The sequence below is a fragment of the Natrix helvetica genome, assembly GCF_964273705.1.
Source record: "Natrix helvetica genome assembly, chromosome: 2".
In the NCBI taxonomy this organism is placed as follows: Eukaryota; Metazoa; Chordata; class Lepidosauria; order Squamata; family Natricidae; genus Natrix; species Natrix helvetica.
The window spans coordinates 72,562,572-72,634,660 of NC_138552.1; the positions used below are offsets into that span (position 1 = coordinate 72,562,572).

Consider the following 72,089-nt stretch of genomic DNA (forward strand, 5'->3'; position numbering starts at 1 on the left):
GAGGAGGAAGAAGAAAACGTTTCACTTTTCATCCAGGAAGCTTCATCGGTTGTGATGGAGGGGGCATTACATGCTCGGCATTACAAGAAGATAGAAAGATCCACATGTGGATTGGAGAACAAACAAAAGTATACGTCATCAAGAGAAAGATAGGACATTAATGTATAAATAAAAGAAGTAAATATATGCAGTAGCCACATCTATTTCCAAACCTGTACAATTTGTCACATCTGCTGGTCACCTTGTTTTTAATCAATCTCCTGGGACACTTGTTAGGATAACTTTATTGTCTCTTTAAATGTACACTAATCAGCATACATTAAAATGAATTTTCATTATATACCGCTCTCAAAGGATCACCACCTCCAATATACACTACATATATATGATAAACAAACAAACAAACAAACAAACAATAAATAAATATGCATATATACAACCCAGTCAAGTCCGGATGTATAATTGTATATGGCAAGAAAAATGAATCTTGTGAGTTTATCAGGCGGATGGCATAGGGAACAAAGCTGTTACAGAATAGAGTAGTCCTGCTAGAAATATTTTGAAGCCTTCTCCCAAAGGGGAACAACAGAAACAGACCGTAAAGTTGGTGTGTAGGGTCTCTAACAATGCTTTGAGCTCTAAGCACATAGTGCTTATAAGCTAGCTTCCTATAATTTTCTCGGCTGTCCTTACCACTCTCTGTATGGACTTTCTATCTGAGGCACTACACTAATATGACTTTAACTCACATTGAAAATAATATTCTCAGATAAATTCTTTGCCTATGTCTCACACTACCAATGGGATTATAGGTAGTTCTTGACTAACAACTATTATTTAGAAACCATTCGAAGTTCCAACAGTTCTGAAAAAAGTGACTTTTGATCGTTATTCACACTTACAACTTGGAAACTGGCATGTATTTATGACGGTTGCAGTGTCCCAGGGTAATGTGATCCCCCTTTATGGTCTTCTGACAAGCAAAGAAAATGGGGCAGACAGATTCACTTAACAACCCATAGTACTAAGTTAACAACTACAGTGATTAATTTAACAATCATGGCAAGAAAGATCGTAAAATGGGGTAAAACGCACTTCACAACTGTTTTGCTTAGCAATAGAAATTTTGGTCATAAGTCAATGACTATCTGTAAAATATTGCAGAGACACAAAAAGTATCTCATATTCTTTGAGGATTAAAAAAAACCAATTGCCAATCATTGCAATTACTATGTAGTTCTAGCACCCAACAATCTGAAATAACCATATTAACAGTGATTTGATTATTTCAGTAGAATTGCATCAGTCTGGTTTTACAGAGACTTCCCTGTTCTTTTCTGCAAGCAAAAGAATGTATGTGAACACCATGTATGCAATTAGGCATAAATCCTTTCCCATGACATGTTTTAACAACATTTTGTATGCTTTGGATTGTATCCATTGGGCTCAAATCAAGGAAAGAGGCGTCTAAGTGACTTTAAAATCAATAGGATTTGAGTCCACAATAATTTTTCCACATTCCATTCATTTCAAGCACATGTAGACGTATCCACCTTTCTAAAATTGTCTTTCCATTTGTTTGGGAAACAGTTACGACATTTCTTGCACAATAGAATTGCTGGCACAATAAAATCTAGTGGTCTTTATATTTTTTTAATAAATTCACAAAGCAGACACCACTATTCTATACATTAACTTTGATGCAAACATTAATTGGAAAACATCAAGTACACAGCAAGGCCTATTACTAATTAGGCAGCCTTCACATAGATACTAATTCCTCATAAAGCTACCAGTTGAAATTAACTGTTCTGCATTAATATCTGCTCTGTATAATTCATCTATTCAGGTAAAATTCATTTATTCGGGTAAAATTAAGATTTCTTGTCCACACTAAGTGGATTGGATTCCAAAACACCTATGCATGTTTGCAGAAGGAAGGGAGGTTTCCCATTATTTCGGTCTTTGCTTAACCTCTTAAAAGTAACAACAACAACAACAACAACAACAACCTTAATAGAAGTTGGAATGATTCCTAATCATTTAATATTGGGGCTGTTTATTTTAACACAACACATAACGTAAAGACCTCTTGGAAGAAATGTCCATCTGGGTTCAGTTGCAAGTGGGGAGAAAGACACTGGAAACATGGAAGCTGCTTGAAAAGATGGTTTAATGATGGACAGGACCACATGCTTTGAGATCTTGGGCAAAAGAAAAAGCACATGGGTGGGAGAGGGAGAGAGAGATTTATACCCTCTCTTGGGTCCTGCCTTGGAGCTTCCTGTTCCTATGTAAATGTATTCTGATTGGTTGTCAGACTCCCATGGAGCCATGCAGGACTAACCTTGTAGTGTCTTGAGTCCCAAGCTTAGTTGAATCTTGCTGGGTGATGTAATCTCCCCAGGGTGCCACGCGATGAATTCGGTTGCTAGATGAGTAGAGGGCTAATCCTACCTTTGTTGGATCCTCATGAGGGCACTTGCTTATGAATAGACCTAGCTATCACTTTATCTCTTAAGTGCTGACATCTGCTGTGGGCTATTGAGGAGAGTGGGGGCTATTAAAAGTGTGTCTGCTTCCTGCCTAAAAAAAACATGTTTCTCCATTTCTCATCCAGGGAAATACAATATTCTGCCTTTTTAATATTTCCTAGAATATTTCATTTTTCTAGGAGAGGGGTGGGTGATAACTTCCTACGGACCAAATGTTTAAGAAAAAGGCTGCAGGCCAGATGTGTCATAAAGCAAAACAACTTTGGGCCAGGAATCGTTGTGTTGAAATGAGAAGGGCTAAGGACAAGGCTAAACATATAAAGCCTTAATATTTTGAGCTGCCACACCTTGCATGGAGTGAGCTCCATAGAACTATGTTTTGGGAGGAGAAGAAAGGAGAGAGAGGAGAGGAGAAAAAAGGAAAAGAAAGGGAAGGGAAGGGAAGGAAAATTTCCCACATACAACTTACTAAAGGGGTTGTTACTTTTTTCCCAAGGCAGAAGTTTGTTCTCAGAACATCCCTTTCTATATTAATCTTCTTCGTTGGGAGGGGGAATACTTCATTTGTTGTATTTTTTATTTAACATATAAATATGGACATTCTTATGGGGAGGTTGGATTTGCTGTTAAGTTTTCTCTGAGCTTTAAGATCTGTAGATTTCAACTCCCAGAATTCTCAGGCCAGCTGGCTAACTCCAAATTGATTATGGCTGATTTAGAAAGCCAAACAGAAGTTGGCCCTACTTAGGATTTAAATGAAGACATCTGGAAGTCTAGGGTTGCAGGCTAGAATGCAACTGTCTTACTTGCAAAAAGTGGCAAACTACTTCTCTTTCATGCAAGAAAATTGTGTGGAAGTGCGACCCACAAACAAGTACAATTCAGCTAACCTTAATGGTTTTTACTCAGCAGAAATTAAATCCTCTGAACTTATCGGTCCTACCTCCAAAATAACCCACACAGCTGCTGTAAAAATAACACACAAACATACAAACCAAATTTTGTGTGCCTAAAATAATAGGCTTTGATCCACAAAAGTTTATGCCATAGAACAGTCTTCCTTAACCTCAACAACTTCTAAGAGGAGTGGGCTTCAACTCCCAGAATCCCCCAGCCAAGTGTGCTGTCTGGGGAATTCTGAAAGTTGAAGTACACACACCTTAAAAGTTGTTGAAGTTGAGAAACGTCGTCCTAGAAAAATCCAATTATTTTCAAGGTGCCGCACAAATGTTGGTTTTATGCCCGAAAACGGAGAGAGAGATAGCTCTTGGAGAATTTTTCTTTTTCTTTTATGGGATACTCCTATTTTTAATGGGCCAGAGTTCTCATCTCTGCAGTTTCTGCCAAAAAAAAAAAAAAGGAATTACATTCTTCTGTCATGCCGCGTTTAGAAGGAAACACGGAAGATTAAATAAAAACACGTGCATTTTGAAATAACTTCAGACCTTCGCAATTGAATGCTTTACATGAGACTATAAACTACTGTTGGGGAAGAGCAGATTATTCGCCGTAACGCATGTCGATTTTTGCCCCTGAGCTCGTAGCTTGCTTTCTTAAGTGTTACATTTTCTTTGTACTTCCCCCTCACACACACACACTTTGCTATGCGGTGGATCCTCCAATCATAGTCTTCCATGCAAATATACTATAGCGTGCTCAGATAAAAAAAGGCACAATTAAACCTAAGTACTCAGAGGGCAAACATAAGTGAACTTTTCTAAAGCCTGCTTTCACCTGTGTTGTAGGAACCGCTCCAACCATGTCAGCTGCAAAGACCTTGCCTGCACCCCTCAGTGATCTGAAGATTCAATATACTAAGGTTAGTTCTATTTATTCTGGCTAACTTTACTCAAACCACGATATCCCCAAATTGTGAATGTCCTCCTCGTTCATGCTGCTATTCTTGCTTCGGCTTCAGATCTGAAGTGACTTGTGGATTTATTCCAGTGCTCTCCTCTGTCATCTATTGGCCTAATGAATCATTCTAGCCCAAGAAGGTATCGCAGAGAAGTGAAACAAGGTTGAAACCGCATTTATATTAACACAAAAGCGTTTTAGGTTTTGTGTTAAATACAGGCACAAAAACTACATGTGAGTTCTTGGAATTGTTCCCTGCTGGCCTGGACTTTTCTGCATGTTTACATTAATAAATCTCACTAGGCCTCACTAGAACTTAAGTGGGAGTAGTGAAATGGAATAAGCATAGCTGTAAATGCAGCTGTAAAAATTCTGGAATGTTGTGATTGTTTGACAATAAACGGTGCAGAAATTATATCCCTGATCCCACAGCTGTCCACTAAGCTGAGGGTTGTGAGAACAGGCTAAAACTTACGAGAGAAGATTTCGTTTCTCAGATCAGCGAAAGGGTGAAAAATAGAATACATTAACAATCAGAAAATTTTGTTGAACCGGGGTTTTTCAGTTTGAATATATGGACCCATATTTGAGAAAGTAATTTTTATCCAAATCAATTGTAAAGAATCTAGATATAGCTGGACAATAAGTGCGTGGAAGCAAAAAGCAACCTCAGAATTACAAAGCCATGACATTCAAGTAAGTAATCAATTATCCTTCACCCAGTTAAACTGGAAAACCTAGAGGTAGGCAGATTTGTACTGCGGTGCTACATGAAGTGGAAAACAATTCACTGTTCTCAAATAAGCTCAGCTTCAGAATGTTACTTCAAGTGGAGCTAATTGGGCCTGAAAACATGAAGTTTGGCTAAGTCCACTGCAATCAAGCTGAAGAAGCTTATCTGTGACAGTTGGCAACATGATCCACAAACTGGTTGAGCTACGAAGTCTGAATTTAAACTAGGGGAGAGTAATTCAATGGCATTCCTCTGATAGGAGATGGATTGATAATATTACATAAGGCTTTGACTTATGCTGTATAGCAGCAGAACACATTATGTAGTTGCTTCATTCCAGCAGAAGTATTTTAATGCTCAGAAACTTCTCCCAATGAGTGGGTTTTTATTATAGGGTGGTGCAATCTTTTCTATGTCCAGTCAGAAGGAAGGAGTTTCATCATTCATGGGATTTAAGAATGAAGTAGGTTTTGAAAAACAATGTAATCTCAATGTCCTAGAAAAAGGAAGACATTCTTTAAGAAATTAATACTGCTTTAGATTCTTGAAGACAAGCTTGGCATATCCAGTCAAGCACTTTGCTATGAACAAGTCTGCCTCACAAGTATCTAGTAAATTCTTTCTCTGTTCATGCAGAAACAGATAAGAGGAAACATGACATATTATTTTGGTTAACTTTTCAACCAGTTCTCTCCCCCCTTGCCCCCCCCTTTTTCTTGCGCAAGACTGATTGATGCAAAATACCTCTGAACTTTAGCCGGTAGCTAGTAGAACCCCCTGAATTTTCAAAGACTGTTAGGTGAGTCTGGAGGGGTGGGAAGAAATTGTGAAGAACAGCTCTCTAATCCAGAAGGAGGGCTCTGCAGAAATCCAGATGTGAAGGGCTAAAAGTGATTCAGAGAATTTCTGGTAGGTGCACTCTCTGACGTACAGTTTGCTCTTCAAGTTTGGATTCTTGCATGGGCTCATCAAGAAGTGTATTAGTTGTCTCTTTGTATTTTTATTGAGCCTGAGTATAGAAGGATCTTGGAATCTAGATCTATCAGAATTTCTAATATTGCATTTGCACATACAACAAGGCTTGATTGTTTAACTTCATCTGGAGAAAAGGTTAAGAGATAATTTTTACTGCGTGTTAAGCTGCTTTTAAAGCAAGAAAGCAAGGAATGGACAACTATGTATTTGATACATCCCTGATTATCTCAAGTCAGGAATGTATATGTAAACCAAAGTTGAACACTCTAAAGTCCAGTTGATTTTAGTGGTAAAAAATTAAATCCAGACGTAACACTCCCACAAAAATAAAGAAGATGCTTTACCTTTGGCTGGAATGTGTCTCAGTTATATAATCATTCACAAGGCCAGTTTAAGAATCAAATCAAGGCACATTGAAGCAATTGGGAAAAAAGGGAACTGACCTCTTTGTTCATTAATATGAAATTACGGCAGCCTCCCCACCTTAAAGCCAGTCCTAGCCCATCTTAGTTATTTTACTTTTTGTGAAAAGCTTGTTGATGTATTTGGTAATATTTCACAAGGTTTTTCCTTAATTAAATGATGTGCATAACCTGCAGGAAAATACTTGAATCCTACAATAGATCAAATAGAAGAGGATGGTTTTATTTTTTTAATGTAAGAAAATTTTGAAGTCTCCCCTGATGATTGAACTCCATATGCTAATGTTATTTCGCTTTTTTCAGTGCAAGGAATTTTAAAGTAATTGTTTGCCCTGATTTAATTTGACAGTTATAAAAAGATAATATATGATGACCAAGACTTCCGCTGTATTCTTATTTTATTTGCTCTGGCACTCATAAGGCAAAAAAAGTCTCCCAAAAGGACAGTCTGCATACTATTATAGTTATGTAGTATATGTCATCAGTTACTGTCTAGATGTATGGATCGTAACTCCCATCATCATTCAGCACAGCCATGAGTTGGATGGAGATGATTGGAGTTGCCATCTATATATCTATAAATCTAGAAGAATGTTCTCTATGATGCCAGAGTCTAAAAACAATCACTTTACTCAAGAATATTGTTTTATAGCTGAAAAACCTAATGCATGCCCAGAAGCAATTTTACTGAGTCTATGAACACTCAAAAGGTGTACAAAATTACTATTTGTTTACTCAGAAAGTAAATTTAAGAGCAACGGTTCCAAGGATCACAGCCTAAAACTATGTCAGAAATTGATACTCTTAGAAATGAGGTGTTCAGCCACTTTATTTAGCCAAACTGGATTTCCAGAAAGTCCAGTTGCTTCTTGAAAAAGCACCTTTGGGACACTTTAACTAGTCTCTCTCTCTCTCTCTGCAAGATCAGTTTCAGGTTTTTGAGGCCTGAGTATAGGTAGAGAGCAGTTGAACAGATGCATGGATCAGCGAATCATTTTGATTCTTCATCTCATTCCTTTTTCAGTTGAATTGAAGTACTGGTCGGGTTAGATGCAGGAAGTGAATCTTCAATGCACGAGCAATAAATACCTGATGCTTTCATGAAAAGAAAATCACTCTTTTAAAAGAAACCCACACTATACCTTCACATTTTAACAACTATCAGATGGACACAAATACCTCCACAATCTTAACCTAAATGGTATTAGATCTAGTCTTGATGAAATCAATAGAATTTAATTTAAATCCCAATTGATCATTTCCACTGAATTCACCAGCACATGTACGTAACTCATAAAAATGATTTTATCCTTCATTCTTTCCATGCCTCAAATTTATACCAAAGGTCAATCAAAAACCTCAAGAATGGTGTGCCTTTTGGTGCACAGATATGCAAAGTAGTCGAAAGAGTTGATAAGGTATCTCTCCCCTAGTAAATATTTTACGAAGTTGTGGCTTGAACTTTAGCAATGGTTATCTAACCTCATCGATCCTATGAAAACTTTTTCAAATTTTCATTTTAAGAAATGCTTCCAATCTTACTTATCATTACTTAGTATTCCGGTTTCAGAGCTTCTGCAAACACATTCATAGCTTCATACGGCACACTGCGCAATATTATTAACTATGCACACAAAGGGGGGGGGGAATGCACTTCTTTGTCACCCTTTATGAAGCTTGAAAGTAACAAAAACATTAATTAGATAAGCATGAAAAGCAAAACGCAAATAGAAGTGTTAGCTGTTTAATTAGCTGTTGAAAAATGTCAAAGGCCCATGGGCTTTAGCTTAATATTGTCCCATCGTTCTTTCTTAAGCAATAAACAATAGCAAACCTATCACCTTCCCTTCTACTCAGTTCTCACGTTTCCTTCTTTATCTATTTATGCTGTATGTTCATAATAATTTAAATTTGCATGAATTCATATGAATCTCTTCAATAGCCTGTGCATTTTCTTTGACATAATATGGCTTTTTAAAAGAAGATTCTCTTTGACACCAAATCAGTGTTATTTTTCATATGGACGCATATTCTGATTATACATTTGTACACTTATTGAGGCAAAATGAATCTGAGCTATATAGCGGCTGTGCGCTTTGCTATATCATCTTGGGAGGCAGGGCAAAGAAACTAGCCAAAGGCATGGTCAAATAAAAGTCAGATGAGCCCGCAGCAGGAATTGGGGCAAAGAAAAAGGCTCAGAAAACACCCTCCCTAGTTTTGGGCTGTAAAGGGGATAATGGTAGAATTGTTTTTTAAGACTTTCAAGATTCTCTTAATATAGCTTTACAATAAAGTAGAATTAGCTCATCTGGTTGTGCTTCCTGTCTGGTCTACCTTTCACATCTGAAAATACCTTACCCCCACCTTACTTCTACTTTCCCCAAAGCTAGAGAAGGTTTCTTTTTAGAAATCTTTCTCCACTCCAACACCTTATCAGACTCAGGGTTCATTTATGTGACTATTGTCTAAGCTGCGGCTCTTCCTCCTGTCTTGTAACACACATAACACACTTACATATACGCTATGCTATGTTATGTTATGCTAAAGGCTTTTCCAAGGGGAAATGTCTACTAGGATTTCTTTCTGTGACATCACATCAGCTCCACCAATGAAAGCAAGAAGAATTATGGTGTCCTGTGTACGTATCAGTGGCCTCAAGAAAGGATCGGGTAAAGAAACCATCAAAAAGAATGAAATTCCTTGGTATAAGTCATACTGAATATTTTTAAAACCACCCATCTGGGATTGAACCTTTTAAATACTAAATATTTTAGGCTATGAGTTCTTCTTAAAGATTTTTCCTCATATCCAAAGTCAATGACTCACAGACTGCATAAGAGAATATCCACGTTTCATGAGGCTGCAGAGAGAAACCAAAACCACAATTAGCAAAGTAAACACTATAGAGGACACCTCATCCTATACTTTCCAGGACTTGTTCAGAGCAAAGAGGGCCAGTTCAGACAGGTGTAGCACAGCTGTTGATATTCTTGCTACCTTAGTTGTTCTGTCTTCCACCTTTCAAAAGAAGGGATATGCACTTGTGCCTTGCTAGAAGTGAATGCAACTGCTTGAAGTAAGGATATTCAGACCAGCCAGGGTTTCTGTGACTGAGAAGCTAAAAAAATTAGGAAAGTTAGGGAAATAGGAATTCAGCCAAAATCGGGAAAAGTAGATGAAACAGAGCATAGATGGAGATTCTCATTCTTCTAGATCATGGTTGTCCCAAAGGTGCTTTTATTGTAAAGGCAATTGGACTTTCTGATTTTTCTTTTAAGACATTTCACTTCTCATTCAAGAAGAAGCTTCTTGGATGAGCAGTAATGCGTCATAAAGAAAAATTAGGAAATCCAATTGCCTTTGGAAAAATATATTTGAGGAACACAAGGAAAAACAGTTTTTTTAAAAAAATGCACATTTATTTGACTCAAAGCAGGAAAAACAGTCTGGGAACTTGTTGGGCTGCTAAATGACAAAGATATGAAGGGGATATTCAAGGACAATACAGAGATTGCAAAAAAGCTGAATAATGTCTTTGCTTCCATCTTTGCTACAGAAGATATAAAATGGACCGAATACATAATCCGAGCCTGAAATCATTGGGCAGCAAGTTGGATTGACTAATACAAACTGAGGTGGCAAAAGAAGATATTCTAGAACAGCTGGAGAGATTATACAGTAATATGTCATTGAGCCATGGTGGTATCTGTAAGCCATGATACCATCTGTATAAGATGATATCTTATATACCACTGTAAAGTGCTATTGCTATCTTCCAGACTTAGGCAGCAACAAAAGAGGAATAGTTTTTAAGATCAGAAGAAGTGCTTGTACCACTTTATACCACACCAATCAGGCCACACTTGGAATACTGCATTCAATTCTGGTCACCCCGATAGAAAAACGAAATTGAGACCTGGAAAGTGTGCAGAGAAAAAGAAGAAAGATCATTAAAGATCTGGAGGCTAAATTGTATGAGGAACAGTTGAGGGAGTTAGCTATGTCTAGCTGACTGAAGATGATAAGGATTGAGGAGACAAGATAGCAGTCTTCCAGCACTTGAGGGGCTGTCAGAGAAAAGAGAGGATTGGCTTAATCTCCAACGCACTGGAGGGCAGGACAAAAAGTAGAAGAGAGATCCAACCTAGGAATAAGGAGGAATTTTCTGGGAGTAAGAACAATTAATCAGCGGAATAGCTCGCTTCCAGAGTTATGTGTGCTCTTTCACTGGAGATTTTCAAAAAATAGACTAGAGAACTATTTGACTGGGATGGTATAAGGCTCCTTGAGCAGAGGGTTGGACTAAAAGACCCCCAAAGCCCTATGATTTTTTCTCTTACATCAGAGAGAGTTATTCACTTGCTGATTGAGCAACGATTTAGAACTTTCCCCTCAAACAATATTAATCCCAAGGACCTGGTGAAGAAGAGACAGTTGGACCCCAGTTTTTTTAATGTCAGTTCTGTGCAAATCTCAGTATTAAAGTTCAGTGTTGCCTATAACACTTAAGGGCAGGTAATGTGTCTCCTAATCTGTTAGGAGTGTATCTCTTATACCAGTTGTTTTACTCAATTACTGTACATTGCCCCAGAGCTGCATTTGGTGATATGGGCAGCTGTAAAAGTTTGATAAATAAATACATACAGGGGGAAGGGGTTCCATCTTCTGCTTGTGACTGTTGGGTTGGTCACTGTCAGAAGCCAAATGCTTGATTCTGACAATCCTTGGTCCATCGATCAGTGCTATTCTTACATTCATTGTATTAGTAGGAACCACTGTTTGCATTTATGTAAGCTATAAATTATTGGCTGCTGCCAGTCACCCATGACAAATCATGACAGGAAAGGAGTGCTTGTAGGAACATAGGAATTGTGTCCTTCCCAAGCGGTTCTATCTTTTCAATAGTAAAGTATTATCCACTCTTACAGGAGATTTTATCATTTTCCATTACCTGATCCATTTTAAAAACCTGGAACATCTATGATCAAAACAGGGAGCCTGTGCTTTCTGCAGCTTCTAGGGGAACAAGATTGGTTAACAAAACATTGATAAAGGAACAAACAAACAAAAAGCACAGTTTTGTTGGCTTAGTATGGAGACAAGAAACCTAATACCTCCAGACTTTGGAGACAGAGTTTCCAATAATCCAGGAGGCATTCACCAGAGATTATATAAAGATTCAAAATACTCAAGGAGCGGGGATATCAGGATGCCAACTTCAGTACCATTTCAGAAAGGTTGGGATAGAAATGTAGGTAAGCTGAGCAGAACCTTATCTATATAAAAAGAAGAACCAGGGAATGAAAATTAAGGGGAATAGTAATTTTTTCACATGCTAAAGAAGGGCATGAAAGTTCCCTGGTAATTTACCTTATAAATTGATATTTTATGAAGATTTGTAATTTACTTTCAAGCCAAAATATTAAGGGCATGGAGTTTGCCTAATGTATTTTCCCACCAAGTAATTTAGTTTGGAGTAACAGATAAGTAACTTTGGGTGTTTCATGAGTTCCAGCTTGGAGATTCTACAGCTAGCAGTGGTTAGTACAAGAAATTCCTGTTTAAGTGGTTGATGTATTCCTCAAATCTCTATTTAGCATTTGAAGTAGAACATTTCCCTGGAAGGTTATGGTTGTCTCATGATTATCTTTCCCATTGATCAGTGCCAAGGGGGGAAATGATAGTCTGAACCAGTATTTGAGTATGATCACCCATATTCTAGCCTCTACTTTCACAAAGCCTATTTTAGGGTGGCATTAGAAATATATTTTGGGGCTTGAAAGTCCAAATCCTAGGAACAAGTTGTAATGGTGTAAAATTGGAGAAGGGGCTCAGTTGAGAACATAGAAAACTTATGCTAATACCTTGACTTCAAATAATTTGAGTGCTGCCAGAATGTAGGAACTACCTAAGGATGGCAGCTGAGCTTTTCTGTTCATTTTCAGTAATATAGTCTCTAGAGGGTAAGAATTCCTACTATTGGCAGAGTGTAGGACAACTCTCAGATATCTGAAACAGGTGACCTGATCAATCTTGTGGCCATCTATCCTTTAAATGTGGTGCCTTTTGGCAAATGCTATGATTTTGGTTTTCTGATAGTTGATTTCTAGCTGGTCTTCCTTGCAATGTCGTGCAAGTGCTTTTAAGGACAATAGATGTTCTTGAATGTATTGATGCAATGTCTGCATAAACAGAGATGTGTCTTCCAGATAATTTGGGGGAGTGAAAGTGTGTATTAAGGAGATGGTCCACTGTGGAATTGGTAGAGACGTTGAATAGGAATGGGGCCAATATGCAGGTTTAGTCTAACTTTAACCTTTCTCAGTTCCAATGCCAGTGGGGAGATGGCTCTGGGGATGACATCTTGCTTTGAGTGACGTCCCTTCATGAAACATACATATTTGACGAAGTCAATCAAGGATGCCTCTAGTTTTTCCCAGAGTTTGGCTTGTGATGTGGAATCAAAAGTTACTTTGAAGTCTATAAAGGCAGCATAAAGGGTAGATAGTGTTGCAGGAGTAGTAGTTTTCAATGAGATGTTGGAGGACTAAGCACTGGTCTGTGGTAACTCATCCTTTCTTAAATTTAGCTGGATCTTCTACAAGTATGTCTCCTTGTTCTCCTTGTTCTAGGTGGTTCTGGAGTTTCCATAGTGGGAAACCTGCGCAAACTTTGCTAATTGCATTGAAGAGGCTGATCAGTCTATAATTGGCAGTAGCACCCTTTTCCCATTTTTTGTATGTAGGAACAATGATTGGGCGCCGCCAATCCTTGACTACAGGCCCATAGGTGTCAATATTAGTAAAGGGCAAGGCCAGGGTGAGGGTACAGAAGCTAAAATTATTTTCAATCATTTCGGGAGGAATTAGGTCTTCTCCCAAGGTCTTCCTTAGTCTTCATTGGCAATCAGAATCTTGATCTCTGTCACTGGTGAAATTTGTTAAAAGTTTTTCTCCATAGTGAGGGGAGGAGTATCCAGGATGGGTTGACCTTGTCCTCTCTTGATTGGACTGAGTCAGATAAGCTCTTTTAGCCACGCCTTGGTCACCAGGCTCCACCCAGTTATCGACTCAGTCCATCAACGAACGGCTGTGTTCATCCTGAGATCCTGAAGAAACTTAAAGGAAAAATTTTAAATTGCTGCAAAAGCGATCGAAATTGCCTCCACGCTGCCTGATCAATCACTAGAGGGTGAGGAAACCCCCAGTGGGGGTAGAAAGCCCGCGCAGCAACCACTAAGGCGGCACGCAGCCCAGATCACCGAGCGAGACCCAGCGCACTAAGTGAGGACTCACCAAAGACAGGCAAGCAAGCTCCGCAGAAGCCTCTGCAGCAAGGGCGATGCCCAAGGAGGCTCTAATGGCACCGGAGTACTCCACCGCTCTCGGGTTTAGCGACGAACCATAGCATTTTAAAACGCCCCGGAGCGCCCGTGCTGGCAGCGATCGCCAGAGAACAAGGTGAGAGCCGGAGTGAACTGCGTCTGCGTCTACTGAGTTTTGCAACGCACTCTAGTGGCTGACCAGTGAACTGTGCCTGCATCTACAAAGTCTTGCAACGCACCCTAGTGGCCAACAAGTGAATTGAACTCAAAGAATTCATAATACATTCAAGAAGTTTTCTGAGCTAATCTTAGTCCTAGAAGTCCTTCTAGCCATGGCAAAAGGGTCAGACAAGCCAGTCCCCATGCCTGAACATACCACAAACTCAGAATTTGATGTCCAACTATGAGAAAACGCAGAAGCATCTCAGATAGCCTATGACAGCATTCGCTGAGGGCAGAACATATAGCAGGGGTGGACAACATCAGAGCCGACTGGCTCAGCTGGACCGAGGTGGACAATTCAGAGTGGAAGCTGCAGCCAGCAATTTTCAAGGAGCTGGCAGAGCGCTTCGGACACCCAGAGGTCGACCTATTCGCCACCCTTCTCAACACCCAGCTCCCGAGGTTTTACTCCAGGTACTGGACACAGGGGGCGGAGGGGATAGACGCTCTCCATGGCCCTTGGCCCCGTGGGCTCCTCTATGCCTATCTACTCTTACTCCTGATCCCCAGGGTCATAGAAAAAATCTTGCAGAAGGGGGCGGAGGTGGTACTGATTGTCCTACACTGGCCCCGAAGGCCTTGGTTTGCCGATCTCTAATCCCTGTCGGTGGACAGGCCCTGGAGGATCCCCCAGGAGAGGATCTCCGTCAGTCAGGGGTCGCTGGAAAACCCGGACCCTCAATGGCTCCAGTTGACCACTTGACGCTTGAGTGGAGCATCCTGAGGGAAGATCACTTCTCCCCTAGGGTTATACAGACTATCCAGGCAGCACGTAGACCCTCCACGGAGCGCATTTACGGCGCTACAGGGCAGGCTTTTTCAACATGGTGCATCTCTAGGGGCCACGATCCGGTCCGGGCCACTGTTGCACAAGTTCTGGACTTCCTTCAGGCGGGGCTGGACAGAGGGTTGGCTCCCAACACGATTAGGAGACAGGTCTCGGCCATTTCATCGGTACTCCTGTGTGGTAGATCTCAGACACTGACTCACCATCCGATGGTCAGGCAGTTCCTCAAGGGGGCCTCCAATCTTAAACCGCCCACGGTGCACAGGTACCCTTCCTGGGACTTACACAAGGTGTTGGATGCTCTGACAGGCCCTCCGTTCGAACCATTACGTACTGTCTCTCTGAAGTTCCTGACACTTAAGGTGCCTTTTTGGTGGCCATCACCTCTGCCAGGAGGATATAAGAAGTGCAGACCCCTCCTTCATACCCAAGGTGTGTTCTTGCTTTCATCGCTCGCAGGAGCTGATATTGCCCAATTTCTGCCCGGACCCTTCTCACCCATTAGAGAGGAAGTGGCACACCTTGGACGTGAGGAGGGTTCTGAGGATTTACCGAACAGGAAGTCGGAAGACCTATTGGTTTTCTTCCAGCCGGAGTCCCTGGGGAACAAGGTGACTTCCACTACGATAGGCAGGTGGTTAAGACCCTGTATTGCTTCTGCCTATCAGGCACGGGGTCTGCAAACACCGAGCTCTATCACAGCGCATTCTACACGAAGCGCGGCCACTTCGGCGACATGGGCCATGCAGGCCTCACTATCTGAGATCTCTAGGGCAGCCACAGGGTCTCCCCTCTCACCATTCGTGAGGAATTACACGTTGGACTCCTTTGCTTCTGCGGAAGCCTCATTTGGACGTAGGGTGTTGCAGGCTGTTCACAGGGCGGGGGACATGCCCCACCAGGCATAAGTTTGGGCATATACTCAAATATGTAACCCTCCCTAGGGATGTGTAGGCTTTGGTACGTCCCATCCTGGATACTCCTCCCCTCACTATGGAGAAAGGGTGTTGGCACTTACCTGATACGCTTCTTCTCATAGTGGGCAAGGAGTATCCAGTCCCTCCCTGATATGGGTATGTTGCGAAATTGTTATGTTGTTTGTTGAACTGTTCTGCTGAAGTAATAAATAAAGGTTTGAAACTAAAATAAAGTCTAGAGTGTATGACAAAGCGAGTTGGATAGAGTTCTTTGCCGATAACTGGGTGGAGCCTGGTGACCAAGGCGTGGTTAAAAGAGCTTATCTGACTCAGGCCAATCAAGAGAAGACAAGGTCAACCCATCCTGGATACTCCTCCCCCACTATGAGAAGAGGCGTATCAGGTAAGTACCAATGCCCTATCTCATAAATAGAAATTCAATCCAAGCTGCAAAAGCCCAGGAGATTAAAACCATTGAAAGAGATGTTTATGCTTCAATGTACAATAATAAATTGATGATAAATGAAACCTAGAAGTTTCTACTGCAGTTTCCAAGATTCCTTCCAGTTCTTGCATTAAAGCTCCTTATTGATGTCTGTGTGATTCTTTCTTTGATTGTGCCATGCAATGCTGGGCTTGACAACTGATAGATCACTCCAGATATCAAGGTTCTTTAACGTTATTTACCTAGATTTCTTTTTCTGAATGAAATATGGTTTATGATGATACACCAAATAACGGCTCCAAATATTAATGGGTGATAGTGTTTATCTAGATCCATTTCAACCTCACCTTCACTATGCTGAAATGATATTGCCTCAAGTGCTTTGGTTAATATCTTGGCCAAGAGAAGGTGATGGAATAGTTGGGCTGTTCCAGGTGATATTATTCCTTACAGGTTAGAGCACAATACATTCAGATGAACTCTTCATTAACTTGGGTTGCGGTTCCAGCTCCGACCTTTCTTGAAAAAGGAAGATTTTGACTCCAGAGCCATTTCCAAAGCATCCTGAATGAGAATCCCCTGGGAAGTCTTCTAAAATAAAAGATAATCCCGAAATCAGAGGTGATCTTGATAACTGAATCTTGCAGAGAGCACCTATTACATCCGTGCTTGAAGAATTTCAGGGTTTTCTGGCTGGCTTCTAGATAAACCCATTATTGCTCATAAACTGTAAATACAATAGTCCAGATCAAGATAACTGAATCGACCCTCAGTTACCTTCGATGAATCCCAGAAGGGTATGGCTAGCTGATGAGAGCTAAATAGCTTGAAATAGATCTATACTAGTCTCCCTTTATTTCTTTGTCAATAAATATAAATTTAATACAAAAATAGCGTGTTGCGAAAGCAACTGCCTGTGAAGGCTCCTGGATTGGGGCTGAAAGGAGAAAGCAGAAGCAGTATGCTCCGTCCCATATTTTGGTAGACCAAGTTGCCCTGATTAAAAAAAATAACACTTTACTGTACCTCCTGTATGTTTTTGAGCCAATGGGCTAAAAGGTGCTAATAAATTACATGCTACGAGACCTTCCAATAAAGGCATGCATCATCATTTTCACAAACGTACATGAATTTGACATACTGTCATTTCACAGACACGGCACTATTATATTAATATTTACCTTACTCTGTCTTTAGGAGCTGAACGAGCTGCCAAGTACCTCTTTTTTATTTTACTTAACATTCTACGTGTTACTTATTCATACTTGATTTAGTTTTTATTGTGAGTCGATCACTCTTGGATTTATTCATTCATTCAATATCTGCCTGTGGGCCTAGTTACCAGTTTCCTCATTAGATTCTTTAATTGGTCATCTTATACCAACTTTATACACAAGAGATTTTGAAACCAAGTTTATTTCCACTGCTTCCCAATTTAAAATTTGATTTAAAACTTGATACTATGGTTATATCTAACTTTTAAGAAATGAGTATGATTTCCCAGTTTAAATCATAGTCTGTATAAGATTAAAGTAACACCATTATTACCATTATTGTTCTTAAGAGATGGTTTCCTGGTGTGGGAAGATGAGAGGCCAATTTCATGATTTATTTGTAATCTAAAAATTAAGTGAACCTTGGAAAGAGGACAAATTATAAATGCATTTATAATTACTATAAAGTATTTTTTTATTTCTTTTCTGTTTAATGATCATTTTTCTTTTACTTTTGTTTACTTTCTTTTTTTCTTTAAATTGGTATTGTTTTTAGGTGTAAAAAAAAACTTTGTTTAAAAAAAAGGTTAAAAACTTAATTAAAAAAAAAGCTAGGCCAATAGGATGAAATGATGAACTGAGGCTGGATCAGATGATCTCATCCACTGTCCATCCCATAAAATGGAACACACACCGAATCATCTTCCCATGTGGTGGTGTAATATTTCATTGCAGGGAAGAACAAAGGGAGAGCCTTGTTGTGTAACCTGTGCATGTTGAGTTGTGTGAGTTCTAGTCCTGCCTTAGGCATGTAATCCAGCTGGGGGACCTTGGACCACTCCCCCTCTCTCAACCCAGCCCACCTTCTTGTTGTGAGAAAGTAGGAGGAAGAAGGGAATATTGTGCATGTTTGCAACCTTGAATGACTTATAAAGGCAGGATTAAACTATAATATGTAGGTAAGTGCATGGATACATGTGAGAGAGGGAGAGGGAGAGAATGAGAATTATATGTTCTATAGGGGTATTATAAATTAACTGGAGAAAATATGTTCCCCAATCAGAAGTGGGATTCACTTACCTTCCCTACTCGCTTCGCTTGCACACGCCTTGTATGCGCGTGTGTACCGCCTTCTGCGCATGCACAGTGCTCACGCATCATGTTGGAGCAGGTGGCGGAGCCTCCCACAGCTGCGGGTACTGGTTCCCCTGAACTGGAGAGAAATGGCTGAAGACCACCTCTGCCCCCATTGCTATGCTAAAATTAGGAGAGAGCCTTCCATTACTAGTCATAACAAAATTAGAATTACTAGAATTGAAATTAGAATTACTACATTTGATACAATTTCTTACATTTCAGTGTAAATAAATATGAAAAAATAGTAAATGACTGCAGAGTTAGTGAGTTCCAATAAATAACAATTCAGCTGAGCTGTTTTTATTTTGCTGTTCACCTGATCTCCACCCTGTCCATCCCCACAAGGAAAGGCTAGACCAACCCTAGAAAAGAATATTTTAGTGGTAGAAGGGCATTAAAATTTTCAACAACAACAAAAAAGGTTAAGAAAGCATCGGTTTATATTTAATCCGCCTAGGTTACCACCTGTAACTTACAAATACGACAGAGAGGAGCCAAAAACAACATGGCATGCCATGTGCATACCATGAGATTGCAATTTATTTTTATGATTGTAATGTTGTTTTTACACTATTATTATGTAAGCCACCGCAAATTACTTTTGTGAGGGAGGCAGCATAGGGATTGATTCAAAACATACAACTCTAACTACACATCTACACACCCTGGAAGTCGATTGTGACTGTCTTGGCACGTCCCATGCAGAGAAAACCGGGTTTATGGAATATCTGAGAGGCTTGAATAAAATAAGATTTATAGAGAGGAAAGATTAGAGGGGGAACACTGGCTATTTTAGTAATCTTTAGTGGTCAGTGAGCTGTTTAAAAATGAAGCGCAAGGAAAATACTTTTTTTTTAACTCCATTTCTTGGCTGCAAACCAAAATTCCCTTCAGTCTCAGTCAGTCCTAAGGCCAGTTTAACCAAACATTAAGCTTTGACTAAAGGACTCTTCCCTTCTTACTATGTCCTGTTCTCTCCATCAGAGGTGGGTTGCTGCTGGTTTGGCCCTGTTCAGACGAACCGGTACTGGAATTCAGGCCTGGGTCACAGAACCAGCAGCGACCCAGGCCTGACACGCCTCTGAACTGGTTCCCTCACTGTTGCTTGGCTGCCGCCATTTTGAATTTTAGTGTCTGCATGTGCGCAGTTCACTGAAAATTGTTCTGCGCATGTGCACAGAACAATTTACATAGAACTGCATGCGCAGCGTGTGTTTGGCGCACATGTGCATGCACAGCGCGTGTTGAGAACCGGCAGTAATGACAGCAGCAACCCACCCCTGCTCTCCACATAGGATACATGACCACACTTATAATTGTAGATTGGCTTCCAATTACCATGTTGGGTGAAACGCTTGTGAGCCAGAACAGTTTTGAAAAACTGAAATTAATCTCTCTCTCAAGCCTGCCATGAGGACTGTCTTGTTTCTTCTATTGACAAGCTTATCCTCCTTCCCTCCCTCCCTCCCTCACTTATTTACCTACTACCTACCTACTTATTTACTATATTTATAGGCTGCCTATATACCCAAACCCAAGATGGCAGCGTGCGTAGACACTGTGGCTTTGAGCTCCTGGGGTCACAGTGGAGTGTGTAATGGATTGCACCAGTGAGGCTAAAACAAATTTCGTTGTATACATGACAATACAATGACAATAAAGGCTATACTATACTACTACTATCTCCCTGTGGAAGCGATTATGACATTCCAGAAGACCGTGATTGTTCAGTATCATCTTTTATTTCAAACTATTTGCATACTTTTTGCAAATAATGTGTGTGTGTGCTGTGTCTGTGTGAAAGAGACAGACAGGCAAATCAGAGAAATGCGATATAGCATTCAATAACATTGGTGTCAACTTTTGTGTTGTATTTTCTTTCAGATATTTATAAACAATGAATGGCACAATTCAGCCAGTGGCAAAAAATTTCCTGTCCATAATCCTGCAACAGGAGAGAAAATTTGTGAGGTGGAAGAAGGAGATAAGGTACGCTTTTAATCTTTGCTGTGTCATGGATTTCCTTTCCAGACAGCGCGACTAAAACTGGAACATCTATTTATGTGCATTTCCATATTTAAGTTAACCCATAATTCATCTCCTCAGGTTTCTGAACTAAATATAGCAAAGACACATGCAGAGAGAGGATTAATACTTGGAAGGGTTTCTCAGTCATAAATAAGCTTTCAACAGTACCAACACTTCCATAATTCTGTTGGATGCAAAATGATATCCTAGTTCAGTGATGGCGAACCTATGGCACGCGTGCCACAGGTGGCACGCGGAGCCATTTGTCAGGGCACGCGAGGCACTGCCCTGTCAGCTGGCCAGCGCACATGTGCGCACTGGCCAGCTGAGGTCACCATTTTTAAAAGCCATTTTTTCGCCCTCCCCAGGCTCCAGAGGCTTTATAGGAGCCTGGGGAGATCAAAAAGAGCCTCCCCCGCCCCCCCGGAGGCACTCTGGAGGCTTCAGGGACCGTCCGGAGGCTTCCCTGAAGCCTTCGGAATGCTTAAAACGACCCTCCGAGCAAACCGGAAATGACTTCCGGTTTGCTCGGAGGGTCGTTTTAACTGCTCTGAAGGCATCAGGGAAGCCTCCGGACCGTCCCTGAAGCCTTCGGAACGCTTAAAACGACCCTCCGAGCAAACCGGAAGTCACTTTCTGTTTGCTCGGAGGGTCATTTTAAGCGTTCCGAAGGCTTCAGGGAAGCCTCCGGACGGTCCCTGAAGCCTCTGGAGGGCCTCCGGGGGGCGGGGGAAGCTCTTTTCGCCCTCCCCAGGCTCCTATAAAGCCTCTGGAGCCTGGGGAGGGTGAAAAAAGCATGTGAAAATGGGGGGGTCGCGTCTGTTGTGTGCGCATGCGCATTGAGGGGTGGCGCATTGCATTATGGGTACGGCACGCCCACACACGACCCCCCTGCGCCCCCCCCCACTTGTGGCACGCGAGCCAAAAAAGGTTCGCCATCGCTGTCCTAGTTAGTCAAACTGATTTTCAAGCAGGTTCTGGACCAAGTTGATTTGTGATCCTGCTTGAGTGGTTGCTGGGATTTTCTTTTTATGTGCATCTCTACATGTGGCATTTTGTGTTTCATGGTTTTTTTTAACAGCAACTTTAAGATGTGGGGATTTGAACTTCCAAAATTCTCCAACCAGCATGGGAGTTGAAGTCCTTACATCTTAAAGTAGCCAGGTTTGAAAAAAACAAATCTATTGTACGCTGCCCTAGAATCATTTCTGATTTAATGGCCTTATCAATTAAATAAATTAATACTATTGTGAGTAGATTGCTAACAAGCAATCGCTTCCTTCATTCAAGAAGTGAACTTCCCTCCCCATCTCATACTCCCACCAGATGGGACTGCTAAACTTGATAAGTAAAGAAAACCCAAGCACAGCCAAGAAAAGCTAAGGCCATTATTACAACTATTGCTTTCTTTTGTTATTACTGCTGTTAGTTGCAAAGTCGTGTCCAACCCATCGCGACCCCATAGACAACGTTCCTCCAGGCCTTCCTGTCCTCTACCATCTTCTGGAGTCCATTTAAGCTCACGCCTACTGCTTCAGTGACTCCATCCAGCCACCTCATTCTCTGTCGTCCCCTTCTTCTTTTGCCCTCAGTCTTTCCCAGTATTAGGCTCTTCTCCACTGAGTCTTTACTTCTCATTAGGTGGCCAAAGAATATGAGTTTCATCTTCAGGATCTGGTCTGGCCTTCTTAAGAGCAGTCATGGTTGATCTCCTCTAGGACTGACCGGTTTGATCACCTTGCAGTCCTAGGGACTCGCAGGAGTCTTCTCCAGCACCATAATTCAAAGGCCTCAATTCTTTGGTGCTCAGTCTTTCTTATGGTCCAACTTTCACAGCCATACATTGCAACTGGGAAAACCATAGCCCTGACTATATGCACTTTTGTTGGCAGGGTGATGTTTCTGCTTTTTAGTATGCTGTCTAAATTTGCCATAGCTTTCCTCCCCAGGAGCAAGCATCTTTTAATTTCTTGGCTGCAGTCTCCATCTGCAGTGATCTTGAAGCCCAGGAAAATAAAGTCTGTCACTGCCTCCATTTCTTCTTCATCTATTTGCCAGGAATTGAGAGGGCCGGATGCCATGATCTTGGTTTTCGTAATGTTGAGTTTCAAGCCAACTTTTGCACTCTCTTCCTTCACCCGCATCAAGAGGCTCTTTAGTTCCTTTTAACTTTCTGCCATTAGAGTGGTATCATCTGCATATCTGAAATAGTTGATATTTCTCTCAGCAATCTTAATTCCAACTTTTGATTCATCTAGCCCCGCCTTTCTCATGATGTGCTCTGCATATCTGAAGACTGAGCATCACCAGATCTGGGCTGCAGAAATCTGAAACACCATGAGAAGCAGCATAAAGACTTTCCTGAGAAGCTTTTTTTGGTGTCATTTAGTGATGACAGCCCATATATAGTAGCCTTTTTTTGCAGCCCATCTATAGTAGCCTTTCTCAAGTGCACAAAAGTTGTTTTCGTGCTTTTGCTGGATGGATTGGGCAGGCAGCTGGAAATGGACATTTTCTTCCTTTGATAGGTGATGTTTAGTGCCCAGGACAATCCCAAATTAAGGATTGTCTTAACAAACAGAGAATGTATGTTTAACTTATCTTTGGTTTTAACCTTGTTTCTAATCCTTAAGGCTAGAGGGAAGAAGGAACCCCTGATAATATAGGAAGGTCCAAATTTGGAAAAACAAGGGTCAACTGAGATGCAGGACGCTGTAGCTCAGTGGCTAAAACTCTGAGCTTGTCGATCAGAAAGGTCGGCAGTTCAGCAGCTTGAATCCCTAGCACTGCGTAACGGAGTGAGCTCCCATTATTTGCCCCAGCTTCTGCCAACCTAGCAGTTTGAGAGCATGTAAAAATGCCAGTAGAAAAATAGGGACCACCTTTGATGGGAAGGTAACAGTGTTCCATGCGCCTTTGGCATTTAGTCATGCCGGCCACATGACCACGAAGACGTCTTTGGACAGTGCTAGCTCTTTGGCTTTGAATCAGAGATAAGCCCATCCCCTAGAGTTGGGAACGACTAGCACATATGTGCAAGTGGAACCTTTACCTTTGCCTTAAGGGTCAACCGAATTCAGGTGGGGCTAGACTTAGAACACTTTTGGGAATGCAGTGACTCTAAGCTGATAATGTGTTTAACTCCACCTCCCACAGCTCTGCCTGCTCTCCTCCAAATCCATTGCCAGAACATATCTGAAAAGTAGAAACCATTGGAGGGAAGCAGTCTCAGATATCCATGTCCTAAGCCATATAGTGTTAACGGTTGCTAATAACTAAATTGTTTTCTGAAGCGCACAAATCTACAAATCATACAAATTAATGTAAACTCCAGATTCTAGCTTTTAATAGATGAACCGATAAATTTTAGGACTTCGATCTGTGCTTACAATTGACGCCACAAAGGATTATTCATTTCAGAAAACACGTTTTTTCTTGCTCCGAAAATCAAATTATAAGGGAAAGAAATACACGGGATTGTGAAATAAATCATTTCACTCAGTTTATTCGTTCAAGCTACAATCACTAGGAAATATTTAAACATGATTATGTTTTTACATAGTCATTTAAAGAAAAAAATGCAATCTTAACATGTCTTTTTCCAAAAGGCAACTGAATTTTCTTGGGGGTTTTTTCCTTTGAAAAATGTTTTACATCTCCTCCAAGAAGCTTCTTTGGTTCAGTTCTTAGATAAGAAGCAAAATGTTTTTTTTTCCCAAAGGAAAAAAAAACAAGAAAGTCCAGTTGCCTGTTTGAAAAAGCACCTTTGAGACAACTACAACCTGGATGATTGAGAATCTCCATAGACATTTAGATGACAATCCCATACGTGTCCTGCTGATTTAAGAGTACTGTAAACTACCATAATATTATTGTTGATAAGTCTCATTAAAACTGAATAATAAGTGTAGTAATTTGTTTATTTCCACTTGTATGGACTTCTGTTATTTAGCACCATGGAGCTTAATTATTGTTCTTTCGCCAACTAGATTTAATTTTAATTTTCTACCATGAAATTAATTCATGAACAGCATGCTGTGGATTTGCTAAGATGTTTGCTAAAAGGGAAAAGTGTTTTTTTCTTTGTGCAGTTTTCAGTAGGAACACAGTTTTTCAATATTATTCAGTGAGATAACAATTATGTGCTTTATCAAAATTGTTAGCAGATCTGTTATACTTGAAAGCCAGTTTGGTGTAGTGATTAAAGCATCAGGCAAGAAACCAGGACATTGTGAATTCTAGTTTTACCTTGGCATGAAGCCAACTGGGTAGCCTTTGGCCAGTTACTTTCTCTGAATCTTAGGAAGAAGGCAATGTCAAACCACTAATGAAAAACCTTGCCAAAAAAACTGCAGGGACTTGTCCACGCAATCTCTGAGAATTGGACATGATTGAATGGAAGAAAATGCTACCCTTACTTATATCTTCTGGAGAACAAAGAAAATGTTCATATGTACTAATGATAGCATTAAGAAAGGAAAATTGTGCTGATGTGGGCGTTTGCAGAATTGTTGTTGTAGTGAACAATCACTAATAATCATGATCTGAAAAGTATTGATATGACATTTGTGAGGGTTTTTTCCCCCCACAGGAAGACGTTGACAAAGCTGTTAAAGCAGCAAGGAAAGCATTTGAGTTTGGATCCTCCTGGAGGACAGCAGATGCTTCACAAAGGGGCAGACTGTTGAGCAAACTGGCAGATTTAATTGAAAGAGACTCTCTTCTCTTGGCTGTAAGTCTAATATGCTGACTCTTAAGCAAACCTATCTTTTTAAAATGAGATTCTTTTGACGCCTTTGAGTAACTCCAGTGAAATGATAGTCTTGTTTTGAGAGAATTTAACCAACCCAAAGTCATAGTTCATTAGAAAAAGCCCACATGGTTTCCTTGTCAGAAAAGCTGGCCTGTTGTGTTCAGCCAGTTATACAAGATAGATTAACATCTCCCTTGTCTTTCTTAAGCAAGACAGAAAAGTGACCCAGTGTGATAAGGTAACATTTCATCACTGCTACTGAAGAAAAATAATGAAGTGAAGAGGGCACCAGTTAATGCTCCTAGTATTAATTTGAAAACCAAGTTGCACTGAGGAGAGTCTCCAAATTTCTCCAAGTAGCCTTTAGGTCAACCACAATTTTAGAAGAATGTTGAAAGTACAAGAATGTTGGATTTGTTTTGCTGCTTCCCTGCGCAAGCCCATCTAGTTTGACACTGTTCACCCCAGGACTTGAGAATGAAAAGTTGAATCTTTGGTTCAAAGCCTTAATCTTTTTTTAAAAAAATAAAACATCAACTATACGTTTGATGCAGAGATTATCATCTCTCAAACAAGGAGGAAAAATTGGAGAAATTGAATGAATTCATTGACTTATTTCAAAGAATGTGGGTGTATTCCAGATGAAAGAATGAAAATGGTTGTGGAACCCATCCCAATGGGTTTAACCATTTCTTTTCCATTCTTTGCTTAGCCCACAAAATCAAATTTACGAATATAAAATACCCTGTTTCCCTGAAAATAAGACCTCCCCAGATAATAAGCCAGTTGAGCTTTTGAGCGCATGCGCTAAAATAAGACCTCCCAAAAAATATTGCAACACAGCAGCAGCCATGAGGTGACCACGCTCACCGCCTCCTGCACCTCAAAAATAATAAGACCTCCCCGAAAATAAGACCAAGTGCTTATTTCGGGGGTCAAAAGAAAATTAGAGCCTGTCTTATTTTCAGGGAAGCATGGCACTGTAAATATCTTCATTCAGAAAGGAGTGCGAAATAACATTTTCTAAACAATTCAGCAATTTCAAGCAATATTTAATGGAGGGGTCTCTTTTGTGCTATTGTAGATTGTCTATGTGTGTGTTTTTTTTAAAAAAAATAAATTGGTAGTTTACTTAAACTTTGGAAGCAGTCATTTGAAAAATCTATTACACAGTCTTGACAGCTAAACTGTCATATCTAACTAAAGTGAATGAATAACCTAATGTACCGGTAGTAGTCTAAAAAAAGTAATAGAGGATTATGTCCTGGGGCTTAGTTCAAAATGCAAATTATTTTCCTTTTTCCATAGAGTGAATTCCATTCTAGAAATAGTACTCGGAACATCTTAGAGCAAAATGATACAGCAAAAGTCAAGCAAAGAGTCTGTTGGCTGGCTGCAGTCTTCTCTGAGATTAAACAACTCCATTCTCCAGCAAATACATGCTGATGACCACTATTCTTTGAGACCATATATCAGTTAGATAACGATCCTCAAAACAGCAACTCTAGAATTACTCCCTAGGAAACCTCTCAAAGCTACAGATTCAGTTCAATGTATACATTTCTGCAACATGATCATAATGCTCAGTTGCTTGTTCTGCCCTCTACTGAAGATAATCTTACTTTCCCAATCCCATTCCTAAATCATCATGACCTAGTTACTGCAATTCTTAATAAACCAGTGTTAAAGATAGTTACATTCTTTCATTTATCTACAATGACTAATTTTTTTAAGCCCTTCTTTGTTTCAGACAATGGAGAGTCTTAATGGAGGAAAGGTTTTTTCACACGCCTACCTAATGGACTTGGGTGGTTGTATCAACACTTTGCGCTACTTTGCTGGCTGGGCTGATAAAATCCAAGGTCGTACCATCCCCATGGGTGAGTCACTCTGGACAAGGTGTCCATGAGATAAAGTTGGTTTAATGTGAATTAAAAGAAGCTTTGAGCAAAAGAACTTTTTCATCTGAGAAAAATGCATCCTTTAGAAATCTGTTACATAAAAGTATATTGGTAAAAGCTTTTGTCAGTAAGGATTGTTTTGGGTTGTTGTTTTTTTCAATGTTGGTACGTCTTGTATAATTCATTCCTGTAACTCTCCACCCTAACTGAAGTTCCTTCAGTTCCAAGGATTAGCAGGTTTTATTATAAATGCTTTTGTATTCTCTGTGTGTAAGAATACAATTATATTTTCGTTACCAAGGGATGTTGCCGTCTGACAGATTGTATAACCATACAAATTGAGCAATCTTTGGATTCTTTTTCCCCTCAAGAGCCCAGCTTTTAAAAAGAACAATATCTAAGACTGCGGGAAATACATTGTTTTTTTTACTTTAAACAACACACACACAGTTACTTTATAAGAGACTCAGCCATGTAAATGACATCCATATGGAATTCATCTTAACATCCTGAGAAAAGGCCAAATCTTCACAGCTTTCCAGAAGACCAGAAAGGTCACAACCTTCCTCTGAGTTGACCTCTAGTATCTTAGCCTTTTGAAATCCAAACTGTTTTTTTTTGTCACTTGTCCTAAATAAGAAGTAGCTAAACTGGCTCCCCTATCATCTTATATACATTGCAAGACTTACCTTCCAGTTATGTACTCCCTTTAATTCTTGAAGTCATTTGCAAAGGACAAGATATTATGTGGTCCAGGCACATTTCAAAGGATGTTAATTGCTGATCTTGAAACTAAATTTCTCAAATAACTAAATAAACTAAAGAACAGAAGAAAGAAATGAATATAACATTTGTCCATTTTTGGTTTTCTACATGTCTAAACTTCCATTTGAACATATACACTGTAATGTATACCAATAAGAACTTGCCAGCATTTATTTAGGCAATAGAGGTTGCCCTCATTTGGTGAATACTTGTTCATCAATCTAAGTTACAGAAATGCTGAACAAATAAATTTACAAAGGGTCTTCAAAGTTATGGCTGTAGGAGTATGCCTGTAGTCACACGGTTGTGATTCAGCACTTGGCAACCGGCATTACAACAGTCACTACACCCTGCAGTCATGTGATCACCATTCACAGCCTTCAGGGCCAGCTTCCAACAAGCAAAGTCAATGGGGAAGGCAACAGGAAGTCAAACGTTTGGGCTCCCATGTCATTGTGTCATGTGACTTGTTTAATGGCTGCAGCCAAAACTGATGAACTGGCATCATAAAGTCAGGAACGCTCATACGATTTTGCGGTTTCGTGATTTCGTCACTAAGTAAGTCCTAATTGCAGTCAGTAAGCTTCGCATAATCCCTGACCTCCGGTCCTTCCGACGCGCCCTAAAAAGTTGGCTTTTCCAGCAAGCCGGCCTGGCCTGTTAATTTTAACTTATTTTAAATGTATTGTCTTTTAATTCGGTTTGTTTTTGGATATGGATTTAATTTTTTTTTAACTTTTGGGATGTATGTTTTTTAATGTTGTACGCCGCCCTGAGTCCTTTTGGAGAAGGGCGGCATATAAATCCAAATAAACAAACAAACAAACAAAAAAACAGTAAGTGAGGATTACCTGTATAGATGCAAACATACAACAAATATACAGAGATTATTCTGAAGCTCCTCCATTTCTGCTGGCTAGCCAGTTTATGCTTTTTAAGAACGAAGGAAGAAGCTGGGCATCCCAATGAAAGAAAGGAAAGGAATATCAAAGTGCTTTTGAGCCCCTGATTTAAAAAGCTGGAAAAAGTCCAGGGAAGCAATTGGAGAATTTTCCTTCTGATTATCTCGGATGAAGAGCAGATATATAAATTAAATTTAGAATTTTAATCTTAATTTTTCTACATATGTTGCTATTTAAGCTTCCCGGGTATTTATCTTCTCTGAACAGGCTCCGCAGTTGCTTATTTTGTGCAATGAGGATCCCTCTGCAGCAGACTTTCCATTATCACTTTATATTTTCTATTGGTATTTTTTTAAAAGGAGATCATTTTAAATTGCAATCTGTGATAACTGACTGTTTTTGCATTCTTTTTTCATTTTATTTTTTTAAAAAGAATTTGATTTCATTTATTCCTTGTGAATTTGATCAATTGGGAAAGAAAAACGGGTTATCTTGGCCCCACAACTTAATTCCACAGCGTCAGGAGTCGACATGACAGAATTGAGGCTATTTTTTTTCTGATCTTGTAAGCAATTAAGATTCTGAGAGCCCTATTTCTCTCACCTACCAGAATTAGAATGGAGGACAAAACCAGGCAAGGTGTCCCCTAGAACAGCAGTCCCCAACCTTTATGGCTTTGTGGACCAGTGGGGGTGGTGGCAGCGGGGCTGGGAGAGGGGATATTTATGTGGTCCAGGGGTCAAAGACCCTTGCCCTAGAAGATAATTGGTGGTAGCAAGAACAGTCACAATACAATACCAAGAGATAAGGTAGAGCTGGTTTGTGTAGATTTAAAATACTTCAGAGAGAGGTCATTTAAAGCTTCCAAGCTTTTATCCTATAGCCGTGATGGCGAATCTGTGGGCACACGAGCCATCGGCCAGCGCAGCTCTACTGCACATACGCACGCGCGTCCCACCAGCCAGCTGATTTTCTGGTCTGCCATGCATGTAGGAGACATCTGTGCATGCACGGGGGTCACGCATGCATGCTGGGGTAGCATGGGGAGTGGCGCCCCCCCACATGCTTCGCTTTTGGCACCAGGAGGCTTCAGGGAGGGTCTCTTAGAGTCCGGGGGAGGCCTTTTTTGCCCTCCCAGAGACTTGAGGAAAACTGCCCCCACGCGCGGCGGGTCATGCGTGCATGCACAGGTGGGCGGGACGCATTGCATTGTGGGTGTGGGCATGCGCACACACTTTTGGCATGCGAGGACAAAAAAGTTTGCCATCACTGCCCTATATAATTCAGTCTTGCAGGTTTGTTTTATGGAAAAGTAAAGTTGCTGAAATTCTTTTTTTTTTCTGTTAAAGGGATGTTGACTGGCTCACCATCTCCACTGTCTTAAGTTTTATATTTGGTTATTATTGAATCTAGGCACATTTCTAATTTATTTGTTTGTATTATACTGTAGCAACAAGTCATAACTGCAACAGCCTATTGCAATTGCAGATTAACAGATTTGTTTTTACTTTTGCTATATCTTCTGTGCTTTCTTATTATTTTACCTAGACGGAAACTATTTCACATTCACTAGACATGAACCTGTTGGAGTCTGCGGACAAATCATTCCTGTAAGTATCATGTATGTTTAAAAAAAAAATAGCTGTGTCTTTCATTTCACATAAATTGCCATTCGTTGTTAAGTTTTTCATGTCCCAGAGGCTGTAATTAACAACAAATGGAGCAATATGCATCAGTTTAATAGATTTTATTTAATTTTAATTTAACTTGAATTAAATTTTTGTCAATAAATACATAAACTGAGTTCCTGAATATTTAATAGCTTTTCCCTTTTATCTCATTAAAATTGTCATTTGCTTACAATTTTGGGGCTCCAAGGACTACACATCCAGGCCCAACCAGTTGGGTACCCTTGAATTATGTGTTTATGGACAAAAATGCATATATGCATACCTACTTTAACTCCCAATAATCTGCTTTGTCCTGTGAATTGAATTTAAGAGGTGCTGGCAGTTTCTCTAGATTGAAGACTGAGTGTATATTTATACTTTTAGTTAGATGTTTCTTCATTTGAACTAATTTGTTTAAGAATTAGGGCATGTTTTCACATTCCTGAAGCCACCTGCTGAGCACAACGGGCTTGCTTGTTTATTTATTGTTTATTTCCTGACCATGTAGACTGCTACAATCAGCTAATTTTAATTGGCATGCAATTCCTCCCAAATCACCATTTGGGTTTAGAAACAAACAATTAAGAGCATCTATAACACTGGAAATGCAACAGAAACCAATTCATCATCTGGAAGGATATTGATAAGGTTGCTGATGGCCACAAAAGCATTTCAAACCGATTGCACATTAGCAGAACTCCTCTTTCTGAGATCTAAGAAAAGAATATACAACAAGAGTGTTATAGTATCTTAATTAAAGTGCCTCAGACAGGAACTTTTGTGCTTCAGCCAACAAAAGAATTTAAATGGAAGGATGTAACAAACATATAGTGTGCAAGCAGTGGTGGGATCCTGCCGGTTTAACAACTGGTTCAGTGATCGCATGTTCCGCACGCATGCACAGTTTTAACAAAACTTACCTTCCACGTTGCTTCTGGGGAGTTAGCTGAGGCATGGCAATCAGGAAGTTAATAGCATATAATCCTCCTACCTTTTACGTAGAGAATTTCTGCCAGTGTCTGAAACTTTTTACTGGAGCCTTCATACCTGCTGTGTCACCTCCAAACATAAATCTGAGAACCATGGAATGGTTTGGGAATTTATGTTGATCATCTAATTATCTCTATTAACCATTTGCTAAAATTTTATCTCCTGCTTTAAAACAGAATAAGAGGAGTGCATACTGCACTTTGAATAGCTAGATGACAATATAACTTGAATAGCCCCTAACTATAGTCAGGGGTGGGCTGCTGGGGGTTTGCACGGGTTCAGGCAATCCTTGAGCTAGGATTCTTCCCAGTTCGGCGCTGCCCCTGGCTGGCCACGCCCACCACAGGAGTCTCCACATGGCTCGTTCATCATGACCTGCACAGAGGCTCAAGGGGGTGGGTGGGCCTACTGGAGGTCCCGGAAGTCCAGAAATGGGCCTGTTTCCGGCCTCTGGAGGAAGCAGTTTTCGCCCTCCCAGAGGCTCGAGAAAAGCCTCCAGAGCCTGGGGAGGGCAAAAAACGCCCTCCACCCACCCACCATGGTGCAGGAGGCTGAGTAGGCCACGCCCAACCAGCAACGAGGCAGCGAACCTGTTGCTGCAATTTTTGAATTCCACCCCTGGCTATAGTTATAGCTTTAAACTCGATAAGTGCTCTTTGAACCTCTGGAATATTGGAAGGTACATCTGGTTGACCCTTGACAGGGTCACTCTGGTTTGCTCACCAGGATTTGCTGAGGACAGAAATTAAACAAAAGCCATAAATCCTGCTTCTGATGGTTTAGCCTTCAGTGTAATCTAGTGTAATAAAAGTTTATAGCCTTCACTAATTACAGTGCTTATTGTTTCTGAACCTCTTCAAAAGAAGCTCTGGCCTTTGGCAACGCACCAGCAGCCTTGTTTCTAGTGCCGGTCCCTGAAAGGAGCCCCAAGTTGGTTGGCTGTCTCTTCTTAGGCTCAATGGAAGCATATTAATCAAACCTCGGTCTTAAACTGGTAGCTGTTTTCTGACGGGTGGTGGACGTTTACAAAGTACAAGTAGGAAATATAAACTTGTTATAATGATTTGTTGGTCATGGCTTCTTACGGTGCCTTTGTAGTGGAACTTCCCACTGGTTATGTTCATTTGGAAGATTGCCCCGGCGCTTTGTTGCGGAAACACGGTAGTCGTCAAGCCAGCTGAGCAAACTCCACTGACTGCTCTTCACATGGGCGCTTTAATTAAAGAGGTGAGTTGCCATAGCAAAAGGACTGTGTGCCGGTCCCGAAGAAGAAGGGAAAATGGATGTAAATGTGATCTCTACATTACGGTGCATATAAAAGGTAAGGGCTAGTCTGCTTTGTGTCAGAGGAGCTCACAGCATGCCTGGCCCTGTCTTGGGCTATTGTGTTGTATTGCAAACCACTGAAGCAGATCAAGGGCTAGAAGCTCACATGCTTTTCCAGCCTAAATTGTTCAGAAAACAAATCATTAGCAGCTTAGTAAACTGAACATCTTGGCAAAGCTGACGCTTCGGGGGAGGCAAAAACAAACAGAAAAAACAAAGGGAGGGGCAAGGAAGGGGGGGATGGGAAGGGTGGTTTTTATATTTCACATGAGCCTTTCGGTGATGAAATCTGGTCATTCGACTTGATGTTTTAATTTAAGTTTTCTCACTGAAGTATTTGACTTACCCAGTAAGTGAACATGAGCTATATGAAACTGTCAAGTGCCAAGCTAGGTGTGTCCAGGGTAAAATACACCTGTTATGAAGTTGTAATTCGAAACATCCTCCCTTAGAAGCCACTTGGATCAAATGAATGGAACGGAGCCTACATTGGGGTGGGCAACATTTCAAGCTTTGGCCTTCAGTCCAAAATCTTGCATAAAGTCCTGGCACGTAAAGTAATTGCAAGCAATCCGCCAGGACTGCCCAAGTCTACAAGCTTGCTGCTTCTTCTTCCCAGGATCTCTTGAGATCTCATGTCAAAAGTGGCCCAGACCAAAAGAAATCCGATTAGATTGTTTTCTACAAATTGAGGTTGTTTTTAAAGCAAGCTGAATATTGGGAAGAGGGAGTCCTGCATACAACAGGCCCTGAACCAGATACACAAATGCAGCCAACCATTAAGTAATGTAGCAAAGGGCAGCTAAGATTCTGCAATGATCTGTGGTCAAAAGTATTATTCAGAGAGCTTATTGCCCGTACGTTCCTATACAATCTTGAAAAAAATACAGGAAGCCCATAACTTATAACTATTTGTTTGATTTTAGAAGTTTCGACCAATGACTTGCAACCAGTACTTACACTTGCGACTGTTGCAATACACCCAATAGCATATCATTGTGATTGGCAACCCATGTGTATTTGTGACTGTTACAGTGTCCTGAGGTCCCAAGATCACCATTTCCGATCACCATTTGCGATTTTCCCAGCCTGCTTCCAACAAGCAAAGTCACTGGGGGAAGCTGGTTTCATTTAACGGCTATGGTGATTTAACCGTAGCAGCAACAACAAAAAAAGTAATATAATCATGTGCCCTTTAATTAATGATCTCATTGCTTAGCAATGAAATTACAGTCCCAATTATGATCATAAGTCAAAGACTTTCTGTAAAGTGATTTTTGCTGATTTGAAGGTGAGTTAGCCCATACTTTGAATACTCCCTCATTTTTTGGTCCATTAATATACTAGTTTTCTTCTTTTTGGAAGCCTTCTAAGCTTTGGATTTAGTGGAGAAATTAGGGTCATCCTTTGGACTTGTCCTGGTCAAAGAAATGCCTGTCTAGCAGAATTTAAATCTTACCTTGGAGAAAGGATAAAAGATCTGCTAAGGAGTGAGTCCCTAAAGAGGGATGAGTTACATGCTCCAGAGACAGAAGGAAGCATGGGGGGAGGGGGCCTTCGGAGTAATATTCTTTAGTATAGGGTGAAGAAATTTGGGCAAGCTTTTAAGATTCCATTGGTATACCCTGCCACAGTGTTTCTCAAACTTGGCAACTTTAAGAGGTGTGGACTTCAGCTTCCAGAATTTCCCAGCCAGCAACTCTTGAGAGTTGAAGTCCACATCTCTTAATGTTGCCAAGTTTGAAAAACAAGGCCTTACAACAATAAAGTAGCATTCCTGAATAACATCTGCTTCTTGACCAGGCATACCTCAAATGACTGACAGCCTGGTTCTCTCTGTATGAGTGCTTCTGCATGAGAACTTAGTTTTCTCTTGGCTCCACGTTGGGCAGCCACCATCTTAGATTGTCGCACATGCCATTAATTTCTTGGCATGGTTGTCATGGATCATGAGTAATTTGAGAAAGCTATTGTTGACAAGACTAGAGCAGAGTACCGATTTAGTTTCTCTTGAGAAGTGTCACCTTCTAATGCTATATCAGAAACTGGCTTTCTTATTGAATAGCCAATATGGAGCAAAGGTGAATTCAGAATTATGGTGAATGATTGATAAAAGTTAAGTGATGGAAATAGGTGATAGTAAATCATTAGTAACATTCTTGTAAAAAAATTCAACAGAAATCTTGGGCTCAATAGAAGCAAAGTTTGCCAGCCACAATTAGTTGAGATCACACAATACTTTTGCCAAATATATACCCTGGTATGAGATGCTACATGAATCTGGTCTTGATAAAGAATAAAAATATAAGAAATTGGGAAAGATCTACTGAAAGGTGACAACATTTTACTCTCTCCTTCCAGGCAGGATTTCCACCAGGAGTGGTAAATATTGTGCCAGGATATGGCCCTACTGCTGGAGCAGCCATTTCTAATCACATGGATGTAGATAAAGTATCCTTCACAGGCTCAACTGAGGTAGTTCCTTAATATTGTGAAGAATTGAAATAGAAAAAAATTAAATTTCAGTTCTGACAAATCCTAATTTATTTCTGTATAATTGGGTTGGCTTTTTCATTTTAAACTAAATTAAACAATATATCTGTAATTATTTCTTGATTACAGCATCCTAAATGCTTCTTTTCCAGGTGGTGTTCAAATCTTATTTTGAATTTGCTGGAATTCTACATTGTAATTTATTTTTTTTACTACAGTTTGGGGCACCAAATTATTTTGAATTGTGAAAAAACAATGACAAATTTGATAAATAAATGCAAATAAAATATATCCTCTCTTTTAAAAAACTCAAAGAGTTTTGGAAGATGATAAATCAAGCTGAACAACAGCAGCATTTTTTCCAAAGGTAGCCAATGTTGGGATCATGTAGAAAAATCACATTCTGCATTTTCATTCATTTTATCTGAAAAACATATTTAGGCATTCAAAGAATATATATGTTCTTATATTCATATTTGCATCTCAAGTCCCAAATTATGTATTCAAATCAAATTCCATTTTAAATTGCTTTTATCAAATTTTAGTAACCATTTGTTTCTGGAACTTCGCATTTTGATATGGGCCAAGGGCTAATCAATAAAGATTAAATATCAATATTCAAGGCAGTATTGTGATTTGCAATCTCCTCCCTCTTGCAAGTCAACTAATCTTGAATTCGGCACTTTCTCTTGAAAGGGTTCAGCTCTGTTTAGTGTCTTTCCTTTCCCGGGATGGTTGACAGTGACCCAAAGGATGTCAAAGAGAAATGAGATACTCTTCTTTCCGCCAAGTGGCTTTGTCATTTTAGCGCAGGGGTAGGAAACTACAGCAACTTGTGAACTTCAACTGGCTCAGGAATTCTGGGAGTTGAAGTCCATGGGTCATAAAGTTGCCACAGTTGTTCATCCCTGCTTTAGGGATATTATATTAGGAGCCATTTGCCAACTGTGACCACTGCCAGAACCAAAAATGACCATGGCCACAGTACAAAAGCTCGTGGCCAAATTATGGGGCTAGAGTCTGAAAGGAAGTGGTCAAAGCAGGAATAACCAGTGCCAAAAAAGAGCAGTGGTCACCTCACAATCTTTTTTGAGAAGGCAATTGCATTTCAGTTTCCATCCCATTTCCTGCCTCAATGTTTCCTTTGTATTCCCTTCAGGTGGGTCAAATGATCAAAGAAGCCGCTGGAAAGAGCAATCTGAAAAGAGTCACTCTGGAACTTGGCGGGAAAAGCCCTAATATCATTTTTGCAGATGCCGACTGTGAGTGGATCCTTTACTCAGGGTTTACTTTCTTTAAAAGTAAACATTAATCAAGAGATAACAGGATTGCTTTTCTTTGCAGTGGATAGTGCTGTGGAATTTGCACACATTGGTGTGTTCTACCATCAGGGGCAGTGCTGCATAGCTGGATCTAGGATTTTCGTGGAAGAGAAGATCTATGACGAATTTGTGCGTAGGAGTGTGGAAAGAGCCAAGAAAAGCATCCTAGGAAATCCTCTGTCTCCTGGAGTAAGTCAAGGTCCTCAGGTAAGTTTTAATTAATCAAAATATCATTGGTTTTCAACAATCAGCCCAAATGCACGATTTCCTGGCAGCTTGATTGCATCTTCATTGCTTGCCAAAATACTTTTATAAAAGTTTAATACAGCTCTTCAGTGTGATTAGCTCCTTTCCTTTGAATAGTCTTTGTCTATGAAAGCATTGCCAAATGGAATTCAATTCCTCCTTTGATTTTCACATAACATTTACCTGTCTCTCTGAGGCTGTCCCAATTTCCTGGTTCTCTGAGGCTCCAGCTTCCTGTTTCCTTCTGCACACCTGCTGAACTTGCTCTAGCTGCCTTCAGGCAACTGAAGTTAGCTAGATTTGAGAACCAATTGCTCAACCAAACCCTACCGGGCACAGAGTCCCACCCTATGTGTGATTCTTTGACAAGCAGGCACAGATTGTCTTCACAAAGAACATTTTCCAGACAGATGGTTATTCTGAACCAGTCTGCAGGATGGTTGCAATACCATTATCTATGACTCTGTTTCTGACAGCATGACAGAAGCTTGGTTATTTCTGTCATTTAACCAGGATTTTTACTTAGAAACTTCGACAGCTCTTTGAAAAGATGCAAGGATATAACGTCACAAATGCGCAGTCAGTTCACATTGAAAATGCTGGATATTTTGTGCGTATATTTTTCAGTGATTAGGGAGTTGAAAACATTAGAAATGTGCAAACAGTAATATTTGGCCTGTCCTCCCTGAAATAAATCAATGGGCCTTTCCCCACTTACATACAGCTTTTGTATAAATACGCCCTGGCAATAATATTTATATGTTATTATGTTGCCTTCATTTGACCTCCAGCCAACAAATGTGATACATACAAGTTGCCCTTAATGCACGAATAGTAAAGTAGCATTTCCCCCTTAATTTTGTCCAATAACAAGGTGGTTGTTGTTGTTGTTATTTTTATCATTATTCATTAAACATGAAACTCAGCCAACTGAACATTCAAAAATGCATCACAAATACCATTGACTGGTGCTAATGATTGATACAGGTCGCTGCCAGCGTCCTAGGTATCAACCAAGTACCTTTTAAAAATATACGATGTTCCGAGCAGCACAGTTTTTTTGCAGTTCTGCTGGTGTTATTGCAGGAAGCTGCAGTTTGTTGATGTATCTCATAAAATTCTTGGACATGGTACCAAGTGCCCCGATGACAATGGGTAGTACTGTTACATGTTTCATCCATAGCCATGTAGTTTCAATTGTTGTTGTCGTTGTTGTTAAATTTTATTTGCTGATCACCACACATAGGGATTCTGTAAATGGCCTGCAATAATAAAAAATGAAAAGTAAAATAATAGAACAATAAAATAAACCACAAAAAAAAAACAGACAAAATGCATCAACATTAGTTAAAAAATAGATCGGTGAGTTGGGAGCAGAGAGGAGGGGAGATGGAACCTGCTGTCAATCTAGCAGCCAGAATAGCTGAAAGTATATATAACCTGTTGGACTTTGTCACTATCCCCTATAAGTGAGTCAAGTGGTTAACAGTGCCTTGAAAAGGAAGCAATGGAGGCAGGATTCGAATCAGCATTGAGAACTGCAAATTTCATGCCCCTGTCACAGCCTTCCTCAACCTGGCACCCTCCAGACACTTGGCACATTGACTTTCAATTCAGTCTGGGAACTCTGGGAATGTAATTTACTGGGAGGAACCCACTGTAACAAATGAGTCTATAAAGGCAGTTCTTGACCATTCACTTAATGACCGTTTGAAGTTAAGATAGTGCTAAAAGTGACTTACAACCACACTCTTATGACCATCACACCATCCCCTTGGTCACATGATCAAAAGTCAAGGACTTGGCAACCAGCATGTATTAATGGCAGTTGCAGTATCTCAGGGTCATGTGATCACCAATTGCAGCCTTCCCACAAGCAACGTCAAGGGGAGAAGTTGGATTTGCCCTATGACTGTGATTTGCTTAACAAGTACGGCAAAAAGGTCGTAAAATCATATATGTATGTATGTATGTGTATATGTATATATATATATATATATATATATATATATATATGTGTGTGTGTGTGTGTGTATGTATGTGTTGTATTTGTACTGATAAATAAATAAAGGGACACTAGTATAGATCTATTTCGAGCTAATTAGCTCTCATCAGCTAGCCATACCCTTACTGGGATTTGATGGCGAACATATAATACATTGATATGTATGTATGTATGTATGTATGTATGTATGTATGTATGTATGTATGTATGTGTATATATATATATATATATATATATATATATATATATATATATATATATATATATATATATATATATATATATATATATATATAATCAATGTATATATATATGTTCGCCATCATGGCCCTAGTCATTTCACTACTAGATTACTGTAATGTGCTCTACATGGGGCTACCTTTGAAGAGCATTTGGAAGCTATAGCTGGAGCAAAATGCAGCAGCACAGATAGTTTGAAGAGCCCCAAGAATGGCTCCTATAACACCACTCCTCTGCCAGCTGCATTGGTTACCAGCCTGCTTCCGGTTGCAATTCAAGGTGTTGGTGGTCACCTTTAAGCCCTTCCTGGCATAGGTCCAGGTTACTTGAAGAGCCATCTCATCTCACCTCACTAGGATTGGCCCGTGCCACTCATGCCAGCAGAGGAGGCATGCTGCGGGTCCCATCAGCCCAATTGTTCCAGCTGGCAGGTTCCAGGAGGAGGGCCTTCTCTGCTGTGGCTCCTGCCCTCTGAAATCTCTCCCCCCCCCCCCCAATGTGAGGTTGGTCCTGGCCCTCCTATCTTTTTGTAAGGGCCTAAAGATGTGGCTCTGCCAGTCAGCTTGTGGCCCCAGCTCAATGGATGTGGTTGATTGAGTAATAACAGATCCCACCTCTCCTCCCCACTCCGCCCTTACCATCCATTTGTCCTTGGTTTTAATGTTTGTTTTGAACTCTTTATGTTTTAGCTTAAGTGTAACTGTAAGGTACCCAGAGTTATCCTATGGTAAGATGGGCAGCCAATAAATTTTATAAATATATAAGTAGTGCTTAAAATGATACTACCTGTTCTAAATCGATTCCCCTGGCAAACAAATCTCTGACAATGATTCCAACAAGCCTCCTGTAAGGAAGGAACAAATACTATCCTCTCTGACATAAAAAGCTAAAAGACTCTGCAGTTGTACACAGCCATGCAGCCAGAGCACTGCAAGGAAAGTTCCTACGTTTTGCAACTGCAATAGCTTTACAAAGGACCTTGATTAATGAGATAAGCATTTTCAGGAATCCTTTTTTTTTTTAACTGTGGGAAATACCTAATGCTTCCAGTTAAAGTATGTATAAAATGACTGGAATTGTTCTCTTGGAACCTTGTTAAATTCTTAGATGTGTTGTTAAATCTTTCATATAGCTACAGTTGTGAATTAGGTTTTAGGTTTATGACTTCTACAAAATGACAATCTGGAGAATGACACCCATGCAAACACGGACATTGTGATTCAGAAAACAGCCTACCAAATTAAAATAATTTGAGTGGAATTAATATTATTAAAAAGTCTAAGAATGATCCACTCCAGGAGAACATTTGAAGTGTAATAGGAGTTTTCTAAAAAGAAGAAGAAAAAGACATCTGTTCTTTAAATCCTAATTACTGAACTTCATGAAAAGTGCTGGCCCAAAGCCAGCATCTCGATAGCAAATTGTTGCTTCATTTTCCCCTCCTCAAAGCATTTGTTCCTGCTTTGTAATCCTAAAGCCCCAGAAGTGGTTGGGAAGTGGCTTATCAGTGCAATATTTCCATCTAGATTGATAAGGAGCAGTATGATAAAATACTTGGACTAATTGAGAGTGGGAAAAAAGAAGGCGCCAAGCTGGAATGTGGAGGAGGCCCCGGAGGAGACAAAGGCTTCTTCATTCAGCCAACGGTTTTCTCTGATGTTACCGATGACATGCGCATCGCCAAAGAGGAGGTGAGTTGATGCAGCACTCTGGGCATTCAAGCCCAAATGTTTCAATAGCTGAAACGCAACATGCTTTTTTAACAAGCAAACATGCAGAATTGGAGGGGATGCAAACAGGTTTTTTTTAGTCAGAGTTAAATGACGTGTATCGCAACTAATTAGTTATTCGAAGTTATCTAGGGCCAAGAGATGCTTTCTGGAATCATGGAGTCTCTTCCTGGACCGGGGGGGGGTGGCAAATATGGTGCCTTTACGATCTGGGGACTTCAACTCCCAGAATTCCTGAGTCAGCCATACTGGCTCAGGAATTCCAGGAGTTGAAGTCCATAGGAGGGAAAGGGGCCATAGTTGTTCACCCCTGTCTTAGACTAGTGATTCCAAAGAAGAAAAAGGGGACACCTTGGAATTCTTTTTCCCCTGAATTTCTTTTGAGAAATTGGGAATCCCAGTTGATTTTGTCAGAAGTAGCTTTAAAAGGGCATAAGCCATTTTTTAAAAGAGAATTAAATAAAGAATTGGAAAGGACCTTGGAGGTCTTCTACTCCAACTCCCTGCTTAGGCAGGAAACCCTTCAGACAAATGGTTATCCAATCTCTTCTTTAAAACCTCCAGTGTTTGAGCATTCACAATCTCTGAAGGCAAGTTGCTCCACCGATTAATTGTTCCAACTTTGAGAAAATGTCTCCTTTAGTTCTAATTGCTTCTCTCCTTTCCATCCATTGCTTCTTGTCCTAACCTCAGGTCCTTTGGAGAATAGCTTGACCCCCTCTTCTTTGTGGCAGCCCCTGAGATATTGGAACACTGCTATCATATCATCCCTAGTCCTTCTTTTCATTAAACTAGACATACCCAGTTCCAGCAAACATTCTTGATATGTTTTAGCCTCCAAACCCTAATCGTCTTGGTTGCTCTTCTCTGCACTCTTCCCAGAGTCTCAACATCTTTTTTACATCATGGTGACCAAAACTGGTAAAATTTGGTAGACCAGACATGCCCTAAAATGAAGGGCTGAACTTCAGGGCAATTCCACTGTACAATTTTTAATCTCATATTAACTCTAAGAAAGTTAGGTGCATGATTCTCCTCACCCACAAGTCAACCTCATCGCAAACCATGTGGGTGGGATAGATAGAAATGCAATGATTTACTAAATATCATCAAGAGAGAGGTGTAGTTGAGTGAGAGTTAAATCATGACCGTCTCATTCCACTCCAACGCTGTAACCACTGTTTCAGATTAATTTATTTCAAAGAAATGCGATCTAGCAGGATAAGCCTAAGATTCTTATCCGAGCAGGAGTAACAAGATGTTATTTCACAGAGTCAATTGTGCAGAATATTTCTATGGGAAACATTGACATCAAAACTTCTAGTAGCAGAAAACAAATTTTCTTCCTGAGTTCCTGCAGCTGACCATAGGCTCTCCCATTTTCACTCTGAAAGTAGATGGCCAATTCTGGATCAGTTTAGTCCAGGTAGTCCTCAATGTACAATCATTCATTTAGCAACCATTCAAAGTTACCACAGCACCGAAAAAAGTGACTTATGACTATTTTTCACACGTATGACCACTGCAGCATCCCCACAGTCGTGTGATCAAAATTTCAAATGCTTGGCAACAGGTTCAAATTTAAGACGGTTGCAATGTCCGGGGTCATGTGATCCCCTCTTGTGACCTTCTGACAAGCAAAGTCAACGGGGAAACCAGAGTCACTTCACCAACACGTTACTAACTTAACAATTGCAATGATTCACCGAAGAATTGTGGCAAGAAAGGTTATAAAATGGGGCAAAACTCACTTAACAACTACAGTATCTCGCTTAGTAAAGGAAAATTTGTGGATGTAAGTCGAGGACTATATATTGCACCAGATTTCCCCACACCACACTCCTTATTAAAGGAAAGAGAATAGGTATCTAGCTCAATAGAGACTGAGATTGACTCAGTTACAATAGTCACATTTAGCAAGAAATGTTGCCCAAAGGAAGATAGGGTTAGTTGACCACCTGAAGTGTCTTTAAAGCATAAGTTCTGAGTCATGAAACTGCCACTTTAGAACTTGGCAAAAGAAACAACTTTTAATTTAACTTGTGTCATTGGCTAGTAGCTCTGAACCCCTATGGATGGTTTCTTTGCCCCTTAAAGAGGTAACTCAAGGTGTCAAACTCAAGGCCTGGAAGCTTGATCTGGCCCGCAGGATGCTTAGATCTGGCCCGTGAGGCCATCCTGGAAGCAGCGAAGTACCAGCCCGCAGTGCCTCTGGCAGCAGGGCTGTGTGCGGTCCTCCTGAGCTCTGTTTTCACTGGCAGAGGGTTGCAGGAGGCCGTTGCAGCCGAAAATGGAGCTTGGGAGCCTGTTTTCACTGGCAGAGCACTCGGTCCACCACAGGCATGATGTCGAGCTGGCCACATCCACCCTGGCCCCTCAAGGTCAAACACAACTCTGATGCAGCCCTCAATAAAATCAAGTTTGACACCCCTAGTTTAGAGAAACCAATGATACCATTCCTCCTTTTTTCTGGGAAGGATTTCAGAGATGTCCCTGCGAGTCAGGGAGATAAAAAAAAATCAGAGATCAAGATGGCAGCTGCATCACTCAATCCCCACCTCTTTTCACCCTTGTGAAAAAAATGGGTGGAGCTTCATTTAGACACCTTGTCTTTTCTTTTAACTATCTCTGAGGCTCATCCACAGAATCAACATATTTACATATATCTCTGCCCTTAATTTCCAATTTCTGGTCAAAGATATTTTTTGACTGGGGGACAATATCCTTAGCTAATGGCCTTCATAAGAACTCAAAATCTGAGTCTTGTAGAAGTCTTTTCTTCTCGCAGCAGCACAAGCAAGCGGAATGATTGAAAACCACATTCTCATGTGCGCTGCTTGGAGAGTCCAAGCATGGGTTAACACAGTCTATCTGCCCTAGGACTGAGTAGATTTTTCTTTGACCACGCCTCCCTTTGCCTCATTGAGATCAGTTTAAAAATTCAATCCACCCGTTAGGACCAATTTTGGGGAGCTCCTCAGTTCTAGGTCAGATAGATTGGACTCTCCAAATTGTGCATATAGAATTATCTCCCTTTTTAATTTTTGTGTAGAATTCTCTTTAGGTAGATAACGGTAGGCAAAGCTCAAAGGAAAAAACTTGTACCATTTGAATTGCTGATCAAAGCTGCCAGGTTCCAGAGAGCTGCTGGTCACACGCTGAGTGAGAGAAAAGGGAGTTGTTTGTCCAGCGGCTGCCGGCGAGCAAGGGGGCGGCGGGAGGCTTCCTGTCTGTTTTCCCCCCGTTTTGCTGTTTTGCCGTTAATAGTGCCGCCCGGAGCTCTTGAAGGCTCCGGCGGTGTTGGCGGTTTCTCCTCAGCCTTTATAGTGGCGATTACATCTGCTCAAAGGGTCTCAGAGCTTGCGGCTCTTTCCGTCAGGGAAGAGCTATGTATGATACATTCTGATCGATCATCTTGAGACTCAACCCCCACATTCATCCCTAAGGTGAATACTCACTTTCACAGAGCCCAGGAAGTGATTCTCTCCAACTTTTGCCCTAGACCTATGCATCCCAAGGAGCGTACTTGGCATAAGTTGGACATGAGGCGTGCTGTTTGCATTTATGTTAAGAGGACTAAGGACTTTAGATGCTCCGAATCCTTCTTTGTATCATTTCATCCTGGGTTGCTGGGCCGCAAAGCCTCATATTCCACCATTGGGCGTTCGCTGTGGGCCTGCGTCAAGATGGCCTATGAACATCAGGGCAGGGCAGGGCCGTGCCAGGTCGGGTGACGGCACACTCCACAAGGAGTGCTGCCACTTCAGCAGCGTGGGCGACCCAAGCATCCATCATTGACATTTGTAGAGCGGCTGCGTGGGTGACTCCCACAGCATTCATCAGAAATTATAAAATTGACACCTTTGCCTCAGCCGTAGCCTCCTTTGGAAGACGTGTTTTGCAAAAAGTTGCCGCAGCTCTGGACAACCTGGGCACTTCCCGTCCTGGGACACAATAGCTTGGGTATGTCCCATGCTTGGACTCTCCAAGCAGCACACAGGAGAAAGACCGTTGGCTTAACCTGAACGATCGTTCTCTGGGCGCTGCGGGAGAGTCCAAACCCACCCAGGGTCTACCGAGGTGTTCAAGACTCTTATTTCTAATTTGACTATGGGACAGACATCCCGCAACGGATAACTTCTTCGTTTTTAAACTGATCTCAATGAGGCAAAGGGAGGCATGGTCAAAAAAAAAAATCTACTCAGTCCTAGGGCAGATAGACTGTGTTAACCCATGCTTGGACTCTCCCGCAGTGCCCAGAGAACAACCGTTCAGGTAAGCCAATTGTCTTTTTACATTGTGCAGTAAGCTCTGAAGATTTTAAAATTCCCAAATCCCTATAAACATGTGTGAGAAATGATCAATATTATAATTTTATTTTTTTAATTTTCTTTCTTGTGTTTCTTAATATATTCCAAAATACATATTTCACAAAAGTCCAGTTATATTGGGACTTTTTAAATTGGGACTCTTGAGACGTCTGACCTGATCTGAGTTTGGAGGTGAATTGACTTTATTGTCCAAATTTATGATATGACTTCAGGTTTTGCATTTCTCCAATATTCTAATATAATTCTTAGCTCACAGCCAGGTACTACCTGTAATTGTTTTAATTGCATCATTTTAACGGTAAATACGGGATTTACTGTTTTTATTTTGCATGCACGTACATCTACTGTAAGCAAAATTCAAGATACGTATTGCACATTTTATATATCTATATATTAAAAGTGCATTAATATTAATATATTAATATTTAATATATACATTTTAAAAGTGCATATATATATTAATGCGAAGGACTAGATTTTAAAATGCATTTAAAAAGTTTTAAAATATATGCACTTTTAAAATGTAGTCCTTCTTAAATGTGCAGAAGAAGCAGTGGAACAGTGTGAAGAGTGAGCATAAGAGAAAGTTAAAAGTAAAAATAAAGCTTCCCCTCGCACATACGTGCTAGTCGTTCCTGACTCTAGGGGGCGGTGCTCATCTCCATTTCAAAACTGAAGAGCCAGCGCTGCCCGAAGACTTCTCCGTGGTCATGTGGCCGGCATGACTAAACACTGAAGACACACGGAACGCTGTTACCTTCCCACCAAAGGTGGTTCCTATTTTTCTACTTGCATTTTTACTAGGTTGACAGAAGCTGGAACAAGTAACGGGAACTCATTCTGTTACGCGGCACTAGGGATTCGAACCTCAGAACTGCTGCCCTTTCTGATTGACAAGCTCAGCTTTTTAGTCACTGAGCTACCACGTCCCTTCTAAGAGAAAGTTACATGTGTGGAAATAGGTTGTGTCATTGTTTTTTCACTGAGACAATCTCTGTGCTCCATCCGATGTTCTCTCTTATGTTCATTTTCAGATGGAGGGGATTCAAGTGTATGAATCATGGACTTGGAAAAAAGCCATATAAATTATTTAAATTAATTATATACTTGAAGCAGAAAATTAAAACCTATAGAAACTACCATATTTTTCAGAGTATAAGACGCACCAAGATTTTGAAGAGGCAAATTTTTTAAAAAAGTTTTTGCACTCTGCAGACCTCCCCAAAACGACCTGATTTTGCAAATACGGGTCCAGTTTTCTTTTTTTTCAAAAAAAGGGCATGAATAGCCTTTAGGAGGCTTGTAGAGTGCTTCAGGGGGGGGCAAAAACGAGCCAAAAATGGTATATTTTTCATGAAAACGGGCCCGTTTCTGTCAAAAAAAAGGGCATGTGTAGCCTTTAGGAGGCTTATAGAGTGGTCCTGGGAGCTGGAGGGGCAAAATTGAGCAAAAAATGGCACGTTTTTCTCTCATTTCTGCCTGCCCAGCCCCCAGGAGCACTCTGCAAGCCTCCTAGAGGCTATGCACGGCCATTTTGGTGAAGAGGTGGGGTTTCAGGAGGCAAAAAATGCTGTATTCAATGTATAAGACGCACCCAGAATTTCAGCCTCTTTTTTGAGGGGAAAAAGATGCATCTTATACTCCGAAAAATACGGTAGGTACTTTGGGTGCAATTGGATGGTAACAGCAATTGAAACGTCTCTATCATTTTTTAACCAATTTTTTTTAAAATAATCATTTTATCACCCTTGTGATTGCTTTCTCTTTTTAAAAAAAATTAGATTTAGGCACTGTGCAAGGTGCAATACAATCCTAAGTGGTTCAAAATGTCAAAGCCAAAAGATAAAAATCCAATCACAATGAACAAGACACCATCAGCCAAACCAATATACAAAGTGAATGCTATGTATAGACTAAGAAAAAATAAGTTTGGCGCAAATCTAAAATCCTAAATAACGTATTGAACGTCTCATTTTTTTTCCCCTCCTGATTTTGACCTCCATAATTATTGTTATCTTTACATTGACACAGATATTTGGGCCTGTCCAGCAAATCATGAAATTCAAAACTATTGAGGAAGTTATCAAGAGAGCGAACAATACTCACTATGGTCTAGCAGCTGCAGTATTTACCAAAGACATTGATAAAGCACTGACATTTGCAGCTGCGCTTCAGGCTGGAACTGTCTGGTATGTATTCTCCTTTGAGCCAAATTGCATTTGGAAGGGAATTCCGTAGTTTTAGTGCCTCTGGAAAGGTGGTCCTTTCTCACATCACCAATGCCATATGTCAGCGATGGCGAACCTTTTTTGGCTCGTGTGCCACAAGTGGGGGGAGCGCAGGGGGGTCGTGTGCGGGCGTGCCGCACCCATAATGCAACGGGCGACCCCCCCAAGTGTGCATGCGCGCAAAACGTGCGACCCCCCCCCATTTTTACATGCTTTTTTCGCCCTCCCCAGGCTCCAGAGGCTTTATAGGAGCCTGTGGAGGGTGAAAAGAGCCTCCCTCGCCCCCTCTCTGAAGCCTTCGGAACGCTTAAAACCACCCTCCGAGCAAACTGGAAGTGACTTCCGGGTTGCTCGGAGGGTCATTTTAAGCGTTCCGAAGGCTTCAGGGACCATCCGGACGGTCCCTGAAGCCTTCGGAGCGCTCAAAAGAATCCTCCGAGCAAACCGGAAGTGACTTCCGGTTTGCTCAGAGGGTGGTTTTAAGCGCTCCGAAGGTGGTTTTAAGCATTCCGAAGGCGTCAGGGAAGCCTTATAAAGGATTCAACAATCACTGCTATATGTCATGCATTGGGAATACATTATAATTTACGTATTTTTACACTAGCCACTGTTTAGCAACTGAAGTGTCTGGCGTTCAACTCCCCGAATTTCTCAGCCAGCATGCTTGCTGGGGAATTCTGGGAGTTTAATTCCATATATCTGAAAGTTGCCAATATTGGTCTAAGCTAACACAGTCCCCTAAGTAACTAGCGCTAGGCATTTTGTGCTTGCCTCTTGCTGCTTCTTATGAGAGAGTTCCATGTTTTTCAATAATTTTTCTATTGTAAACCATCTAGAACAGGGGTGCCAAACTCAAGGCCCGAGGGATGCTTAGATCTGGCCCATGGGACCGTCCTGGAAACAGCAAAGTACTGGCCCGCAGGGAAAATGGAGCAAGCCCCCCCCCCCACACACACACACACCAAACTCCATTTTTGCTGGCAGAGGGTTGCAGGAGGCTGTCACAGCTTAAAATGGAGCTCAGGAGCCCATTTTCTCTGGCAGAGCCCTCAGGCCACCACAGGCGTCCTCCCGGCATGAGTGACATCATGCTGGTCACACCCACCCTGGCCACGCCCACCCCAGCCCCCAACATCAAACACAACCCTAATGCAGCCCTCAATAAAATTGAGTTTGATACTCCTGATCTAGAACATTGTAGAAAACAGGTGGGGTACAATAAATAAAATAAACCAATCAAATAGTAAGTGCCTTCTATCATTCCTAATTAAGTACACACTGTAGTTTGCCCACCCGAGGCATCAGGGCAAAGGTGAATAGAACATCAGTAAATCTATTGATAGATCTCAAGATGATCTATAGTAGATTGTTTGGAGGAGAGAACTAAAGCAATTTGTGGGTCAAATAATGTATGAGTTTGCATGTGGTTAAGGCATTAGGCTAGACACCGGGAGTTCTAGTCCCATTTTAGGCACAAAGCCAGCTGGGTGACCTTGGGCCAGTTCCTCTCACCCTACGAAGCAGGCCATGGCATACCACTCCCAAAAGCTTGCCATAAAAGCTGCAGGGATTTATCCAGGCAGTCACTAAGAGTCAAGAGTGATGCACCAATGTATATGCATATAGTATCAGTCCCAATAGGTACACCAAGAAGTGAAACTGCTTTTATTGAGAGTGGCTGTAACAATAAAACTTGCCAGTTGTACAGCACAATTCTGGTTTTGCTGTCCCTCCTCCTCTTTGATATAATTGAGTGAAATAAGGAGACCATTACCTGGGCTTTAAAAGTGCTTATCCCCTTTTGCCTAGGCAATAACTCTGCACAATTTCCCCAAGGTCATCTTCCTTACTCTCTACAGATATTTTGTAACATAAATATTGGGACAAACATGCTGAGTCACTGCTATGTTGAGTAAGGATTTTAAAAGTTACAAATGCTAGCTTGGGGAAAGTGGGACCAGAGTTTCTTTACAAATGTAAAACTTATATACGTAGGGCAAGCAAACTCTTATGACTGAATTAAGCTGGTCATTCTACTTATAATTCTACCCCTTGTATAATTTGTCTTTTATCTTTTCTTCTTTTTCCTCAGGGTTAACTGCTATAGTGCAGTGTCTGCTCAAAGTCCTTTTGGGGGATTCAAAATGTCAGGAAACGGACGCGAGCTGTAAGTATAGCCACCTGGCTTTGCTTCAGATTGAAGGGATCGGTTTGCAACTGTTTGACGCACAGAGAAATGTTAGCATTCATAAATCAGTTGTATGATTCTTTGTCTTAAAATAATGGGATTGTTACTGTGCATTCTTGTTTGTGGGAGACTTATCTTCACACTATATGGTTTTTAACTGTTCCATTGCATTTATGAGGAAGAAATACAAGGAAGTGTTACCTTGTGTGATGATCCTTTCGTTCTATGATATCCATGAGCCATTTTTCAGTAGAAATGATTTCATTTTTTTAATTCGGAAGTTGCTGGGGGGGGGAAATAAATGGCATATGTACGCTTCTTCTGGTGTTCAGGTTCATTGTTAGTCATTCTGATGGTGTATTCCAGGGCTGTCAAACTCATGGCCCACGGACCAGATGCATCAATGCTGGCCACACCCACGCCGGTTTAGCGAAGGGGGAGAAAGTCACGATACATCACACGACGCCACCGTGACGACGCTGGTTTGACACCCCTGGTATAGTCAGCATCCAAGAATCAAGCAATTTGTCTACATGCTCCCCGGAGAGCTTGGTTTTATTTTTACCTAATAGCAGCCTCCCCCCCCCCCGCCCCCAATAGTATCGGGATCAAATACATCATCAGACAATTTTACCATCTTGCAGTATTTGCAGCAAATAGGAAAAAAAAATACAGGACAATCTGGATGGAAACATTATTTCAAGAACTATTCTTATGTCATTTCTCTTCTCTCTCTCCTTCCCTCCCTCTCCCCCCCCCTCTCTCTCTAGGGGTGAATACGGCCTTCACGAATATACAGAAGTCAAGACAGTCACAATCAAAATTCCACAGAAGAATTCATAATGGCGCCACAGAGCCATGTTGGTTACTTGGTCAAACTGCAAAAGCCAGTTGTGTTGTGAAACGCTTTGTAGCAGACTATATTCTCTGTTTAATTTTGATTTCATTTTTAGTTACCTTTAACAGTTATGAACAGTAATTTTGAAATGGTTTCAGTTAGGGGAAAAAAAGGGGGGGGGTCATAATGCCTGAATCAAATTAGCAATTTATGAACTTTATTCACATTTTATTTGCCGATTTAAATAGATTTGTAGTGCTGTGCAAAATAAATGGTTAAAATATACATTTACAAAAATTGCTCACTTGTATTCTAGAGGTGTTAATTTCCTGTTCTTTTGTATGAGCTTGGTAAAAGCACTTATATCTGACTATCAAATAAACAAGTTTGCTTTTGCTAATGGTTACCTCTTGAAATCAATTTTCTGCTTCCTGCTGTTATTTGAATCTGCTCATATTACAGAACTATTTTGGATGTACACTTTATAAATCTTTCTCTCTTTTTTCCAACTGCAATTGGCACATATCAACAAATGCAATCAGCACAGTGGTTTAATTTCTAAAAGAATTCCAAGTCCATATAATGCTGTTGAAGGACTTTGGGGCTATCTCAGGCTACATTTGAATCCTAAAGCCAAACAGATGCCAGTTTTGCTGAATTCGGGTGGACTTACCATTTTGAGCTATATGAGAGAAAGGCTGGATATATAATTACAATTGGCAGTCCCTTACTACTGATCCTAACCATCGCCACGATCCTTCAGTTCAGAAAACCAACTGACATAAAGAATTGGAAGTGAAGGAAAACGTGTGGTACTCGTGTTCTTTAACTCTGATTTTTAATAACAAACCACTGATTTGCTGAATTGGTTAAGTCACCAGGCTAGAAAGTGGGAGAACAAGAATTCAAGTACTGCCTTAGCCATGAAAGCCAGCTGGGTGGCTTTTTCTCTCAGCCCAACTCACCTCTAGGGTGATGGTTGGGGAACAAATAAGAGAAGGAAGGTGTGATTGGATATGAAGGTTGCCTTGAGTTACTCATAAAAATAAAGTAATAATAATGAATAATAATTGGATTCAACTCTGATAATCTGACAAAAACAAGATGGCCACAGATTTCCCCAAGATAACAGAATGTTTTGAAATTAGACGTTTCTTATTTCTCACAAATCCTCAGGGCGCAGAGAAAAGAGAGAATGGCCTTGATGGACAGGAGGAAGAGGTGCAACTCAGACAACAGTGAGATTAAGGAGGACTGAGTCTAGGGCAGGAATGTAGTCAACATCTCAGACAAGCCCTTCCCTAATTCTCATGAAAATAAAGGGAGGGAGGGAGGGAAAGCACATTCAGGCTTGCAAGATTCTGTTACTAGAGCTTTACAACAAAAGTAGCACTGATCTGCATGATTTTGGATTCCTGGTCTAAAGTAATCTTGTAGGGCCAACACAGGTGCTTAAAAGCAACAGTATAGTTTGGTAAATGTAATCTAATTGCAAGTGGAGGGGCCCGGGGCAGAGTGTCATGTAAATTAGAAGAATGTCATGTCAGTTCTGGGAGCTTGCAATATAATGCACAAAAGAGAATGAAGAGGCCTCCATTTTTAATTCTTTTTTTTAAAAGGTCTTTTTGGACTACAGGCTTGGTGACACTGACACAATCAAAAATAAACAGAGGTTTTGTTTGATGGAAATTATTACGTCTTTAAAAAAACCTTTACTTTTGAAAGGCGCCTGTCATTCTGTTTTTGTTAGCCCAGTAATTTTTATCATTACTTTATCATTCATTACATCATGAAAATCATGCAGTACCTCTGGATCTTTTTCTCCATTTCAGTTTCTCCATGCATTTCCATACAAATATTGTTTGTAAATCATCCCTAATGTCACATACATTTCCACTCCTCATTCTAGAAAACCTATTTCATTTCCCTTGTTTTAAGGATGGAGGTAACATTCATTTCTGGGCCATAGTTCTCCAAGTGGAAGATTGCTTGGTACCCATGCCCACTTTACTTCTACAGCTCCACAAAAGGAACAGCCCTCATTCATCAGCCTGACACTATAGATTGGTTACTTGCTTGCTTGTTTAACATATCAAGGAATGTCAACCTGTGGAAATAACTCAGGCTTATGTGGGGAAAAATCCTGCGCCTGTTTTAAGCAAGACTTGCATTGTTAACAGCCATAACATAGCCTGGAATGGTTTTTACCCCTGCTGAGATACTGTAGAACAGGGGTGTCAAACTCGATTTCATTGAGGGCTGCATCAGGATTGTGTTTGACCTCGTTGTGGCTGGGGTGAGTGTGGCCAGGGTGGGCATCGCCAATTCGACGTCACTCATCAAGGCCTTATTTTCAGCTGCAACAGCCTCTAGCCCTCTGCCAGCAAAAATGGAGCTGGGGGGTGGGTTTGTACACACAGAGTGAGCTCCATTTTTGCTGGCAGAGGGCTAGAGGCAGCCATCGCAACCAAAAAGAGAGACCTCATTTTCACTGGCAGAGGAACCCACACGCCGGTCCTTCACTGTTTCCAGGGTGGCCCTGTGGACCACATCTAAACACCTCATGGGCCAGATACGGCCTGCAGGCCTTGAGTTTGACACCCTTGCTGCAGAATAATACTTCAGTTTCTGCATAGACAAGGCAAGGAGCAAAATAAGGATTCAACAATATATGATAGAATAAAGCTGAAAATACTGTATTTGATTTACATCCTGTCTTCCTTCAGGATCTTAAAGTGTCCTCTACTATTTTCCCCTACAGCAAGAAGTCCGGGAGAGTGGGCTGAAAAAGTATGTTGACTAAGTGATTCTGGGACTGAGCTTGCTTGACTGAAGGTAAAATGATGTTTCTCATCCTTGGCGAGTTTAAGATGTGTGGACTTCAACTCCCAGAATTCCCTAGCCAATCCACACATCTTAAAGTTGCCACGGTTGAGAAACTTAACTCTAAGGTAGGCTGAAATCCATGTCTTTCCAGTGCTGGGCCATTACCTTATCCACTATAACACACACTGACTTAAAAATAAAGCTATGAAAAGGAAGAGAATGTTGAAGAGTTCAAAACTATTCAAAGGCAGGTATCTACCATGGCTTATTATGCAATATGATAGATTGGTCTGAATCCAAGCAAACCAAATACCATGAAATATTTCAAGCATTAAAAGAGGTAATTAACATTGGCCATTAATACCTACAAACAAATACACACTAATACATCCACCTAAATGCCGTCTAAGCATGCATTTTTTTCCCATTGAAGCCAAGCCCAGCTCTGTGTTAATCCAAAGTGCTGAATTTGCCTACAAATCTTGCCAAAACAAAGAAATACACCTTTTGTAAATTCTGATTCCAGAGCAGCCTAAGATTAATCATGTTTGCCATTGCTCAAGACCATTTGCAATACGCCTGAGTGCAGAACATCAGCAACCTGGCAGGTGGTACAAGATTACTCAAACATTACCATGAGATGCAAATGGAATTTTGCTAACACAAAAGTATTTTGAAAGCCAACATGACTAGCAATCTCTAGAGTGCCTAACCATCTGAGAAAAAAATTGGAAAGCTGAAAAGAAAAGATATTTTTTCCAAAGAATTTTGGATGTTATATTAAATACATTGTAACCTTATGATGTCTGTTGATAATTTTCAATTTGTGCATATCTTTTGGGTATTTTGAGAGAGAAAATCTTCCAAGCCTATTCTTATCGCTGCTGGCTAATTTTCACTTAGGAAGATGTTATAAGTACTAAATGATAAATTAAAAATGCTTTGTTTTGCTCTGGTTGTTCTGTAACATAAGAACCCAGCCATCACTCTTAGTAATATCAACAGATCACTATTGCTTGTTTTTCAAGTCTTAATTGTAAAACTCTTAGCTTATTATGTGGTGTGGCATTATCAAAGCCTTTGTGATTGCGAAAATGTGATTGTGGCACTTCTCAACAACAGTATCTCCAGCAAGCCCAAAGCATATTAAATGCTGAAACATTGATAACATGAGGCAAATACTTCCTTAACATACTTGTATTCTAATGTCTGACAACAATTATGTAAGTTAGGGTTAAGATTGATAAGAGGAACTTTCTTGGAGATTCTTTCCTTTTAGTTCCTTTCTTGAATTTGGAAGCAAAATTTCAGGGATCAATAGGGTGGATGAAATTCAAAATGGACAATGCTGAGGGCTGATGGGAATTATAGTTCAGCGTTTTAGGAAGGCTGCAGATCCGCCACTCTGTTGGGCGTCACTGAACTGAACTGAAGCTTAAGGAACCATTTATGTTGACTTCAACCTTTCCTGAAAATTCGTCCTTTAGTTCTTAAAGAGGTATGTTTTGCCCCTTCCTTAAGAAGCCATTGCTATATCATATTATACAGAACAATTTTTGTCCAGTATCTTATCTCCTTTATTTGGGAAAGGTGATAGGGAACATGGTTGGGCTTCAGAGGGCTTTGGAGATGGGTTATATGGATCTTTTTCAGCCACGATTCAGACCCGGTATGGGATGGAAATGGCATTGGATGTGCTTAAAAATGACCTCTGCTGTGCTATGGGAGGGATGGGCTAGTGCAGTGTTGGTGAATCTTTTTGGCACCAAATGCCAAAACGGGAGTGCACATACATGTGCATGCTGGAAACTGGAAGAGCAGCCGCCCAGTGCACAATCTTCCTGGCGCATGCATGCACACCAGGAGGCTGCTCTTCCGGTTTCTGGTGTGTGAACATGCACCAGCCAGCTGGTCTTCTGGGTTCTGGTGTGCATGTGTGTGCAAAGACCAGTTGGCCAGTGCGCATGCATGCATTGGAAGCTGGAAGAGCAGCTGCCCGGTGAGCAAGCGCACGCCAGGATGATTGCATACCGGGTGGCTACTCTTCCAATTTCCAGTGCTCTCGCATGCATGAAGGCCAGCTGTCTAGCGTGCCGGAACCCAGAAGAGCAATGGGCAACGGCTTGCGTGCCTGCAGAGATGGCTTTGTGTGCCACTTGCGGCACGCATGCTATAGGTTCGCCATCATGGGGCTAGTTCATATATCCTAGTCCTACTTGACCTCTCTGTGGTTTTGATACCATCAACCATGGTATCCTTCTAGATCAGTTCAGAGAGTTGGGAGTAGGTGGTATGGTGTTGTTCTCCTCCATCCTTCAGGTTCAATTCCAGTTGGTGATGATCACAGGAGGGGGCTCGCCCTTATCCCTTACTAGGAGGGGTGCCAAGGGGTATGGTGTTCTCTCCTTTTCAACATCTATATGAGGCCACTGAGTTAGCTTATCTGTCACTTTGGGTGAGGTATCCTCAATATGCTGATGATACCCAATTATGTATCTTAATTCTGGCAAACTAAGTGATGCCATTGTTACCCGGCACTTTTGGCTTAGTTATTAGCGTTTAAAAATGATATTAGGACTTTTAATGTCTTAAAGTTTCTTTGTTTGAAAAGAAAACTTCAGGAAAACATGTTTTTCTCTTCTTAACCAAGGCCATTCCTTTTGGTATGTGAGAACGTCTTTTCAGCATCAAACAATTGAGAGCGTCTTCTGAAAAGTCCTTGAATACACTTGTAAGTTTTAACAAAGATACAAACCCAACTGGGAAAGAGTATTACAATCCATGCATTTGGCACTTGTGGAATATTGTCTCGAATCAATGTTTTCTATTGTTCAAGTCTCACATGTAATCACTCTCTTTTATTGTTTGATCGCTTGCTTTCTGAAGTATCACGTATGCCGAGTGTTTGTATCCTTTGTTTCTGTATCCTATTAAAAAAAAAAGGTTTGACCTCCATCCCTAAATAAATGCTTTTTACGTTGCCTGAATTGGTGAGTCACATTTTGAGATGAGCAAAGGAGCCCAGTTGCAAAGATAAAAGTATCTGACTTAAATTGAGGGATAAAGTTTATATCAGTTCCATGCCACACTCAAACCTGAGTTTTGAGGCAACACCACAAATATCTAATTCTGGTGCCTGGAGGCTGTGAGGATTGGGATTGGGTACATCAGGCTTCAGCTAAACCCTGCTAAGGCTGAGTGACCTTGGTTTTGGGGGCCTAATGATTCTAAGACCACAATACCTTTGGTGCTGGGTGGAGTTGCCCTCCCAGACAGACCCAGTGCTCCCCCTGAGATCTTCGTAGACTTATGACTTGTGCTGGATGAGTAGATGGTAGTCGTGGCTAAGAGGGCCTTTGTAGAATGTTGCCGTGTGCCAATTGCACCCATTCCTGAATCTGCAGGCCCTGCTTATAGCAATTCATGCCCTCACCATCTCCAGATTGGATTAATGCAATGTTCTCTACTACCTAGGGCCACCCTTGAAGAGTATTCTGAAGTTTCAGCTGATACTGAATACTGAGGCACAGGCAGTTATGTCTGCTCTTAGAGCAGCACAGGGGTGGGTTACGGCAGGCACTACTACCGGTTCACCCATGTGCATGCTGTGTATGCGTGCGCACTTGATGCACACTGTGCACGCATGTGCAATGCAATATTGTTCTGTGCATGCGCAGAAGCAAAAACAAGATGGCGGTGCCTATGGCGCCATCTGGAGAACTGGTTTGGCGGCATGGCAAACCTGGGTCACTGCCGGTTCCAGCAATCCAGGCCGCCAAACCACTACCAGTTCGGCAAACTGGGCCAAACCAGTAGGAACCCACCTCTGAGCAGCGCATGTTACACTTCTGTGCCATGAGCTGCATTGGTTGCCAGTTTGCTTCCAGGTCCAATTCACAGTACTTTAAAACCCTTCTTGGCATGGGGCCAGGCTATCTGAGAGACCCTCTCTCCTCAGTGACATTAACTCCCTTAATTAGATCTCACAGAGAAAGCACGTTGTAGGTACCAGCCAGTGACGTGCGGTGAGGTTTATAGCTGGTGAGGCAGCAATTTTTTTAGACTTGTGGACTTCAACTCCCAGAATTCCACAGTCAGGCATGCTCAGTTGCGACCTGCCGCCCTCCACCCTGGGATTCGGCCATGGCACTGCCTGCCAGAGCTGCGCGGAATCCAGGGCACACTTGTCGGGATACGGCAGCGCAGATGGGGAGCGGACGGAGTGGAGGAAGCCTCTCCCCCCCCCCGCTTCCCACACCCGAAAGAACAAAGGGAACCTCTGCCGCCGCCCGGGCAATCTGGCCGGCCTCTCTCGTGGTGGCTCTCTGGTGCCGAGCTTGGGAGTCCCTGGAGGAGCTGGCGGGGGCTGCAAGCACCGCAGGCTGGACTGGAGCCTCGAGTCTAGGGCAGCGAGTCATTCGATAGGAAACTTGCCTCTTGGAAGGAATGACTCAGCTTGGCTCCTGCTTTGTCTCTCCTGCCTCTTCACTTCTCCGTTCGGTCATTGGGCGGCAGATCGAAAGCGGGAGCCAAGCTGGGTCATTCCTCCCAAAAGGCAAGTTTCCCATCGAATGACTCACTGCCCTGATGATGAGAGGTTAGGCTGTGCCTCACTTGCCTCACCTGACTGCACGTCACTGGTACCATCGGCTCAGAACCTATATTGGTGGCGTTATGTATTGAATATACGTAGTTGTGTTTAAGTCCTGCTAAAGTGAAACTAACCTTAAGATGATCCTAATTGTTATCTCCAACTGTTTCGAAGGGAAACTTTGAACATTCATCTTTGGGTGGGATTTTTCATGTATTATGATTGGTTAAGGCCCTGTGTGTGGGCCCACAGTATAAATTACAGGCATTTGTTCCTCAGTTCCAATTTGGGTCAATAAAAGCTGTTTTAGCTATGCTGGCCTGGTTCTTGCCTACTGAAGCAATAGGTGGGTCCAGAGGTGGGTTGCTGCCGGTTCGGCCCAGTTCGGTAGAACCGGTAGTGGCCCTGAGCAGCTGAGAGCAAACCGGTACAGTGGCTTTTTTGGCCCACCCGCCTGCCCACCCTCTATGCCTGTTTTTATGGCAAAAGGCAAATTGTGCAGGTGCGCACAGGGGGTGGTGCCTGCGCGATCCACGACATTCAGTTGGTTGTTGCAGGGGTGGTGGATTGCGCACACTCACGCAGCACAAGTCAGGCACACGGACGAATGGACGAATGGAACATGCACATGTGCACGATGACCAAACGGGTAGTGACAGTAAGTACAACCCACCACTGGGTGAGTCCCAGGAGATGTGCTTTCTTTGCTGCCTAAGGTGGCTTCCTTATGGAACCTTCTTCTTTCTGGAATTAGATTAGCCCTTTGGTTTTTCTGAAAGGGCCTCAAGATCCGGTTATGCTACCAGGCCTGAGACTCCCAGAGAACCAGAGTTTTACCTCGATATTTCCATTGCTGAGGAGGCCATTTTTATCTTCCCTTCTCCTACTGTTAGTATTTTTGATTTTATGATATGCATTACTGTGGCTTTTTAGGTTTTATCTGTTTCATCTGTTGGCTGTTTTATCTATTGTTGTGCACCACTCATCTTTGATGAGATGGGGAGCTATCAGTGGTGGGTTTAAAAAATTTTTATAACCTATTCTGTAGGTGTGGCCTGTTTTGTGGCAGTGGTGGTCATGTGACCGGGTGGGAGTGGCTTGGTGATCATGTGACCGGATGGGAGTAGCTTAGCAGTCATATGACAGAGTGGGAGTAGCTTGGCAGTCATGTGACTGGATGGGAGTGGCCAAGTCAATGTCACTGAATTCTTTGCCCCAAAGAATGATCTACAAAAAGAAGATATAAAAAAGGAAATTTATTATTTTGTGCACTTACTACTTAAATAAGAATAAAATAAGTACACAAAACAATAAAACAGCTACTTACAGAGGAAATATGGCTCTCCTTGCCGATCTTCAACATTATTGACCACCTTACACACACACTTCCAGCCCCTCTGCCTCTTCCCTCTTCCTGGATTCACTCAGACATTTTTAAAACTCACAGCCTGTGCACACTCTTCCAGCAGCTCCTCTGCCTCTTCCGTCTTCCCCATCCTCCTCCCCACCCCAGCCACTCACCAGTTCTTTCTTCTTCTGGTTCTTCTTCTGAGAACTTTTCAGCAGCCTGGTGCGAATGGGGGGGGGGAGTGAAAGAGCGAACAAGGGGAGACAGACTTCCGGTACGGGGCCTCCAGACCAATAGGTAGGGGAAGGCATGCTAAATTTCACCATCCAGTATGGCCATACCGGTCCGCACTGGTTGAAACCCACCCCTGGGAGCTATATACATTTGCCAAATCTAGACAGCATACTAAAAAGCAGAGACATCACCCTGCCAACAAAAGTGTGTATAGTCAATGCTATGGTTTTCCCAGTTGCAATGTATAGCTGTGAATGTTGGACCATAAGAAAGGCTGAGCACCAAAGAATTGAGGCCTTTGAATGGTGTTGTAGAAGACTTCTGTGATTCCCTTGGACTGCAAGGCGATCAAACCAGTCAGTCCTAGAGGAGATCAACCCTGACTGTTATTTAGAAAGCCAGCTCCTGAAGTTGAAACTCAAATACTTTGACCACCTAATGAGAAGGAAGGATCCACTGGAGAACAGCCTAATGCAGAGAATAAGGTGGCTGAATGAAGTCACTGAAGCAGTAGGCGTGAGCTTAAAAGGACTCTGGGGGATGGTAGAGGACAGGAAGGCCTGGAGGAACATTGTTCATGGGGTCGCGATGGGTTGGACACAACTTTGCAACTAACAACAACAATACATTTGATTAAAAATAAATAAAAATGGAAATTAAAAAAGTTGAAAACAATCTTATGAAAGCCAGGGACGTGCGGTCAGGGGAGGCAGGGGAGGCAGAGCCTCACCGCTCTCATCATGAAAAGGAAAAAAAAGGGAAAAGGGAAACGGCACACGTGGTCCCATTCCCCGCCTTCCTGAGTCAACATGAAGGGGACCATGGCTCGCGCTCCGCAGTCCTGCGGCTCACGCTCCGTGGCTCGCGCTCCGCGGTCCCATTCATGTTTACTCAGGAAGGCAGGGAATGGGACCACATGTGCAGTAGGCTGAGGCTGCCTCAGCTTCCTGCACATGTGGTCCCATTCCCCGCCTTCCTGATTACATCACCAGCCTCACCAGCCATAAACCTTACCGCACATCACTGATGAAAGCACACATCTTTTGTTAGACAACTTCATAAATCTTTGTATGTCAAAATTTGTTCTTAGATCAGACTCAACATCTTCTAACAGATGTTGCAATAGAGCAAAATTCTGAGAATTTCCCAGAGATATTGCTAGGCTGCTCCCTTAATAAAGAATATGTCGCTCCGATTTGAGCCAACCAAGCTGACAAGAAAAAAATTAACTCTGTTCATTAGGTAATATATAGTAGGCAACTCAACAAAATATGCGCAATTATCTGACCTTCAACCTCCCTGCATAAACCATGGCATTCTTCAAGGGTAGAGTCTCAAATCTCACTATACACTTAGAATGTGGAGCAGAGAGAAAATTGTAATAATATTTGAGGATGGTAGAAGAGACATTGCAAAGGTCACTATAGTGGTGATAGTTTTAAAAAAAATAGAATTGGTATTTTGTAATTTGGAATCCAGGACTTTGTTTGAAGTCAGTCAAGATAAAATCCGTTAGGCCTTCCAGCTGTAACTGGAGACATGTCAGCTGTGTACAACCAGATCCACACATGAAGAGCCTAATTAGCTGATGCCCATTTCACTGGAAATGTCCCAGACTGCAGGCTGCACCTGGGCCAGACTAGATAAAATTGAAGAGCATTCAAAGAGGGATCAAACCTTGCCCTCTTGTACATAATGATTCCAGACTAATTCCCCATTTGACTCCTCCATCTGACTCGGCCAGTCTATCTCTGACAAGACAGAGGCAATATAGGCAGGCTAGACATGAGTCATGATCTAACAAGTTTTACACAGGACGTTTTCTGCTGATTATGAGTGGAAACATTTTAATCCAGCAATGGGAAAATAGCCTTTGACCAGATGGTCAGCCTAGATTTCTGAGATTCTCTTGAATGCAGGTTTTTGGAGATTTGGATATATATAAAAAAGTAAAGGTTTCCCTTTCAGTTGTGTCTGACTCTAGGGCACAGTGCTCTTTGCCATTTCTTGGCCAAGGAAGTCAGCATTGTCTGAAGACCCTTCTGTGGTCATGTGGTCAGCATGGCTATATACCAAAGGGACATGAAACGCTGTTACCTTCCTGTTCTGACCCCCCTTCCTCCCTCGCCAACACAGACTCACGTCAAGCCAAAGCTACATCACAGGATTTATTGCACAGACAGACAGACAGATCCTTGGCAGCAATCCACCACGACTAGACTCTCAGAACCCTCCGGCACGGAGATGCAATAACAGCTATCCAGCCTGCCACGCTCACAAGACGGAACTTCCCCAATAGTTCCTTCTTTTAATCAGCTTAACTATTAAAGTATTAGAAATCTTTACCCCTGCTCGCGCACAGCTCGGCTGAGTACCAGCACTAGAGAATGGAAGCCCAACGGATGGGTTTCACTTTCAGTGGGGAAGCACGGAGGCAGGAGTGGTGAGGTCATTTGTGAAAACTCGGAATAATTTTCCCATTTTCGTTGCCAATTCAGTTGGTTAAAAAAAGAAAGAGATCGATGCAAACTTAAAAGATTAAAAGAATAGTTTAAAAGAATAGTTCCCCTACTTCTGCAAAGGGTGTATGCACAATCAGTCCTTTTATAGACTGGAGAGGAGTCTACTTATCAGCAGCTGAGAGCAATTACCTCTGGTAACTGCGCCCTTGCTCCTTGCGCCTGTGGGCGCGTCGGTAACGAGCATCTAATAACTCACTGCTGATGTCTGACTCATTGTCCCGTGACTCCTCCCCACTGCTCCAAGGCATGACATCAGGAGCCCCCTTCCTTTGGCTTTCACTGCTGCTCCATGCCTCAGGCGCCTCCTGGTGGCCGACCAGACTCTCCGATCCCTGCTCAGAGTCAGAACCCTGCCCAGGGTCCTCCACATCCTCCAGAGCCGACTCATAGGAACCCTCGCTGTCGGAGTCTGGTGGCAGCTCCAACAGCTCCTGCTGGGCCACAACACTTTCCCAGCAAAGTGGTAACTATTAATGTACTTGCATTTGCATGCTTTCGAACTGTTGGGTGGGCAGGAATTGGAGCAAGTAACAGGAGCTCACCCTGTTGCGTGGAGCCTGGGTCTCGAACCTGGGCTGCCAGCTCTCCAGCTGACAAGCTCAGCATCTTTAACCACTGATATTTAAAGAACCCATTCTACAGATGCTACTCATGGCCGATAAACACAGACTTTGACTTTCTCTTTACAGGAATTCCCTAACATTATTTGGCACTGGACAGGTTAAAGTGGTCTGAGAAAAATAAACAGCAGACAAGAAAAATCCATAGTGTTTCTCTTGTTTTAAACTCATCAGCCCCACACTTCTTAAAAACAGTAAATTCTGAAAGGACCTAAAATTATTTATTTTGAAGGTGAGACATTTAATCACAACACTGAACCAGACATCTGGCAAATGTATAACAAATAGGGGGCCAAACTGTGAGGTTTTGCAGAGATAAAAACCTGTGAACTGAAAAAAAAAATCCAGGAACAAGTTAAATATTTAAAACTAAAAATCTCCATTGTTTAATTAAGGCATTGTGTCCATAAACAGAAAACATCTGTTTAATTTTAAGTCATTACATAGTGATAGGGATTCACTTACTATTATGAATTTAAGAATGTTCCCCCCACGCTCAAGACATCGCTTTTTTTTTAAAACACAGACAAAAATTCTATGCAATGACCATTTTCTAACTTTTCAGTCTAAAATTGCCAATCCTAGCTAAACCCAGTCAGATTCCAGATGTTAATTTTAACTTATTTTAAATGTATTGTCTTTTAAATTCGGTTTTTTTTTTTTGGGATATGTATATAATTTTTTTTAACTTTGGGATGTGTGTTTTTTTAATGTTGTACGCCGCCCTGAGTCCTTTTGGAGAAGGGCGGCATATAAATCCAAATAAACAGAAACAGAAACAGATTCACGTGGAACCAGCCTTGGAAATGAATTAAAACAACAGTTTTAACTGTCTGTAAAATATTGTACCCATTTTAAAGAAATTAATTAATTCCCTTGCCTCACTCTGTACTATACGATTCACTCTTGCAACAATTGAGAGGTATTTTTATATAGGCATTTTCTTCTTCTAGCAGATGTCAAAGGGAGGTGAAAGCCCTCACTTCTTAAAGTTGCTATGTTGACAAACACTGGTTTAAGAGGCATTGGTGGAAAGGAATGGCTCAATGCCATTTTTTAAAAAAAAATTGAACCTATCCCATCCAGGGATGTCCAAACTTGGGAACTTTAAGACTTGTGGACTTCAACTCCCAGAATTCCCCAGCCAGCTGGCTGGGGAATTCTGGGAGTTGAAGTCCACAAGTCTTAAAGTTCCCAAGTTTGGACACCCCTGCGCATAGCCTCTTATGTTGACCAGCAGGCACATCAGCAAGACAGCAAGAGCTGCACGTTTAGTGAAAATATAGTTGTGTTAGTGACAGTTGTGTTAATCTAGGTTGGCTTAAAATCGGAAGGACTCTGTAGCAGCTTTTTTTAACCAACCCATTTTATTAAAAGGCTGAAGTTTTCTGGAGGCACAGCAAGAGAAGTTAAGCTCTGCCCTCTGCTGGTATGATGTTTCTATTACATACAGAACAAAATCTAAATAATATTAGTAGTAGTAATTCTGTGTTTCAAATATATTGGCCTGGCAATACACTGTTCACCAAGCATCTATGGATGTTAAGGAAAAAAACTATAATAAAACTATATAAAAAATCTCAAAAGAACAAGAATCCCCTGATTTCTTTTTAATTTGTAAGAATACTTTTATATTTGTTAGGTTTTTTTTTATTTCTGAACTAAATCAAAAGGACAATTAAGAAAAATAATTTTTCAGACCCAAACAAAAGAAACTTTCATTTTATGTTTTTATTTGCTATTAATTTTTTAAAAAGCCTGTATGCCATCCACCTGACTGTTAGTTGCTTGCTAATTTTCATGCAATGAATATTTTAAAACTGTTTAAAATTAATGTATACCCAACCCACTTAAGCATCTTGAACTGGACTAAGAAAATAACTGGTAACCAGTACAGCTGATTCAGAACCAGGGTATGTAATGTAACACTTCCTTAAAGACAATTACTCCGTTAGGACCATCTTCAAGGCCCACCCCTCCAAGAGCACATTGCAGTAATCCACTTTGGTGGTGTGATTCCCCCTATATTGAAAAGCCCATTTCCTGAGCGTGCATGTACAGATGGTTTTAAAAGAGAAAAGCTTTAACAAAATAGGGGTCCATGGATAGCATCTGGGAGCAAAATGTATTGCTATCCCAGCTGATATGGTAGAAGATGACAATGCGAGAGAGAGAGAGCCTCATTGACAAGAGTTCTTAGCTATATAGAATGCCCCGATTACATGAGAAGTTCTCCTATATAACCCATTCATTTTTCATTTATTAGATAATTTATGCCCTAGATAATAGCAGTTTTCTTCCGCTCATTAATTGCATTTCCTGGGCAGTTTATCAAGTTACAGTTGTCTCTACAGACAGAAAACTCTGGGGAGAGAAGATAGAGTTAGCTCCTATTGCCTGCACACAGAGATAGTGTGAAAAGGGGCTGAAGAGCTGGTGGGAGGGAAAGAAGGAATGTCCTTGAAGAACTGAAGGAAAAACCACCATCAGGACAACCGTGAGATAAATTGGCCTGAGCTCAGGCCAAGAAAGTAATGTGAGTAAACTGACAAGTTCTTACTTACTTCACATGGAGATAAAGGGACAAAGAGGAAGCATTGAAGCTTGCAAAATCTATCTATCTATATATATATATGGCTGTGTGTGTGTGTGTGTGTGTGTGTGTGTGTGTGTGTGTGTTCCAGCATAACTCTAGAACGCCTCCAGCAATTTCAACCAAACTTGGTACACAGATGACTTAATATCGGGGGGGGGGGGGGAATACTGTGGCAGTAGGACAACCCTAACACCCCTGTGTGTGTGTGTGTGTGTGTGTGTGTGTGTGTGTGTGTGTGTGTTCCAGCATAATTCTGGAATGCCTGGGCCGCTGAAACGAAAAGAAATGAATTATATCAATAGTGACAAATCACAGTACTTTTTGACAGTCATAGTGTGCATTAGTGTGATAATGTTAGGATACAGCCTGTTGTGCCTTAAGATGGCATCTACTGTACAGCACAGTGGAGTTGCCATGGTAAAGGCTTCACAGTACTCCACAAGGGGGCTCCAACCTAATACAGAATTAGGATAAATAAATATCTGGCAGCACCAGGTTATCGGCTAGTTATGTTATAATAGCTCTACAATGAAAGTAGTAATGTCCTACATGGTTTCCTAGCCTGATCTACATATCTTGAAAATCTAACAATGTTTACAGTGTTTTGGTGAAATTGATATGGGTTCTAATTTTTCTCTTTTTTTATTAAGGTTTCCCATTTTTTTATTTCAAAACTTTGGAGGATTTTCTGGATTCAGTATAATGCAGGACATGATACTTAGAAGAAAGGAACATCTGGAGTTAAAATCCTCTCTATTCATCAACAGAGTTTTGGAGCCAATTCTCTGAAAAGCAAAATAAAATGCCTTTTTCCTCTTTTTTGGCAGACTTGATTTGCATGTATTTCAGACTCAAGTAGGCATGCACCATCCACAATCGTTTCTAAAATTGTAGAGTATTGTTTTTGTTTGCTTCGTGAACAATATTGAACAAAACAAGAAAGCAAAGAAAGAATGACTTTGTGTCCCTTCTGCAAGTCAGGGAGCCCCAAAGAGATGATGGCAGGTGGACACTTTGAAAACCAGCAAACTCTCAGCATCCTCCTAGCTAAGTCATCATTGAAGTTTCATCACATGACAGTTTCAGGCTAGCTCATACAGACAATGCTCTACATATGAATAGGTGATGTCCTGAGAGGTTGTTCGTAAGTCTGTTTTGTTTGACAGTCCAGCAAGCATAAAAAATATGTGCCTTACATATACCTTACTAGAGCCGAGGTGGCGCAGTGGTTAGAATGCAGTACTGCAGGCTACTTCCGCTGACTGCTAGCTGCAGTTCAAATCTGACCGGCTCAAGGTTGACTCAGCCTTCCATCCTTCTGAGGTGGGTAAAATGAGGACCCAGATTGTTGAGGGCAATATGCTGACTCTGTAAAACTGCTTAGAAATGGCTGTAAAAGCACTATGAAGCGGTATATAAGTCTAGGTGCTATTGCTATTGCTATTACAGACGTGGCAACATCTCGGTAAAATCTGATGGTGCCCATAACTCCAACCTTGAAGGTCTCTGTCAGGAGGTGGGAAAAGGTTAGTTGCTGATGCAACATGCACCAGAAACTAACTTTTCCACCTTCTCCCAACTTTCAGGTTCAGACAGGTGTGTTTGTATGGATGAATGCTTACAACTCAACAGTTCACCAGTCAAGTAATGTCTGCGTAGGTTCTGAACCATAATTACCAGCTTTGCAATGTTCTCATTTCACTGAGAACGGGACAATCTATCTGTTCTTGGAATGCTTTTCCCCCCTGCTAGAATGAGACAATCAAGGTGCAAGTTTGAAGATTCCCACCAAGGTTAAGACCATGAAGGCCAAGGAGTCTTTGTTTGTACCAAGTGGTGATGAGACAGTTAAGGAGTATCTCGAGGTCAATTGAAATGAAAATGGAAAAGATCGTTTCATTCTGCACAAGTGTGCAGAGGGCAGAAACAAGGAGGAACCAAGTATAACCTTTTAGTGATTGCTTGCTTAATTCTGCACTATATACTGAGTCGTTACTTGAAACTATAAACTGAGTTATAGAGAGTTCTATGCACCATACACTAAGGGGAAAAGATACTATCCAATTCCTTTTCATTCATCTTCCAATAGAATGGCCAACCCTATATAACTGGGATATTTAAACATATTTAACATATATATAAATTAACTTACATTGGGGTGGGCAATAAGGTAATCAGACTTCTGGAGACCAAGTTGTTTAAGGCTATAAAAATTAAAAAGGGTTATGAAGAGCACTGAAATAATCCCTTTAAACTTGGCCTTCAAAATGGCAAATGCAGACCAGTGGTTAATAAACTGAATACACAGTAACCCAAACTTTACCTATGCAGGTGATCCTCAACTTACAACCACCATTGGGACCAGAATTCCAGATGCTAAGCAAGGTGGCTGTAGAGTGAGTGAGTCCCACCTGATTTTATGGCCCTTTTTTCATGTTTGGTAATTGAATCACTGCAGTTAAGTGAATCTTGCCATTGTTAAGCAAATCCAGCTTTGCCCATTGACTTTGCTTGTCATAAGCCAGCTAGGAAGGTCACAAATGGCAAACACAGGACCCTCGATTGCTGCGACCATCATAAATACATATGTCAAGCCCTGAGGCCTGGGCTTGCCACAGCAAGGTGGGAAAGAGCACGGGTGACGGGAGGTTTCAGGACCACCATCACTGCGACCACCAGTGATGGGGAATGTTGAGATGGCTGAAACAGCGATGGAGTTGGCCCAGCTGTGTGGCAGGGAGGCATGGAGTGGATGGCCACTCCTAGCCACGATAGTTTGGTGGCCTCAGTGGCAGTGGAGACAGCAGCAGGGCTCAGCTGTGAGGCGCGGAGGCGTGGCAGCATGAAGAATGCGACAAACAGCTGTTCTGGCCCGACAATCAGCTGGGCTGGAGCTTCAGCACATGACAATCACCAGGGCGAAGCCAGCGCAGGGAAGAGGTATGACTTGCCTACTTAGGGGCACTGGGAGGTGGATGCTCCCAGTGCTGACTTTGCATCTAACAGACTTGCTAATAGACTTTACTGATTGCGGTTTTGCTGATGATGACCTCACTGCATGCCAGAGTCCGGCTGAATAAACCCAGTTTGCTTCCTCATGTGTGTGGCATTTTCCTACTGGTGTCAGTCCAGAGCTTGGACTCTTGAGAACATATCAGTTGCCAAGCAACCAGATTTTGGTTTTGGGATATGCTGCAATAGTCTTAAGTACAAGAACCGATCCTAAGTCACTTTTTTCAGTGCCTTCATAACTTTGGACAGTCATTAAATAAATAGTCAAAAGTTGAGGGCTACCTATACATGACGGAATCGAAACTGCCTTGACTGAGCGGGAAAGAGATCTTGCAGATACGATGAATTCCAGAAATAGGGACCTACTCTACCAAAGATAAAATTCCATCCTTGAGATGATTAGCAAGAGAACTGAAAACAGAACTATTCACAGACTATTGCCCTTATGCAAATCTGTGGGGAGGCAACATTAGGGACTGTCTCCTTCTTCTTCTTTTTTTCCCAAAGTTTTTATTTAAAAACAAACAAACAAAACATGTAACATAAAACCATCTTCCATTACATACAGTGTGTCGATTGGTTACAATATTTTTGTGCATTCTTTCCATAGTCATCACTTACACTTTATATAAAGTCACATATTATCGAATATATTTGTATACATTATTATTATTGTACCTCACTTGTTTGACTATCGTTGTTATTTCTTCATTTTAAACGAGATATGTAAATATGGGTTCATTTATATTATAACAATTCATTACATCATCTTAGATATATCCAATAATAAAATATTTTTATAACGTATTCTGTATCATTCTATTATTCTAGTATTGATAACATTCTCTAATAACTTTGATTTTCATGTTTTTTTTCTAACCACTGATAAAATAAATCCCATATCCTATAAAATTGTATATCTCCTTGTTCTCTCATTTCAAATGTCAATTTACTCATTTCAGCATATTCCACTATTTTGTAAATAACTTCCTCCTGTATTGGTATTTTCTCATTTTTTCAATTTTTAGCAAATACAATTCTAGCTGCTGTTAACATATTTACAATCAAATATTTCAGTTCTCTATTATATGTTTCCGGTATAATTCCCAATAAAAAGATCTCTGATTTAAAGTCAATATGTTTTTGTATCATTTTTTCCAACCAAGTGTGGATTTTAGTCCAATATCTCTTAGCTTCTATGCAAGTCCACCAGATATGGTAATATGAACCCGGTATCTGATAACATTTCCTACACTTTTCCAATTTGTTCTTGAACATTCTTGCTATTCTCTTCGGGGATAGATGCCACCTGTAAAACATCTTATACAAGTGTTATTTATATGCTGTTGACATTGTCATTTTATAATTTTGAGACCACAATTTCTGCCACTTCTTAATTCAATCCCATGTCCAAAATTCCACCCCCCAAGCAATCATAGATTCTTTAACTTGTTCTTCCTCTAACGTAACCTCTAATAAATATCCATATAGTTTTTTAATTACCTTTTCATCAGTACCTGTCAAAATTGTATCTAACTCAGTCATTTTATCATGGAAACCTTCCATTTTAAGATCTTTATCATATCTAGAATGTATTTGCACATATGAAAACCAGTTCATTTTTATACCTTGCTGTTCCAATTCTTGCATAGATTTAAGTTCACCCTTTGCATTCAATATTTCACCATATCTGTTTGTTTCTTTTTGTATGTTATTGGATATGAAAATGCTTCAATAGTTGATAACCAGATTGGCATTTTTAAATAATGTTGCCTTTTAGTCTTTACCCAATTTAATAGCAAAGCCTCATGTATATAATATCTTCTAAAGTACCCCTGCGTTTTAGTTCCCTTGTACCATAAGAAAGCATGCCATCCCAACAACAAATCATGTCCTTCTACAGAGGGACTGTCTCCTTTTATTCCCTGCACTTGAAGAGACAAATCATAGATCTGGAAAATTTGCAAAAAGGGAACCACAAAATAAGTATAGGCTTTTTCTATGAATACATTTATAATGAAATGGGGAAAGGGACACACAAGAGAGCAGGATAAAACAACACATAGCATAGATATAGTGATGTACATGATGGTTTTTTGCTTCCCACATTGAAGCTCAAAGATCCCTGGAAGCCAAATGTAAGGAAACGCCAGTCCAACTGAAGTATTGTTGGTGCTGCGGTGGTGCAGTGATTAGAGTGCAGTACTGCAGGCTACTTCTGCTGCCTGCCGGCTGCCTGCAATTTGGTAGATCAAATTTCACAAGGCTCAAGGTTGACTCAGCCTTCCATCCTTCTGCGGTGGGCAGGGGTGGGTTCCAGCTTCTTCTACTGCCGGTTCGCTCAGGGACACGCTTCGGGCGCATGTGTGCTTTGGGTGTGTTCATGCGCAGTAGTAAAAAAAGAGCTTATGCGCATGCACAGAAGCAAAAAACAAGATGGCGGCATCTACAGCACTGCCGATAGAACCAGTTCAGGGGCATGGCAGGCTAAATTACTACCTACTCGGCCAAACCGATCTGAACTGTTAGGAACCCACCTCTGGAAGTGGGTAAAATGAGGGCCCAGATTATTGGGGGCAATATGCTGGCTCTCTAAACCGCTTAGAAAGGGCTGTAAAAGCACTGGGAATGGGTAATAACTCTAAGTGCTATTGCTATTGTGTTCCCAATATGCATTTGGTCCCCATTCTGGCTGGGGACTTCTAGGAATGGAAATCCATCTTACAGTTGCCACATCTGAAAAACACCTGCTTAAATACCGGTTGCTGAGAAACAGCAGTAGGTGGACATTACCGCTCTCCAAAACAGGCTTGGGAGCTTCCCAAATTCATCCAGACTGTTTTCTTGAAAAGCTGGACTAGATCTCTGGCTTGATCCAGCGGGTTTCTTCTGATACATTCTACGATGCTTCATTTAGCAATCTTAGCTGTGTCACCTCAGATATTCCTTCTGGTTCTTCCTGATGATTAATACTGGATGATTACTCTTACTCACTTTTGAACTGCAGCATTGCATATATCGAAACATATTGCTGGAAAGTTTTTCTTATTGGTAATTTTGAGGTGATCTTGGCATCCTTGGCTGAAAGGTTCCACCGGGTGGAATTCCAGAGTGGCCATTCATGCCTTTGCCTCGATGTTCTGGTGCTTGTGTCACTGCTATGTGGGGAGGAGGTGTGGGTCCACCCCCTCGTCCTTTGCAGGGAGGGGAAAGGTTTCCATTGGCCACACCAGATCTTTCTTCCTGCTCTTGAGGTGATTTCTTCTTAGACTCCTTCTCTGCTTTGTTTTTATCTGAAAGGGTTTGGGGAAGAGAATTGCTGATTTTTAAAAACCCAGAATAGGAATGTGAATTCCTAACTGAAGCTGTCCCTAAATTCTCTTGTGGTTTCTTGTGGCATAAGTTAATGAGGACCAGAATCCACACCAGCTTAAACCACAAGTGCAGAATCTGTTTTGCCCTTTTAGTGTCATATCATAGACACCTTAAGGTCAGAACAAAAAGTAAATATAATTAAAATGAAATTAATTAAATATATGAAACACAATTGTCCATTTCATGTGTACTGCATAAATTTGTGCCCTGTACTTAACAATATATTTTATACAAACACACACACACACACACACACACACACACACACACACACACACATGCTGGTCTTGTTGTATTCGGGTCTTTTCCCATGTAAGATTGAGATTGTCTTGGCAAAGTTTCGGCGAGGTCCCACTCACTATCTTCAGGCTGGGTTTTGGGCTTAAACAACAAGACCAGCATACCTACACCCGTGAAAATCTACGAAAACACATGTGTGTGTGTGTGTGTGTGTGTGTGTGTGTGTGTGTATGTATAT

The 72,089-nt window shown here is 41.2% G+C and overlaps 2 protein-coding genes across 2 annotated transcripts in view; one reads left to right on the forward strand and one right to left on the reverse strand.

Annotated features, from left to right (window-relative positions):
- The first annotated feature begins 4,125 nt into the window (after positions 1-4,125).
- Positions 4,126-50,903, forward strand: ALDH1A1 (aldehyde dehydrogenase 1 family member A1). Its single transcript, XM_081945124.1, has 13 exons — positions 4,126-4,314; positions 20,416-20,520; positions 25,151-25,291; positions 27,063-27,192; positions 30,429-30,490; positions 32,639-32,767; positions 35,228-35,341; positions 36,519-36,621; positions 36,704-36,888; positions 40,699-40,863; positions 47,265-47,422; positions 49,554-49,628; positions 50,420-50,903. Exons 1-13 carry the CDS (start codon positions 4,255-4,257, stop codon positions 50,490-50,492), a joined length of 1,500 nt encoding a protein of 499 aa, XP_081801250.1. The 5' UTR covers positions 4,126-4,254; the 3' UTR covers positions 50,493-50,903.
- Positions 50,904-71,281: 20,378 nt separating this feature from the next.
- The window catches only part of TMC1 (transmembrane channel like 1), a gene marked incomplete at its 3' end in the record, with an annotated part of 59,849 nt that continues 59,041 nt past the window's right edge, over positions 71,282-72,089 (reverse strand). Inside the window, exon 20 of the mRNA XM_081943833.1 lies at positions 71,282-71,529. Within this exon, the coding sequence (XP_081799959.1) occupies positions 71,282-71,529 (248 nt within the window). The remainder of the gene's footprint in view (positions 71,530-72,089) is intronic.

What these genes read in the sequence shown, in the direction of transcription:
- ALDH1A1 (XM_081945124.1), top strand. Translation starts at nt 4,255, where the DNA reads ATGTCAGCTGCAAAGACCTTGCCTGCACCCCTCAGTGATCTGAAGATT. An exon ending in CCTTCACAGGCTCAACTGAG is followed by an intron (nt 35,342 to 36,518) that starts GTAGTTCCTTAA and finishes TATTCCCTTCAG; the next exon opens with GTGGGTCAAATGATCAAAGA. An exon ending in GAGTAAGTCAAGGTCCTCAG is followed by an intron (nt 36,889 to 40,698) that starts GTAAGTTTTAAT and finishes ATTTCCATCTAG; the next exon opens with ATTGATAAGGAGCAGTATGA.